We start from the raw sequence: 70,924 nt of genomic DNA, 5'->3' as shown, positions 1-70,924 counted from the left end.
TTTGTTTTTTTGTTTTTTTTTTAATAATTCCTCAGCACTTAAATCCCTTTTCATGTATATTGGATGTTTAGGAAGAGGGAAATAGTCTTCCTGGGAAAGAAAAAAAATCATGCAAATAAATCATGCAACAGGAAAGCTCATAAATCTGCATTTATATTGGAAGTAAAACTGAACTCACCAGAGGTGATTTACTGCCTCTAATAATGAATGTGACTATTGGGTCCTTAGATTTTCATTAGTGTGGTGAAAGAATTTATTTTATGAGCAAATATTTAAATACTCGTAGAAAGCAAATGTAAAAATATTGCAAATATTAAACCTCCAATTACTTCGAGTTATGTGAAAATTCATTGAAAAATAATTTCCTGCCTGCAGAAAAACAGATTGTCAAAATCTGGGGTTACTGCTTTGCCCGGGAGGCCGAGGAGTTTGATGGCTTTGTTTGGAGACTGGCTGAGGAAATCTGAGCATTTCCCACAGACACGGGCGGGGAGCAGGTGGCACTTGGGAACTTTGGGGATTCCTTATGAATCACGGAGTTGTTAAGGCTGGAGAAGATCTCAGAGTCCAACCAACCATTCCCAGCCCTGCCCCATGTGCCCAAGGGCTGTGAAACCCCCCAGGGATGGGCACTGCAGCCAGGGCTCGACCACAGTGCCAGGGACAAAATTCTCCCCAATGCCCAACCTGAGCCTCCCGTGGAGTGTCACACACACATTTTCTGAAAAATCCTTTCCTTGGGATTTTTCCTCCCGAGAAGCTGAGAGGCCTCAGGAACAAAATGTACCCAATGGTTATCTGCTGCTGTGGGATGCAACAGGTGCAGCTGGGATTGGGCTCATGTGCTTGTTTCTAATTCATGGCCAATCACAGCCCAGCTGGCTCAGACTCTCTGTCCCAGACACAAACCTTTGTTATTCATTCTTTCCTATTCTATTCTTAGCCAGCCTTCTGATGAAATCCTTTCTTCTATTCTATTAGTATAGTTTTAATGTAATATATATCATAAGATAATAAATCAGCCTTGTGAAACATGGAGTCAGATCCTGGTCTCTTCCCCCATCCTGGGACCCCTGTGAGCACCATCACAATGAAGGAGGGAGGAGGAAGGAGCAGAACCTGTGAAGGAGCAGAACCTGTGACCAGCTGATGGTTTGGGGCACAGCAAAGGTGAGGAGTCCTTGCTGCCACCAAGGGATCATGGATTTGTCATTCCCTGGTGGATGCCAGGATGAGGAGGACATGGAGCAAGGCCAGAGGAGGCCATGAGGTTGGTAAGAGGACTGGAAAACCTCCCCTGTGGAGCTGGGAGAGCTGGGGGTGCTCACCTGGAGAGGAGAAGGGTGTGGGGAGCCCTGCCAGAACCTTCCAGGGCCTGGGGGATCACAGGGACCTCCAGCAGGAGCTGATGGAACAAGGAGCAGTGGGCACAAAGGGAGAGAGGGGAAATGTAGCTGGAGATTGGGAATTGGGAATTGTTCCCTGGCAGGGCTGGATGGGAGATTGGGAATTGGGAATTGTTCCCTGGCAGGGTGGGCAGGCCCTGGCACAGGTGCCCAGAGCAGCTGGGGCTGCCCCTGGATCCCTGGCAGTGCCCAAGGCCAGGCTGGACCCTGGGGCTGGGAGCCCCTGGGACAGTGGGAGGTGTCCCTGCCATGGCAGGGGTGGGAATGGGGGGGATTTGTGGTCCCTCCCAGCCCAAACAACTCCATGATCCCATGGTGGAGGAGGATGAAGGAGAGCCACAAACACCCTGAGCTGCTTCACAAAATGAACAACAACAGTCCCCAAGGTCCTGCAGGCAGAAGATCCAAGTTCAGACAGTTCCCTGCAAGACAAAGCAGAAAACCCCACAAATGTTCTCATTTCACATCTCCCGTGGTCACACGACAACCACCAGGACACAAAAGGCTTTTCTTCCTCCAGATGCAGAATTCTGGTGATTTGGAACCATTTGAGTTCAGCTCAAACCAAAAGTAACCTCAATGGCAATGAAAGTTCAGCTCTTCCCTCACAGCACAGGAGGGTGGGAGAGAATTCCTGTTGGGTTTATGTGATTTGGGTTGATCACTCTGTGCCTACTTACCTTAAACAACCAGCTGTGAGCTGTGATGCTGCTTTATTTTTCAGAGCTTCAATAAAGAAAATGCTGCAATTTTGTAAATTATAGCCCTGCCATGGATGGCTCCATTTCCAACGTGCTTATCTTATCTCGTGCTTAAATCAAATCAAACACTTCCCCTAACAGCAAACCCTGCAAAAACCTGACAGGACAAAATGCAGAGGGAAATCTGAGATGTGATTTAGCTTGATTGCCAAAGGCACTTGCCAAAAGAGGATGGAGTACAAAGGCACAAGGGGTTTGGTGCAGCCCTCCCCGAGGAGTCAGCACAGAATTCCAGCCATTAGGGGGGCAGATCTCCATCCCCAGAATTGCCATCATCTCCTCAGTTTTGGATATATGACAAAATGGTTTGGGTGGGAAGGGACTGAAACCCACCCAGTGCCAGCCCTGCCATGGCAGGGACACCTCCCACTGTCCCAGGCTGCTCCAGCCTGGCCTTGGGCACTTCCAATAACCTCAAGCTCTGAAAGATGAGTTCAGGAGACCCAAATTAACTCATTTCCCAGAGTGGGGGTGCAGCAGGCACCTCACCAGCCTGCTCCCCTCCCCAGAACGCGCCTGGTCACAGACTTGTATCCAAAACAAATGTTGGATTTTGTGCTCACCCTCCATTAACTGCCACGAGCACCTTCACTGGGATGAAAGCCTGTTTATCCATTTTAATTGGATATTAAAGTGTGTTTTGTGGCTACAGCCCAAACATCAGCGGCATATTAACTTACAACAGCTTTAACAACAAGAAACCCAACCCACCGTTGGCACACGGGCAATTATTCTGCAATTATCCAGAAATCACATTACCCACTAATTGCTCTGGAAGGCGCCTAATTGCTTCTCTAAATAGGGGGTGAGGCTCTACCCCTGGGCTTTCTCCACTACTTTGCTGGACCACCTTTCCTTCAAGCACTGAAAACATGGAGCAGCAGGGACCAGATTTTGTTCTGCTGGGGGCTTTTCCCAGCCCAAATCCGTGTGCGTGCCCTCCCTGCCCTGTCCTGGGCACTCCCAGCTCAGTGCCACCCACCAGGGCACCCTGAGGATCCAAAAGCTGCTCCTGAAGCACCCGTGGTGAAACTCCAGCAGGTTTTTAAGGAAATTTGGGCTGGGGACTTGGATGTGCCTTGGTGTTCCTGGAGGTCTTTTCCAACCTCGATGATTCCATGCCTGGCACGTTCCCAACCCTCCCCGTGTGAGCAGAGTAAAACCTCCCACGCCTACCCCAGGTGTAAATGATCCCATTCCAAGCAGAGATAGATAAATAAATATCTTGGTTTGCGTGTAATTTATCTCCTCTAATTTGAAGATCCTCCTTCTCCAAGAGGAACAAGCTGAGTTAGGAAGACACACAGGTGAGGAGAAGGGAGAGTCTGGTGGCTCTGAGGGGCCCTGAGTGATGAGTGCTGGCGATAATTGGCTGCAGCAATTAAGGCACTGGTGGGAAATGCTGCCCAGAGATCCAGCTCCTACCTCTGCATCCCGGGGAGAGAAATGGGAATCCCAGGCTGGAACAGCAGGCGTGACCCTCCCAGCTGCTTTAGCCCAGAACCACAGCCTGCTTTGGGTGCAGAGGGACCTGGAATTCACCTTGATCCAACCCTGACCTGTGACCGTGCTCACAGGGGTCTGAGGATGGGGGAAGAGACCAGGATCTGACTCCATGTTTCAGAAGGCTGATTTATTATTTTATGATATATATTACATTAAAACTATTCTAAAATAATAGAAGAAAGGATTTCATCAGAAGGCTGGCTAAGAATAGAAGAAGAAGGAATGAATAACAAAGGTTTGTGTCTCTGACAGAGAGTCCGAGGCAGCTGGGCTGTGATTGGCCATGAATTAGAAACAACCCCATGAGCCCAATCCCGGCTGCACCTGTTGCATTCCACAGCAGCAGATAACCATTGGGTACATTTTGTTCCTGAGGCCTCTCAGCTTCTCAGGAGGAACAATCCCAAGGAAAGGCTTTTTCAGAAAACATCATGGCCACACCGACCCTTCCAAGGCTGCTCCCAGCCCCAGCCTGGCCTTGGGCACTGCCAGGGATCCCGGGGCAGCCACAGCTGCTCTGGGAATTCCAGCCCAGCCCCTCCCCAATATCCCATTTAAACCTCCCCTTTCCCAGAGGGAAGCCATTCCCTGTGTCCTGTCCCTCTGCCCCTTGTCCCAAATCCTTCTCCACGTTTCTTGTTGGCTCCTTCAGCTGCTGAGAGGCCACAGCCAGCCCAGAGCTTCTCCTCTGCAGCTGCACCATCCCAGCTCTCCCACGTTTCCCTCATAGCAGAGGTGCTCCAGCCCTCAGATCAACTTGTCACGTTGAAGGCAAAATTAAAAAAAAAGAAGCCTTAATGAGGAAATGAGAGGATTTGCAGGAATTAGCTGAAGGGCGCTCGGGTTTCTTGTTAAGAGCAGCAGCTTTGTGGGAATGTCACAGAGCAAATGGCACAGCAAAGCATCATTACAGCGGAATTAATTCAATGCTACATTACAGCACATCTCATTTGACTACTGTAAATCTCCTTCTGTGCTTCCTAGTAGTTATTTAATGAAAAACAAGCAAAAAAATGGTGTATTGCTCTCATATCTGTCCCTACAGCTCACAGAAATCCCAGTGCCACTGCAGCAAGCCTCATTCAAACATGACAAAAACACAATTCCTGCATCAAAGCGGGAATGATCTTCATCAATCCTCCTGCAGCCACTGAAAACACAGAATCTGTGCTTCTTATGACAAATAAATCTTAAATATTCATGTCCTGGCAGAAATTCTCTTCTTAAACACAAAATTAACTCCCTGATTCCACGCTCCTTCAGACAATTGACACCTTCAGTGATTGAGGCCAAACAAATCACAGAGGTAAGGAGAGGCTTCATTTAATGGAAAAGCTGTCTGGAAAGAGCTTTTGATAAAGCTGAAGTTTCTCAGGATTGTGTCCAGTGGCCTTCAGCTGATTCTTCATAATCGTAAGAGCAGGAAACACAACCAAGATTGTTTTGCCTCCTTGTTGTTGCATTTTGATGCTTCTCACTTGTTCTGAGCCCATCTGCAGCCCTGCACTGTGCAATGGACACCATACCCTGATTTAAGGATGAAGTGCCTGAGAAGAATGTTCTCTGTTTGTCCAGCTTTGGGGTAAATTACCCCATTTAATTTACCCCAAATTTACCCCAATTTGGGGTAAATTACAGCCACAGCTGCTTTGGGAATTCCAGCCCAGCCCCTGCCCAATATCCCATTTAAATTCTCCCCTTTCCCAGAGGGAATTTAACCCAGTCTGGGGTAAATTACCCCGTTTTATGCCCAGAATACCTGCTGTGCTCCCTGGTAAATCAAGCACCACCCAGGCACATTCTGCCTCAGCACACAGCAGCAGTGTTTAGCCTGAGCTAGCAGCCCATCCATCCTGCATTTTTCCATCTCCTGTACAGTTTGTGGAGTCCCCCAAATGAAGCTTTACACGAGATGTTCAATTCTTGCACAGCAGACCAAAGATTGTGTCTGGAACAAGGCTTGAATTGCAGCACTCCAGGATTTCCCCCCTGGGAATAAGGAGTTATTTTAGTGGAAAACAAGAACAGGAGGGACTGGACACATGATCCAAGACACTGGGGGGAAAGAGCTGGAAAAGGAAATAAGGAAAGAGCTGGAAAGGGAAAACAGGGAAAAGCCAGCAGGAAATAAGGAAAAGAGCAGAGCCAAGCCAAAGACATCCAGAGGGAATTCTTCTTCCTTATGGGATCAGCCTCCATTTCCCAGGTGAGTAAAAACCCTGCTGTACTGGGAGATCATGGACACCTTCAGACTCTGGGCAATGTGGAAAACTCCTGGATCATGACAGGAAAATCCCATGGCAGGGGTGGCACTGGCTGGGTTTTGGGGTCCCTTCCCACCCTTTGGAGTCGCTCACCTCAGACTGGAATTTACCTTTCCAAAAATGTATCCATCTCAAATGTAAATGATCCACAAATTCAAAGTGTGCAAGTGATTTCAGCTGAAACAAAAATATTTCTTATAAACATTAAAAGTATTTGTGTCAAAACTCTTGGGTACTCAAAGTGAAATTAGCCCTGACGTGGGCCTGAGCTGCAGGAAAATCGCTGTCCTCAGTAAAAAGGTGGAAAAGATTTAAATTTTGGTGAAAAGTCTTTCAGCAAATGAGTGAGAGAAAGCCAGAATGGCCAATTCTTCACCTCCCACAGGTGAAGGGTCTGGACAGTTCTGAGGCTTTAAACCCCAGCCCTTTAAAAGATTTCCCTGAGCAGCTCTCCCTGATCCCTCACTGCAGAGTGCGGAGGGAAAAGCTGCCAAAGCAGATGGAGGGATGAGAAAGCAGCAGCAGCACGGATCTGCAGGGCTCAGAGCACTTGGTTTATCAAAGAGGGTGGCAGGGGCACTTTGATCACAGTTTAAGGAGCCAGAAAGGATAACAGAACCTGCCCGAGCAAGCACTTCATCCACACAGGAACACACATCCATTTCCAGGGGTTACGAGGGGAAAAGTGCCAGAGCCACAGAGGAAAAAGCAGCTCTTGAAGCAAAGCTGTGAATAATTAATGACTGAAGAAAATTACCAAAGGTTCTCGGGGCTGCTCCACTGCCAGAGGTCTTTAACACAAGGCCGAGTGTTTTGGGGTTTGTTTTTTTTTACAAGAAATGTTCCAGTTCAGCCAGAGCTGCTGGACTGGAATTAGCTCAGGGAAACCCCAGTGCTGGGCACTGATCAGATCCTGACTGGGATGGGCCACAACCCCAAACAAACCCCAAATTTCTACTAATTTGTTTTCAATGCTATTGGAAAGCACAAAGAAACATCCCAGGTGGAGCATATTTCCATTTAAAAAATGCTGTGGCTGGCGGTGCCAACAGCCAGGGAATTCAGTGCTGCTGCCACAGGAGCCATATACTCTTCTTTTTAAACAATTCCCACTCCTCCAGCTCCACCTCTGCTCTTTCCAGAGGGTTGGGGACCAGAGCTGGTCCAACCTCAGTAAAAAAATAATTACCCAAAGTAACAAAGATAATTACCGTGGTCAGAACACTCAGCTTGGTGAATTATCTCCTCTCCCAGAGCTCCTCTGCTGCCCCAGCAGCCCAGCCAGGCTCTTACTGGTTTGGGAGCCCCTTTCTTACTGGTTTGGGATGCCCTTTCCCAGTAGGGGCTGCACAATTGGCAGCCCCAGCCCACCCCGATTTCCTGGCCCTTAATTGCCTCATTAAGGCAATCACTGCTGTCATCTCCAGCGCTGCTCACAAACAGCAGCAAATTATTCTGAGCCTTTTCCCTCCCTGTGAGCCTTTCAAGGCCTCCCTTCAGGGCTTGCTGGGCTCTTTGGGGTGCTGGGTACCCACCTGGAATTCCTGGGATGAAAAGCAGAGGAACGAGTGCTTTGCCATCAGTCAGTGACTTCATTTTCCCCGCTGGGTTCTAAAATTTGTCACTTAAACAAGCACTGGTGCTCCTGATTTATAGGAGGGAGGGTTTGGCCACAAAGATATTTCATCCGTGGGCAAATCTGTTTTATAGCCAACAATTTGTCAGGTTTCTAAAGCTCTGCCAAGAGCTGTTATTGATGGCAGAAGGCAAAACCAGCAAGGAGAAAACCAGCAAAATTTTGGCATCACGCACCAGAAAAGCCACAGCAGCCCTAAGAAAATTGTTGTCTGAGAGGAGCAAATGCTTGGGTGTGGATTTGGTCAAAATTCCAAAGCAGCTTTTGCCCAAAGAGGGGTTTCATACAGCACATCTTCCCAGGCAGGTGCAAAATTACCACATAAATCCATCAAATCAGAGAATCATGGGGGAGTTTGTAACTCTTACAGCTACAGAAATATAAATATATAAATATATATATATATATATATATATAAATATTTTAGATTGTACTGTGAATTTGGTATCCTGGAGTGGTGCCACAGCACTGAGAGCAGAGCAGCTCTGAACCATCCCCTGGACCTGGGGAGCAGCTGAAGCATCTCCAGGTGCCCAATTTAGTGTCAGAGCCCTCCTCTGAACCTCCATGAGAGGAATGGCAGATTTGTCTTTCCAAACCAGCTGTGGCTCTGCTGGTAGGTAAAACCAGCACTGGGAAAAAAAAGAAACAATGGGAAGGATTCCACTGACTGATGAATGGAAAAAGAGTTTTGCTTTTACAAATCAACTTTAGGTTTGCTAAAAAATGAAATTAGACATTGAGAGATGAAAGAAACAGTGAGGAAGAAAAACCCCTAAATTCCCTAAGAATTAAAAATGAAAATGAGGGTTATACATTAGAGGGAAATCTTTGGGATCAGGTGTGTTGGGGAGTCTGAACCTCTCAAGTACCTCAGAAATGGGGAAAAACCCCTAAATTCCATAAGAATTAAAAATGAAAAGGGAGGGTTATACATTAGAGGGAAATCTTTGGGATCAGGTGTGTTGGGGAGTCTGAACCCCTCAAGTACCTCAGAAATGGGGAAACAGAGAAGGGAAATGCAGCTGGAAATTGGGATAAACAGGAGGCTGCATCCTCCAAAAATGGGAGAGACCCCAGGGGATGCCCCATGGCCTCTCCCTGTATTGGAATAAAGTTCCAGGACTCTTCTGTCTCCTGTTTGACACAAACCTCTGGTGTTTGTGGATTGATTTTCCTGACCTCCACAAGGGGTTCAGCTCCTCCCAGAGAGGGCAGCAGGGACAGCCTGGCAATGAGCACACCCAGGGAGGGAGGGCTCCCCTGGAGAGGAAACGTTCATTTTTAACAGCATTGAATCATGGCAGCCAGGCCTGCATTCCTCTTAGTGTTCTCCTTCCATTTTCCCAAGTTTTGAGGCCTGCAGAGGTTGGGGAGGGAGAGAAGAGCCCAGAGGGGGAGAGGAGAGGAGAGGAGAGGAGAGGAGAGGAGAGGAGAGGAGAGGAGAGGAGAGGAGAGGAGAGGAGAGGAGAGGAGAGGAGAGGAGAGGAGAGGAGAGGAGAGGAGAGGAGAGGAGAGGAGAGGAGAGGAGAGAGGATTGACAGATTCTGTCCTGTCCCTGGTTCTCCTACAGCTCTGTGGGAACTCAGCACATCACTCCGGATGACCCTTGGGGGTCTCGGAAATCCTGGAATGTTGCCAGGAGTGTTTGGTGCCTTGATTTTGATCCATCTACGGAAGTGACAGCAGTTTGAGGACGTGAGAATCACTTGGGAGTGAAGGGTGTAAAAAAGACACATTTACAGGGTGAAATATAGATTTTAGGGTTTTGGTACAGGGTGGTTATGGAGACAAGATGGAGGGATCAGGGCGTGTCTCATCCTTCTTCTTTCTTCTTCTTGTCATCCATCTCCTGTGGTGATGTTGGCACTTGGGGATTGGTTCATGGTGAAGGTGCATTTGCTAATATGGGTGAAAGGTATTGGGAAATAAAGGTAAATATTATGTACGTAGATTTTAGTATAAAAAGACATGACCGCCCCGTGGGTGGTCAGAGTGCCCTTGGCTGCCTTGCAGATCAGACCTCTGTTGGGCAGACAGAAAATTTTGTAGATAAGAAACAATAAGCAATCTGAAGATGGAAAAGCTGAAGAGTCCAGACTCGTCCTTTGAAGCACGGGCCACCCAAGAACCACCCTACCCGTGTCGGGGCAGAGACAGACAGCCAGACCAGACCCAGCTCCTCAGGGCACAATGTCCCGCTGGTCTCTGGGGAGCCCTCTGGGGGCACAGGAGGTGGCCAGGGCCAGCTGGGTGGGAAGCACCAGCCCAGCCCTGCTGGCACCACCGTGGCACAGCCAGGCTGGCAAATTGGTGTTTGCTCCTGCCAGGCTGTCATCGTCACATCCATTAAACTGCTGATTGCAGGGACATTAATGACAGGAGCAGCAGGGCAATGCTGCCAGGTAATCCCAGGGCTGCTGGAGGGGCAGCCTGGCTTGGCACCCAGCTACTGCAGCATCCCTTTGCCTTGGAAGTCAAATTCTTGGGTTTTTGGAGCTACCTGTGAAGCACAAAGAGCTAAACTCTATTAACTGCACACCTGACACGTTGTTTATAAAAGATCCTGAAAGCTTCATCCTTTATTGAAAGCTTCCTGCAGAGAGAAGAGCCCAAGGAGCTGTAAATCATGTCCTTATCAATGGAAATATCAGGAAATAAAGGATGTTCTAACCCTGCTCACACCGCTCAAAGGGAGAACAAAGCAGTGAAGATTTGTTTAGAATTGATTTCCCTGGGTATTCCAGAGAATCCCCACACCACCAGCAGGGCCAGGGTCTCCTCATGGAACAGCAACACCAAAAACCAAGGGCGGGTTCACCCCCACAGCCTCCTGGACACTCGGGGGAGTGAGAACAGGGGGAATTAGCACAGGGATTCCCTAGGGAGCTCCTCAGCATCCTGATTTTACAGCACAGGGATAAGAAGTGGTTCTTTAATTGTCTTAAATAACTCTGTTTCCTTTGCCCTTTAAAAACTGTAATCCTGAGTGAAAACTGTAAAAGTGAGTGAGCAATGGGCTCAGTTTCCCCTCCTGACCCAGGACCAGGAGTTAAGCAGAAGGTTCATAGTCATTGTGGCACTTTCTTGGAATAATTAAAACAAAAAAAGTCTAATGCCACTGTAGGAATTAGAGATTAACAGATTCTTACTTTAGGAAAACAGCTGAAACCTTAATTTAAACAGTGAAAACGAGGCAGGGTCTGGAAGGAGGAGATTTGCTCCAAGAATGAGACAATCTAGATCAAACACTGGGGGAAAGCACCACGAAATCAGAGTTTCAGGGGGCAAAGTGAGGCTGTGCTGGGCAGGGCTGCTCCAGAACAAGGCTCCTCTTACCCACAGCTGCTTTGGAAGAGCCCTTAGGGAGTACCTGCTGTGGGAGCAGAGGCAACCCAGCCAAATTCCCCCTGAGAGAGCCAAATTCCTCCTGAAACCCACCCAGGACCCTCCTCTGCCTTGCCATGAGCACAGGCCTTCACCCTTTGGACCACTGGGAGAAGAATTTCTCCATTTTGGACCAAGTTTTCCATTTTTGTATCCTTTCCTAAGCCCCACAAAGAGCATTCAGCTGTGACTGCAGGCAGCAAACCTGGCCCAGGTTTGCCTGGTAATTCCAAGCCTAAGCAGAGAATTCCAAGCCTAAGCAGAGAATTCCAAGCCTAAGCAGAAAGGCCACACTGGAACAGCCCCAAAATTCTGCCCCACTCCCATCCACCCCACCCAAGCATTCCCAGCCTGTTCCATGGAAAAAAAAAAACAGCCAAGCAAGGGTGTAGTGATCCAGTTTTGCACTGTTCTCAACAATGCAAGGTCAGTCTGTAGCATCTCAAATGGTAAAAATAACTATAAAAACCCAGGAAGAAACACAACTGACATTTAAAGGGGTTTGATTGATGCTGAAGCCCGTGGGGAAAAAACAAGGAGATTCAGAGGGGGTAGGAATGCTGCTCACTGAAATAAAGACTTTGAGACTGAAGGGTCTTAATCCTGGGAAATAAAAGGGGAGGGGGAAAAAAGACAGGAAATAAATAAATAAAAACATTCCTTGGACTTCTGTTCCTACAGAACAAAAGAATAATCTGACCCAATAACAAAAAAAAAAAAAAAAAAAAAAAAAAAAAAAGAAAAAGAAATGTAATGCTATTGAGGATGCAGTTTCCAAGTTCTAAAAGCCATAATGCATCCTGGCTAGAAAACAAATTTTCTCCACAGTATTATAGGATTTGAGAGCAGAAGATTTTGTCAGTGGATTTCGCATGATGAATCAGGGAAATTGGAGACTGAGCCATCATTACCTCTCCAGGCATCTGCAGGGAAAGGGGAAGGAAAGGGGGAATGGAGAGTTAGAGAAGCACCTCAGGAACGCTCAGGAAACCACAGGAACACGGAGTGAAAAGCACTCTGGGTTTTTAGGGAGGGGGTATTTGGGAGCTAAACAGGCACAGGGGGGTTCTGAGCCTCCCCCAGCTCCGGGGGAAATCCAGCAGGAGTCAGAGAAAAAATGGCACAAAGGAAAACACCTCTGGGTGTTGAGATGGATGAACAAACTGAAATCTCCAGAAATTATTAAGAACGAATCTGAAATAAATCCACCAACAACTGGAGCACTAAAGCACATCCCCAGGTGCCACATCCACAGAGGTTTGAAATCCCTGCAGGGATGGGGATTCTACCCCTGCCCTGGGCAGCTGTGCCAGAGCTGGGGAACCATTTCCAGGAGGAAATCGTTTCTAATTTCAACCTAAACCTGCCCTGGCCCAGCCTGAGGCCGTTCCCTCTGCTCCTGTCCCTGTGCCCTGGAGCAGAGCCCGACCCCCCCGGCTGTGCCCTCCTGGCAGGAGCTGTGCAGAGCCACAAGGGCCCCTGAGCCTCCTTTGCTCCAGGCTCAGCCCCTGCCCAGCTCCCTCAGGGATTCTGCAGGCCCTGCCCGGCTCCTCAGGGATTCTGCAGCCCCTGCCCAGCTCCCTCAGGGATTCTGCAGGCCCTGCCCAGCTCCCTCAGGGATTCTGCAGCCCCTTCCCGGCTCCCTCAGGGATTCTGCAGCCCCTGCCCGGCTCCCTCAGGGATTCTGCAGCCCCTGCCCAGCTCCTCAGGGATTCTGCAGCCCCTGCCCAGCTCCTCAGGGATTCTGCAGCTCCTTCCCAGCTCCCTCAGGGATTCTGCAGCCCCTGCCCAGCTCCTCAGGGATTCTGCAGCCCCTGCCCAGCTCCCTCAGCCCCTCCTGGGGCTCCATTCCCTTCCCAGCTCCATTCCCTGCCCTGCTCCACTCAAAGTGTCCCTCTCCATCTCTCCTGTGGCTCCTTCAGGTGCTGTGGGGCCGCACTGAGCTCACCCCAACCTTCCCCTGTCCAGGTGAGCACCCCCAGGTGTCCCAGCACAGCTGCTCCATCCTCTGAGCATTTGGTGCCTCCTCTGGATGCCCCAGCAGCTCCAGGTCCCTCCTGGGCTGGGCTCTGCAGGTGGGGCTCACCTGGGCACAGAATTCTCCTTTCCTGCTGGACTTTCCAGCCCTTAATAATGATGTTTTTGTACCGTGGCACTGAGAACAGAAAGCTGCAGCACTCCCCCTGTGCCTGGCAGAAGCAGCTCCCTACATCTCCCATTTTCCCATCTTTGCCACTTCCCTTCCCATTTTGCAGTAAATATCCCTCAGCCTGGACAGGACATCCCAAAGCTTTTAAAGGCAGACAGAACAAACTACCTGAGCATGCCTGGAGCACAGCAACCTTCCCTCCCTCCCTCCCTCCCATCTCCCTAGGGGCAGCTGGGCCCCTGTTTCCATGTGAAAAACGTGGATTTTGCTCCTGGGAGTGCGGAGCTGCTGAGGCTCTGCTCTCACCTCAGCAGGGCCTGAGCCCCGGGGTCCTGCATTGCCTCCTCATGAGGATGCCCTGAATGACACAGAATTATTCTTTATTCTCATTGTACCTGCAGAGACAGATTGGTGAGCTCAGTGCCAGCTGAGGGAGCTCTGTAGGGCAGCCACAAACATTCCCTGTATCACCCAAAATGCTGGAGGTGTTTGTTTGTCACCCTGCTCTCCTAAGTTCTTCTAAGCCTTCTGATGTTCACATTTTTGTAGTGGAGTTTCTCACACACTTTTCATGTAAATAATGATTGTTTTGCATTCCTTTCTGGAGGAAGGCAGAATTGCTGGGCTGTTGGTTTGACCACTGTGGCTGGAGAGGTGGCAGCTTCATCCTCCAGTCCATAGTCACTTTTGAAAGTCTACAAATACTGGAGTTTGGAAATAAACTGGCCTCTTTTTACCTTGCACACCTCAGCTTGTGCCTGTTGTTCATTTTGTGTCCTATTGTGACATTGTTTTCATGTTGGAGTGATAAATACAGGGAGAGAGAGAAGTCCAGCTGCATCTGTGAGACACAAAAAAAGCATTTCAAACAAAACTTTAGGGCCCCTTCCAACCCCAACCACTCTGATCCTATAATTTCATGGCAGGAGGGTCTCAGGGAGCCACAGACCAGAGGAGTAAGAGGGGATTTTCTAACCTTACACCATTAAATAATACATCTAATGCAATTATTCATGAATAAGAACGTGATTTATGGCTGTGGGAGGCTGCATTTTATACCAACCCCACCACAACACCCAAGCACTCTCCAGGCTTCCAAACCACCCAGGACTGTTACAGTTCCCTTTTAATTTTGGCTGCAAGCAGCCTGGGAAGGTCTCTGGCTCCATTAATGGCTCTCATCTATCACTTAAGCCCAGAGCCACTTTGCAGCAGCCCTGTGATCAGGGAGGAAATGATCCTGACAAAACAACTTTGTTTTTTATGGCTTTCTAATCATTTTGTTATTATGGAGTTGTGGCTGCAGCGAGAACTCTGTGATTTACAAGTGATTGTTTTGGGTCGGGGATGTCACATCCAGTGGCACCTACACAATTTCATATTTATGGGGGTGTGGTGTTCATCTGTCACACTGCATTTTAGGTGCCTGCACGTGCCTGATGGACGAATGCTGCCTGCTGGAAATGAGCTTTTCCTCAAGAATCACAGAATTATTGGGGTTGGAAAAGCCCTCCAGGAGCAGAGTCCAGCCTTGGATCCCCAGCCTGTCCCCAGCCCAGAGCTCCCAGTGCCACCTGCAGGGGTGGGCACTCCCGAATTAACGAATTAATAAGGAATTAACTCCTCTGGGGAGCTGTCCTTGCCCACTGGAGCCCCAGGATTGCCACCATGATATTTTCTGAAAAATCCCTTCGCCAGGATTGTTGTCCTGAGAAGCTGAGGAGCCTCAGAAAAGAAATGTGAACAAGAATTATCTTGGGATTAATAATATCTTGATTGCTTGGGAATGTGGTCTGGAGGTTGCTTACCAGCAGGTGCAGCTTTGATTGGTTCCATGTGAATTGTTTTTAATTAATGACCAATCCCAGCCAGCTGTGTCGGACTCTCTGAGCCAGTCACAGGTTTTTATTATTCATTCCTATCCAGCCTTCTGGTGTCTCCTTTCTCTTTCTTTAATATAGTTTTAGTATATAATTTTCATATAATATAATATGATATGATAATAATATAATCATATCATATGATATGGTAATAATATAATATGATATGATAATAATATAATATCATATGACAATAATATGATATGATGAATATAATATAATATAATATAATATAATATAATATAATATAATATAATATAATATAATATAATATAATATAATATAATATAATATAATATAATATAATATAATATAATATCAGCCTTCTGAGAGCCTGGAGTCAGATTCTCACCTCTCACCTCATCCTGGGACCCACAACCCCCAACACAGGGTCAGGGACACACAGTCACGTTTTACACACAAACGTGTCCCCTCCCCATTTCAGGCCCTCTGTGAACCAAAACAAAATGATTGCTAACCATGGAAAAGCCCAAATTCCAGAGGGGGAGCTTCAGTGGTGGGATCAGAGCAGTCAGAGGCAGCTGAGGGCACTGAGGTGCTGCCGGTGGCAGGACTTGGTGCTCACAAAGGGCTTTTCCACCCTGAAGGATTCCCTGGTGCCAGAATTTATCTCCAGCTGTGCATCCGGCCAGGCCGAGTCCTGGGGCAGGGCTGCACTCACCTGGAGCATTATTACATTATATTACATTACATTATATTATATTACATTATATTATATTATTGTCGTGTTGGGATGGATTCTGTGCCGAAGCTGCAGGAGGGCTGGGCGCGAGGCCAACCTCACAGCAGATCCTGCAGGATCAAACATCCCAGAGGCTCCAGTGGTGGCCACAGCAGCTCTGAGAGCTGCCAGGATCCATCAGCTCCTCCGAGGGTGCCAGGCTCCAGAGCAGACATTCCAGAGGAGGGCAGGCTGTGTCTGGGCTCGTGGCAGGGCTGTTTCAGGGGTCACTGATCCAATTCCCTGGCACAGAACTGAACCTTCCATGGAATAAATTCCCAAACTCACCAAAGCCTGCACTCCTGAAAATATCTTCATTTGATTATCCTGCATTTCATTCATTATCCATGCACTGTAGGCAGCATAGAGCCCTTTTCTCCCTGTTTTAATGGCACTGAAGCGTTAGGACTGTCCCTAACCCCGGGCACTGGAGGCACCCATGGCTCTCCCACCCCTCTCCTGGGGCTTCCTCTGCTCCCTGGTGCCGGGGAATTGGGGAGGAGCAGCAGCCCAGGCCCTGCAGCCTCTCCATGGCCTCACTGGATCTTGGCTCCTGCTCTGCTCCCTGCTCCAAAGAGGATGGAATGCTGCTCATGTGCTCAAATGGTGCAGATTTCAGGAGATTTGGGGCCATGAGGCACCTCTGGGGCTCTGAAAAGAGCTTCTCCCATTTAACCCTCAGCCTGCAGTGGGCTCTTGCCCTCTTCCCTCTTCCAAGGGCTTTTTTGTGCTTCTCTATTCCCATCCCTGCCCCAACAGCTTATCCCGAACCAGGGAATCTTTTCCCTGAGCTGCCACTCCTCCTTTTCCAGACAGCAATTGGATTTTTCACTTGCACCCCCTGGTTTTCCTCTGCATCCCGTTGAAGTCCAGCTGTGCTTCATTCCATGGGCTCTGATTTTAAAGAATTCCTTCTCCAGCTCAGTCTGGAGAGGAAACTCCTGGGAGAGGTTTCCAGAGCAGAGTGGATGAGCAGAGAGACAAAGCTGCAGCTGCAGATCCCTTGGTGCCACTGCCCCAGCTCCCCCTTCTTCGTTTTCCAGTTGTAAACAAGGAGAAGCTCTGTGGTGATCCCAGCAGCGATTCCTTACGTGGTTCCTTGCTGAGGGAGGTGAATGTGGCTGCTCAGGGAGCCAGGATTATCAATTACTGCTCCCAGGAAAGCAGGGAGAGCTCCCTCAGCAAGGCTGCAGCACCTGGGTGGGACACACTGATGGATTTCCATGGGTGGCCTCTGTTCAGTGGCTCAAGGAGCAGCAAACACTCAGAATTATGCAGATTTACTGTGGGTTTTGCTGCAGGTCCAGGCTGGGTAAAGCAGCTCTGGAATCTGGGAGCATCCTGGTGCTGCCTGCCCAGCAGGAACAGCCACTGCTGTGGGACGGGTGAATAAAAACAGAGCTCACACTGAAAGCTGGGCTAAAAATGGATCAACACGTACAGGAGAGGGAGGAAAATAAAATCAAACCAACCAGTTCTCTGGTTTGGATGATACTGGAGCACTCACAGACCTCAAACTGCTCTTCAGCACATCCAAGGATGGGTGAGGCTCCTCCAGGGAGGGAATTCCAGCTCTGGGCACCTTCAGCTCTCCTGGAGCTCCCAGGGACACACCTGCCTGTGTCACACACATCTTTTATGGAAAATCCCTTTCCTTAGGATATTTCCTCCTGAGAAGCTGAGAGGCCTCAGGAACAAAATGTACCCAATGGTTATCTGCTGCTGTGGGATGCAACAGGTGCAGCTGGGATTGGGCTCATGTGCTTGTTTCTAATTCATGGCCAATCACACTCAGCTGGCTCGGACTCTCTGTCAGAGATATAAACCTTTGTTATTCATTCTTTCCTTTTCTATTCTTAGCCAGCCTTCTGATGAAATCCTTTCTTCTATTCTTTTAGTATAGTTTTAATGTAATATATATCATAAAATAATAAATCAGCCTTGTGAAACATGGAGTCAGACCCTGGTCTCTCCCCTCATCCTCAGACCCCTGTGAACGCCATCACCTGCCTGAATCTCTGCTCCCACAAACCCTCCCTGGTGCTCCTGAGCACCACAGCTCATCCCAGGTGTGGGGGGTACACGGGGACACCGCCCTGGGAATGAACAACCCGAGGGGCTTCAGGTGCTGCTGTTGGAAATTTACTTCTCTCAGTTTTCCTGAAACGAGAAAATTTAGGAAATTAAGGGGAGAAAAAAAAGACTCTGCCCTAGGAAACAAATCTGTGATAGAAAAAAGATGGAAAAGTGGAAGTTATCTCTTAATGAATAGAGAAGTCTTATTACTGCAGCCTGCTACAACTTCAAGGTTTGCAGCAGGAACTTCTCCAAGGGAGATAAATATCCCATTAAAGCAGCCCTACATCCCAGAACTCCTGCATTTTAAAAGCACCCTGGAGGCCAGAACTTGCACAGTTCTCTCTGCAAGTTGTGCTCTCTTCTGAAGCTGTCTCAAACAGAAAGAGTCTTTCTAGTCAGGCTTGTTGTGGCTTCAAGACAGGCTCCAAATTTTGGCAGAAAAGGCAAATTCTGAGGGATGGGGGTGGGGGTTTGCTGCGGAGAGGGAGCATTGGATCTGTTCATGTGAATCCTGCTGTAGTTTCGTGTTTATCCCAGAGTGCTTTGGATGGGAAGGGACCCTAAAGCCCACCCAGTGCCACCCCTGCTGTGGCTGGGGCAGCTCCCACTGCGCCAGGTGCTCCAGCCCTGTCCAGCCAGGATCCATCAGCTCCTCCGAGGGTGCCAGGCTCCAGAGCAGACATTCCAGAGGAGGGCAGGCTGTGTCTGGGCTCGTGGCAGGGCTGTTTCAGGGGTCACTGATCCAATTCCCTGGCACAGAACTGAACCTTCCATGGAATAAATTCCCAAACTCACCAAAGCCTGCACTCCTGAAAATATCTTCATTTGATTATCCTGCATTTCATTCATTATCCATGCACTGTAGGCAGCATAGAGCCCTTTTCTCCCTGTTTTAATGGCACTGAAGCGTTAGGACTGTCCCTAACCCCGGGCACTGGAGGCACCCGTGGCTCTCCCACCCCTCTCCTGGTGCTTCCTCTGCTCCCTGGTGCCGGGGAATTGGGGAGGAGCAGCAGCCCAGGCCCTGCAGCCTCTCCATGGCCTCACTGGATCTTGGCTTCTGCTCTGCTCCCTGCTCCAAAGAGGATGGAATGCTGCTCATGCTGCAGATTTCAGGAGATCTGGGGCCATGTGGCACCTCTGGGGCCCTAAAAAGAGTTTCTCCCATTTAACCCTCAGCCTGCAGTCAGGTTACCACTCAGAACTCCTCAGATTCTCCAGGAACCCAGACTTTCATCCACTTTTGCCAACCAGGATCCCAGAAATGCATCTTGTTTACAGACTCTGCTTTTCCTCAAAGAGCTCCAGAGCTTAATCTTGCTTTTCATCCCAAGCTGCAGCAGAGTCCCCAGGGATTCATTAGTGGCACCAAGGAGGCTTTTCCAGCACCTGGTGCTGCTGAAGGAGGCTGGGGAATTTATTTTCCAGTCCTTCCCAGGGTCCAAGCTCGCTGGCACCGCCTCAGAGATGCAGAGCTGCAGTTCTGAGGATTAAATTCTGGGGATTGGACTCTGTTTTGTTTACTCTTGCCTTATCAATTCCAAAAGTTGCTTGAAATCTCAACACGGTTCACTGTTAATCACCACTGAAGCTTTTCTGCCACCAGCTGGGAAATTCCTTATCACCAGATGACACCTTTCCCTCCTTTTCTAATTTTTTTTTTTTGTGTGTGTTTCCAGGATTGGTTTCTCATGGAGTTTGCAGTGGCAGGGTCACATCACACATTTTTGGGAGCACCAGGGGTGTCCCTGGCACCACACACAGAGCAAACCCTTCCCACCTCATCCTTGTTCAGCCCCAAGTCACAGATCCCCAAACTGGTGTGGCTTGGAAAGGACCCTAAATCCTTTACCATTATCATTTGCCTTCCATCCTTTTGGGATGTTCTGCATTGGGAACCACTGATTGTCCTCTGTCAGAACTCAGCGCATCCCTCTGGGTGTCCAGAGCTGCTGGGACCCCACCAGGGGCTCAGAGACCCTGGCACACAGCCCAGAGCACCTGGGGATTTGATTGTGAGCCCTGGAGCGAGTTACCAGCTTTGTATGAGGACCTGAAAGTCACACAGGTTTGAATGGTGTAATAATAAAATGATCACAGGGCAAAAATGTAGATTTTGGGATTTTTGGTATGGGGGTTATGGGGACAAGATGGAGGAACTTGGGCATGTCCAGCCTTTCTCCTTCTTCTTCTTGTTCTCCATTTTCTGCAGTGGTTTTGGCACTTTGGGATTGGTTTAGAGTAGAAGTGCACTGTCTAACACAGGTGATAGGTATTGGGAATTAAGTGTAAATATGTTATATGTAGAGTAGAGGTGCACTGTCTAACACAGGTGATAGGTATTGGGAATTCAGTGTCAATATGTTATATTTAGAGTAGAAGTGCACTGTCTAACACAGGTGATAGGTATTGGGAATTCAGTGTCAATATGTTATATTAATTGTAAATTAATTAAGTGTCAATATGTTATATTTAGAGTAGAAGTGCACTGTCTAACACAGGTGATAGGTATTGGGAATTAAGTGTCAATATGTTATATTAATTGTAAATTAATTAAGTGTCAATATGTTATATGTAGAGTAGAAGTGCACTGTCTAACACAGGTGATAGGTATTGGGAATTCAGTGTCAATATGTTATATTAATTGTAAATTAATTAAGTGTCAATATGTTATATTTAGAGTAGAAGTGCACTGTCTAACACAGGTGATAGGTATTGGAATTCAGTGTCAATATGTTCTATGTAGTTTGCAGTATAAAAGGACAGCACCACCCTGGGGGTGGTCACAGTGCCTGTGGCTGCCCTGCTGAGCAGATCCCAGCTGGGCAGGAGAAAATTGTATAGATGAGAATTAATAAACAACCTCAAGAGTGAAAAGTGAAGAGTCCAGACTCGTTGTTCAGTTGTGGGGCTGAAGCAGAGACACCCTGCACATCTCGGGGCAGCAATCAACAACCAAAACCCGAGAGCCCTCCTCATAAAATCTGATGTCCTGTCATAAAATCAGAGAATCCCAGTGTTAGCATTCAGAAAGACATGATCACATAAGAGATTATCTGCAGGTGCTTTTATTGAGAGCTCTGGGTGTCAGGAGTACTCAACTCAAATCTGACTCCCACCATACATTCGAGATGATTGTGGTTTTATATTCTCTTGTTATATAACTTTCATGTTAATTATTAAACTTATATTTAATAATTCTATTATATTATATATATTATATACTTTGTTCTATTGTATACATAGATTTATAATATATATTTATTATTTATTATTATATAATATATATTTATTATTTATATATTTATAATATATATATTATATACTTATATTATATACTTTGTTCTATTGTATACATAGATTTCAGTCAAGCCTGGCTTCTCATGGTCCCCCCCTTAAATTTCTAACATGGTTTCTCACGATTCTTCTTATGATTATGCAATAATTATATTTGTTACTAAACAACCATCACATCTAACAATTCTATCATTTATTATACACAAAGCCCAACATTTTCAAAGGCTATCTTTAACATTTTCCAGGGCTCCACTATCACCAGGATGGTTTGGGGTGGAAGGGACCCCAAATCCCCCCCAGTGCCACCCCTGCCATGGCAGGGACACCTCCCACTGTCCCAGGTGCTCCAGCCCCAGTGTCCAGCCTGGCCTTGGGCACTGCCACAGCTTCCCTGGATAATCTCCCAGGGCCTCCCCATTTTCCCCTGGATTTGGGGTGAGGAGCATTTGCACCCCACAGCAGCAGCAGCAAACCTGAGCACCAGAACATCTCGACCATAATTAACCTTTTAATTTACATATCCACAACAAATTTACTGCAGAACTTGAAGGCATCTGAAGCACAGCTGTGCTGGCTGGAAGCTGGACGTGATTATTTTGGAGAACAGAAAGCTCAGCTCCCACTCAACAGATTTGCAGCAATTAAATCTCCACCACTGGCACTAATTTTACATTTCTTATCTCAGGAAATGACTTTTTTTGACCAGTTGAGCTCCTGCTGCTTCTCAGCCGGCCCTGGAATGAAAGTGCAGCAATGTTGTTTGAATCATAAAGCTAAAAGGCACAATCTGGGCTGAATATTCAGGGAGAGGTTGAGTTCCCCAGGTCCCCCCAGCTCAGGGCTGTTCCAGGGGGCTGGAGCATCCCCAGGGATGGAGATTCCACACGATCTCCATGTGCATCCCTGGATTTCTGAGCCAAAGATCCTTAAAGAACCCCAGGTGCTTCCAAGCACTGCATGGGTTCACCCTCAACAGCAAATTCCGGGACGTGGCAGCTCCTTGCCCCACATCAGCTCCATTCCCAGCAGAGGCAAATCTCCAATTTACATAAAATACACAAAAGTAATAAAATCCTGACACTTCTGTGCCTCCATCCTGACTTTTTCCCATCCCTGGAAGCAGGCTCTGCCTTTCCAACCCAAATTAAACCAGGATCTGACAAATTTTCACGTTTAAGTAGATGTTTGCTCCAAATTCCCTGTCCTCCTTTCACCTCTTCCCCATGACCATCCCCTGAGTGCACAGACCCTGATGTTCCTCTTTTCCTCCCCTTTTAACTCTAAATCATTCCCTCTGGACTTCCACAACTCAGAAATAACAGGAACCAGACGCTGCTTTCTGGTTTTCCTTTCAATTTCCAAATTACTTCTAAATTGTGACCTTGCCTACCAAGATTTTGCCTAAAGCAAGGTTTTATTGCTGTGTTATCAACGGCAGAAAATAAACCCCTCACATTAGAAAAAAGAAACAGACCTTTAATTAACTGTAATGATGGTTCTGGGGGCCATTATCACACATTCCAGCTGCAATAAAAAGCTTTTAAGAGGGTTGACAGCAAGTTCAGCCCTTATTCCTCCCTCCTTCCCAGCACCCAGGCTGAAGGGAGGAGGAAAGCTCTCAGCTCCCTCTAAAAGGGAAATTTGGAATATCTCAGACCCCTGAGCAGTTGGTTGTGCCACAGAAATGTCCTCAAAGTTCCCCCTGCAGCTTTTGTCCACTTTAAGATGAAAGAATATCCAATTTTTGTTAATTTTGGTTACATCCAAGAGTTTGGTACCATCCCACCCATTCCTAGCTCCCGTTGCTTTTCCAGGCACAGAGCAGCAGGAGTCAAGCACAGGAAAAATCCAAATTTCCTCCTGATGGCAAAGGAATTTCCTGAATTTTCTGAATTTTCTATTCCAACAGCAAGTCTGCAAACCAGAACTGGCGCCAACGTTTCTCCAGGCTGCAGTTCCACCACAGGAAATGGATTTAAATGCCACACCTGGGAATTTGGGTTTCGCATTTAAAGAAGCTGTGGTTTGGAATATTGATGCATTTCTCCAATTTCCCTTGGTTTTCCCAAGCAGTAATTGTTCCTCATGTACTTTTCTAATCAAATGATGTCTGCAGTCATTCCAGGTGGGAATGGAGGGATTTATCCTGAGCTGCCCTGGTGAGCCCCAGACACACCTTCAGCACAGGGCAGGGCATGTGGCATTATTGCTGCCATCCCAGCTACAAATCCCAGCCTCAACTTTTCTTAATTTGCATCCCAACCTTCCAAAACACAGGGAAAGAAATGAGATTTTTAGTGTTCCGGGATGGCTCTGTCATCAGTAAGGAGCAAACCCCTGCTACTCTGGAAATTAATGTTCTCATTCTCTTTTTGTCTCAGGGTTTTTGTCCCAGGGTTTTTGTCCCAGGGATCCCAGGATTTTTCTCTCAGGGATCCCAGGGTTTTTATCTCGGGGATCCCAGGGTTCTTGTCTCAGGGTTTTTGTCCCAGGGATCCCAGGGGTTTTGTGTCAGGAATTTCAGGGGCTTTGTCTCTGAGATCCCAGGGTTTTTCTCTCAGGGGTCGCAGGGCTTTTGTCTCAGGGTTTTTGTCCCAGGTGTCCCAGGGTTTTTGTCCCAGGTGTCCTAGGGTTTTTGTCCCAGGGGTCCCAGGGTTTTTGTCTCAGGTTTTTTGTCTCAGGGGTCCCAGGGTTTTTTTGTCTCAGGGTTTTTGTCTCAGGGGTTCCGGGGTTTTTGTCCCAGGGTTTTTATCCCAGGGATCTCAGGGTTTTTGTCCCAGGTGTCCCAGGGTTTTTGTCCCAGGGATTCCAGGGTTTTTTTCTCGGGGATCCCAGGGTTTTTGTACCAGGGTTTTTGTCCCAGGGGTCCCAGGGGTTTTGTCTCAGGGTTTTTGTCCCAGGTGTCCCAGGGTTTTTGTCCCAGGTGTCCCAGGGTTTTTGTCCCAGGGTTTTTATCCCAGGGATCCCAGGGGTTTTGTCTCAGGGTTTTTGTCCTAGGGATTCCAGGGTTTTTATCTTGGGGATCCCAGGGTTTTTGTCCCAGGTGTCCCAGGGTTTTTGTCCCAGGAATTCCAGGGTTTTTGTCCCAGGGATCTCAGGGTTTTTGTCCCAGGGATAACAGGGTTTTTGTCTCTGAGATCCCAGGGGTTTTGTCTCAGGGTTTTTGTCCCAGGGATCCCAGGGTTTTTGTCCCAGGTGTCCCAGGGTTTTTGTCCCAGGGATTCCAGGGTTTTTATCTCGGGGATCCCAGGGTTTTTGTCCCAGGGTTTTTATCCCAGGGATCTCAGGGTTTTTGTCCCAGGGTTTTTGTCCCAGGTATCCCAGGGTTTTTGTACCAGGTGTCCCAGGGTTTTTGTCCCAGGGACATGCATGGATCTCAGGAGCTGCAGTCAGCACAGAGGCAGCCTCACTCTCCCCTAGAAATTAAAAGCAATGAAGGCACAGCAGAGCATGAGGGGGTTTGTGTGCCCTGGGAAGGAGAGGGCTTAGTCCTTCTGAGCAGGAATGAGAAGTAAATAGAGCTGGAATTGAATCTCTGAGACTCTTAGACAAATGAGGGTTCTCTCCCCGCTCCCTGCCCAGCCAGCAGCATTTCCTGAGTGAATCCCTCCTGCTCCAAGCAAAGCCTGCAGAGGAAAGCCATGGGAAGCCCTAGCTGCAATATTCCTGGGGTTTCCACACTCCTCCACCAGGCCTGATCAATGATCCCCCCAAAATGAGAAACTCCCCCTTTCTCAGCCCTCTGATCAGAGCCCTCCTGGATAATCTGGTTTGTGCCCACCATCCATCTTCCCTCCAGATGAGAAACTGCTCATCAGCCCAGCTTCAAAATCAGATCTGCTGCTCTCAGCGCCAAGGGAGGGAGACAGATCACTGCTGATGGGGCCTTGGATCCAGTTACAGGAGCCCTGGAGAGGGAAAATGATGGCGAGATACGAAACCAAAGAACACGTGGAGGGGTTCACTGAGGAGGAGAGAATTGCAGAGACCTCAGGATTGATGAGTGAGGGCAGGAGGAGGAAGTTTACGCCATGAAACAAAGACACATTGGGTTTAGAGAAATTTAATTTAATTTTCCTGTCTTCTAATGATTGGCAGTACCGAGAGAGCCCTTGGTAAGGGTTCTTCCATCTCAGGACAAAGGATGGGAGGAAATGGAAAAGAGAAAGAGCTGAAATCCCAGCAGGGTGAGGTCAAGCACTGGGGACAGGAGATCCCTTTGGAGCACCAGTCCAGCCAGTGGTGCCAGTTCACAGCACAGGGCAGGGCTGGCACTGACTTCTCCAGATTTATTGCCCCACTCACACCACTGTGAATCCAAGCAGAGAAGGTGAACTCAGGCCTCCAAAAGCCAGGGGTGAAACTGCTCAGTTCAGTGACAATTCCAGCACTCCTGTTGGGATCAGAACTGATGAGATGGGGATTATTTCCTGATATTTCCCTTCTCAGACACAGCCTGTCCTTTGTTCCAGCGTTTTCCCTGCAGCTGGAACCAAATTCTTGCCTTTGGCTGCTCCTGCAAGGTGAGAAACACCTTTGGATCTCACCTTGGGCTGCCAGGGGTGCCTGGGTCCCTGCCCTGGGGAGCCTGGTGGCCAAAGGAAAGCTGCACTTCAAGGCAGCCAGAACTGAGAGCAGAAACAAAAGGAAACAGAATCAAAGCTGCCCCTCAAGAATCAGGCCCGGGAAAATAAAATAAAATAAAATAAAATAGGTGCTTTCAAGCCTGACTAAAAATAGCTTGCTCAAATTTCTCTGTAATGCCTTCAAAGATAGGAAATGACAGGAGAAATGAGAAATCAGCCTGGCTGTGCTCAAACCACAGCCTGGGAGGTCGAGGGGACCACGGGGATCACCCCAAACAAATCAGCAGCACAGAAATATCTCCTGCCACACCCCAGCTGCACAGGCGCTCCCTCCTTCCTTAAAAGAACACCCCCAGTCCTGGATAACAACCACACACTGGTTATTCCCCTCCTCAATCCCCATCCAGGCACAAGCTGACTCTTTTCATGCTCCCCACGGGTGCTGGGAGCTCTGTTTGCTGTGGCAATTTAACTTTTGCAGGTCTATTTGGGGTTTTAAACCCCGTGCACTTCTTTCAAGTCTCTCCTTCCTTTTATTCCCTCTGCTTTGTTGTTCATTTATTATTGCAGGTTCAGCCTCGTCACATACACCTTTCATTCCTCTGTCTCATAAAGTTTTGATTGTGCCATCGTAGCTGAGAACTTTTCTTCCCTCCTGCTTTAGGAAACCGCATTTCAGGAGTTTATTCAATGTGGCATGTGATAGAGCCATTCCTGCCATGGCCACCACCAACCTGTGTCCCAAGTGCCACACTTGCATGGCTTGGAAATCCCCCCAGGGACAGGGACATCCAACCCTTCCCATGGAGGAATTTGCCCTAAAATCCAACCTAAGCCTGCCCTGCTGGAGGGATTTCCTCATGGGAAGGATCATTAACACTGGAAGGAGCTGCCCAGGGAGGTGGTGGAGGTGCCCTGGGGGTGGCACTCAGGGCTCTGGGTTGGGGACAAGGGAGGGATGTGTTGTGCTGAGTTTTTAAGTTTTTCCAAGCCTTCTGATGCTGACATTCTTGTAAGGAACTTCCTCACACACTTTCTGTAAATAACTCATTGTTTTCCATTCCTTTATGGAGGAGGAGAAATTTGATGGGCTGTTGGTTTGCCCAGTGTCATTGGAGAGGTGGCACTGTCACCCTGCAATCCACTGCCACTTTTGGAAATCTAGAAATGTTAAAGTCAGAAAATAAACTTCCCTTTTTTCTACACCTTGAGAGCAACAATTGGTGTCCTATAGGGACAGGGTGGGCACAGCTGGGACTGGATGATCCTGGAGGGCTTTTCCCACCTCACTGTGGGACTTTTCCAGCCCCTCCTGGAAGGTGTCCCAGGGTGTGGGATGAGATGCTCTTGGAGGTTCCTTCCATCCCAAACCCTCCTGGGGCTCTGTGCTGATTGTGGCCTGCAGGACCAAACTAAAGGAGTTTAAAAGGTGATCAATCCAGCTCTGCCTATGCTCCTTCCTTGTTTACAGCAGGATTTGTGTCTCTATTTACCCATCATTTGAGCTCCTTCCCAGGGCTCCTTCCCCCTGCAGCAGCCCAGGTCTGCAGGAATTCAGTGGTTCTGTGGTTCTGACACCTCCTGGCTCCCTCCCTTGGGAACATTCCCCCAGAGCAGCCACCACAAACACCCTGAGGGTCCCTGGGTCCCTTCCCACCTGCCCTCCCTTGGGAAGGATGGAAGTTTGACAAGAAAGTCACACAGATGTGTAAGCTTAGCAGAAAGATTTTTAAATGTAGAGTCTGATGAAGGAATAGAGATGGAAGCAAGTTTTGATCTAGAAGAAAAGAATTGCTGAGCCAGTGTCACTGGATAACCAAGGAGGCAAAGGGTGTGTGAGTTAGAAGGGGTTTTTATGGCTTAGAGCAAAGGATAAACCCACCCCAAACAAGAAGATGTTTTCACCAAGCAGGAAGAGAGCACAGGCAAACAAGGCAGCAAAGCTGAAAGTAGAAAAAAGGTCTCAGAATTTTCCACTGCAAGAAAACTGAAAAACAACTTCCAGCTTAAACTGTGATGTACTGACTGTGAGTGACAGGAGAACAGTGACATGAATATGGGAATTACAGGAGTTATGATTGGCTAGAGATAAAAGTTAAGGGATAGATTGGTTCTACTGTATTGAGATGCTCAGTAAAGTAAATAATGCACTGTAACCAAAAGAAAAATATATAATGCATTGTAACCAAGAGAAAAGTATATAACGCATTGTAACCAAAAGGAAAGTATAGAATGCATTGTAACCAAAAGAAAAGTCTATAATGCACTGTAACCTAAAGCAAAGGGTGTCCAGGCCTGCCTGCAGCTGGAGCTGGCAGCTGTGGGCACAGCTCTGTCACCCACAGCCTGGACTGCTGGAACCTCTTGGATGGAATGAACTGCATTTTGTACACAATAAACTGCATTCTGTATACATTAAACTGCATTTTGTATACAATAAACTGCATTTTGTATACATTAAACTGCAGGTTGTATACAATAAACTTCATTTTGTACACAATAAACTGCATTCTGAATGCAATAAACTGCATTTTGTATACAATAAACTGCATTTTGTATACAATAAACTGCAGGTTGTATACAATAAACTGCATTTTGTATACAAGAAATTGCAGGTTGTATACAATAAACTGCATTTTGTACACAATAAACTGCATTCTGTATTCAAGAAACTGCATTCTGTATACAAGAAACTGTATTTTGTATACAATAAACTGCATTTTGTATACAATAAACTGCATTCTGTATACAATAAGCTGCATTTTGAAGAGCTGCCTGGAGTCCCACATCTCTCATCCAGGCTCTCACCCCTGTTTTGGCTCCCTGACCACCCAGATCTCTGCAGCCCTGTCTCAGCCTGCTCTGCTCATTTGCATCCCTGCTCAACAGCCCAGCCTGCTCTCCTCGGGCTGCCAGGAGATGCATGACATTAATCAGCTGATTGTTATTAACCCAGTTACATTGTAGCTGTGCATTAATGCTGCTCCAGCCCTAAATCCAGCCTCTAATCAGGCATTACAACACCCAGCTCATTGTGCCGCCTGTGTGCTTGGCAATAATCCTGGTATTGAGGGGCTGGGGTGTTGGCATCAGAGCTTTGTGGGGTTTCTGCAGATTTCAGGGGTGGGCAGGGGGGTTTGGGGTCAGTACTGGGTGTCTCATGGAAAAGGCTGCTCAGGATTTAACACCTCCCAAAAAATAACCCCAAAATACCAACAAATTTCATACAGCACATGCACAGAGGACAGAAAATCACAATTCCCTCAGCATTTTCCATAGCCAGGACAGAAGATCACCATTCCCTCAGCATTTGAACATCCAGGACAGGACAGAAAATCACCATTCCCTCAGCATTTTCCATAGACAGGACAGAAAATCACCAATCCCTCAGCATTTTCCATAGCCAGGACAGGACAGAAAATCACCAATCCCTCAGCACTTGAACATCCAGAACAGGACAGAAAATCACCATTCCCTCAGCATTTTCCATAGCCAGGACAGAAAATCACCAATCCCTCAGAACTTCTATACCCAGGACAGAAAATCACCTTCCCTCGGCATTTGAACATCCAGGACAGAAAATAACCATTCTCTCAGCATTTTCCATACCCAGAACAGAAAATCACCATTCCCTCAGCATTTTCCATACCCAGAACAGAAAATCACCAATCCCTCAGCATTTTCCATACCCAGAACAGAAAATCACCAATCCCTCAGCATTCTCCATAGCCATTTTCCAGAAGCAGCAGATCCCAGGCTGGGTCAGGCTGGGTCAGTGTGCCCAGACTGGCACAGGGTGTGTCCAGACTGGCACAGGATGTGCCCAGATGCTCTGGAATATTGCCCAGCTCCTCCTGGAAGGTGTCCCAGGGTGTGGAATGAGATGCTCTTGGAGGTTCCTTCCATCCCAAACCCTCCTGGGGCTCTGTGCTGATTGCGGCCTGCAGGACCAAACTAAAGGAGTTTAAAAGGTGATCAATCCAGCTCTCCCTGTGCTCCTTCCTTACTTCCAGCAGGATTTGTGTCTCTATTTATCCATCATTTGAGCTTGCCTTTGCCCTGCAGCAGCCCAGCTCTGCAGGAATGCCACAGGGAAGGGTTTCCCTTTCCCTGCCCAGGTGCTGGCAGGGAATCCCCTCCCTTCCCAGGCACTGGAATGCTGCAAACAGGCGGCTCACCCGTAATTTACAGCCAGAATCAACCACTGGACTATCAGTTAAAATTAAATCCACTCCATCCTGGCAGGAAATCAATGGCCCACAAAAATAAACAGCAGCCTGGGAAGCAGAGCCCTGGCCAGGGAGTTTTCCAGGATTGCCTGGGAGCACAGCCCTGCCCCCTTGGAAAACACATAATTGCAGTGATTAGCCCATTATTTGCAAAATTGTTGTAAACACGTTAATAATTAATCAGTATCTGCAGCGTGCCCTCATCAATGTGTGGTTATTAAATCCATTCATGATTCCAAGACATTCATGGGGATATTTTGCAAATCCTTTTTCCAAGTGTAGCAGATTTTTTTTTTTTTGTATTTTTGCGGTTTTGCAGCAGCTATATTTTTTAAGCAAAAATAATAATAAAAAAAAGAAGACAAAGCATATAAAGATAATTTCTCTGTAAAATGCATTTTAACGCATCATTGCTCATTTTCTCAAAGTCATTTTTTTGGGGACTAAAGATGTCTGGTAGCAAAAAAAATTATTTGTGATCAGACTTGGCACCGTGCAAAGCCTGATTGGAGCTGCAGGTGATAAAATGGAAACTGAAATATTTAAAGCAGAATCTCCCAAATCAGGCTGATCCCATAAATGAGCTTTGTTGGATGTCTACAGGAGGGGGAAAAGAAAAAAAAAAGGAATTAAAAACTGGGATGACAGTTCCAGTGTACCTTCCCTTCAGCCTGAGGAATGGAATCCAGAAATGGAGGTGCCAGGAGCTGCCAGCAGCTGTGGGGGCTCAGAGCCAGGCTCTGCTGAGCCTTGAACACAAACCCACAAATAAATTCACAAACTGAACCTGGGCTGGGCACCCTGGAGAGGGGCAGGGAACTGCCAGGAGCCAGGGGTGCCCAGGAAAATCCACCTGAGGGTGAGGAAAATCTTCTTTATTTGTGGGCACCTGTTGTGGCACTGTTAGCGTTCAAAAACACATGATCACATCAGCCATTATATGTGGTGCTTTTTGTTTAAGATCTCTGGGAATCGGGGTGGTTTCCACCCAAATCTGTTTCCGACCATACATTCGAGGTGAACGTGTTTTATACTCTATCGTTATATAACTTTCATGTTAATTGTCAAACTTATATTGTTCTATTGTATACACAGATTTCAGCTAAACATAGCCCCCTTTACATTTCTAACATAGTTTCTCATGATTCTTCCTATGGTTATATAATAATTATATTTAATTACTAAACAATCATCACATCTAACAATTATATCTTTTATCACACTGCTTACACAGGTGCAGTGACCTGAGAAAACACAAAGCCCCACATTTTCAAAGGTTATTTTTAACATTTTCCAGGGCTCCACTATCAGCACTAGGCCAGGAAATAACTCGATGTGGACAGGCTGCTTTTTCAAGGCAAAAAGAGACTTTTTAACTTCTGACCCCAACATTTCTAGATTTCCAAAAGTGACCCTGGATTGGAGGGTGACAGTGCCACCTCTCCAATGGCACTGGGCAAGCCAACAGCCCATCAAATTTCTCCCATAAAAGAATGCAAAACAATGAGTTATCTACAGGAATTGTGTGAGAAAGTTCCTTACAAGAATGTCAGCATCAGAAGGCTTGGAAAAACTTAAAAACTCAGGGTGACAGGGCCCCCCAGGCTCCTGGGGAACAATTCCTGCCCAGATCCCTCTGCAGTGGAGCCCTGCACCTCTGCATCCCCTGGGAAATCCTGGGTCCTCATCTGGGAGAGCACAGAGAAACCCTCCCTGCAAAACTGAGATTTCCCTCTCAGCACCCGGCCCGGCCTGGCCAGAGCCCATTCCAGCTGGAAATCTCACTCCAGAGATAAAAATCGGGGTTTTGCGGAGCTCCCAGGAACGGAAAGGATGGGAGATGCTGGAACTTACTTAAAACGCTGCCCATAAAAGGGGGAAATGAGTCAGAGACACCCTAAAGGCAGCTTGGCTTTCTGAGGGAAGCAGGGAACGCTGTGCCCGGGCGGGAAGAGCCTTTCGCGCAGGAAATGCCCCCGGAGAGCAGCTGGGAGCTCTGCGCTGGGTCCTGGCAGGGGCCTGGGAACCCGAGCAGCCCCGAGCCCCTGCGGGCGGCACCAGGCTGATTGAGAGCCCTGGAATTTCCCAGGATGTTGTGTTTTCCTCTGGCTACAGCCAGGCCTGCTCCATGAACCAATTTGTCCCTCGGAGCATTAATTGTTTAACATCAGATCTTAACGAGCTTTCAGCACCAAACCCAGCATTCCTCTGCCCCCAGCAGAAAAATCCCATTTACAGGAGAAGCTCAGGGCCGGGAGCCAGCTCTGAGGACTGAAATTGTGTTTCCTTCAGCCGCTCATTTCCTGAGCCTCCTGAACACGGGCCACGAGGGCGTTTTTGTCATTTTCTGCCCCTTTTTGCTGTGCTTGGCCAAAGCCCTGACATCTCCCACCCCGGCAGGCCTGGCCCTGCTCCTGTACCACGCTGGAGTCGCTGCCCAGCTGCTCTGCTGCATCTGCACCAAACTCCTTTATGCATTTTAAATTATCTAAAATCTGAATTAAAGCCTCTGCCCCTGAGCTGGGAGCTCTCCTGAGGTCACCTCACCTCACAGGATTCCAGCCAGGTGCTGGGTTGGTGACACCCAGCTCCCCATTCCTCAGAGGGGAATGACAAACAATGCAGGGCAGTGTTTGCTGGCGGGATTTGATTGTTTTAATTTGATATTTCCAGCCTTAAAGATTCCATGATTCCAACTCCCTTTGTCCTGAGATACCGAGCAGCTTTCATAGAGCTCCAGCCTGCTTTGGGTGGGAAGGGACCTAAAAATTCATCCCACCCCACCCCAGGGACACCTCCCACTGTCCCAGGTGCTCCCAGCCCCACTGTCCAGCCTGGCCTTGGGCACTGCCAGGGATCCAGGGGCAGCCCCAGCTGCTCTGGGCACAATTCCTAATTCCCAAAATCCCACCTAAACCTGCTCAGTTTGAAGCCCTTTCCCTTTCCACCCAAAAACCCTGGAAAGCCCAAGGTAACCAAGGTCCCACCACGGCGCTGAGCTCTGGCATAAATTCTGATTTAACCCAGACCTGAGTAGAGCAGGATCCTGTGTTCCAGCCTCGTGTTCCTGCTCCACACTTTGCTGTTCCCAAAGGGCTGCTGTGGTTTATTTGTGCTCTGAAGATGAAGGTGGAGGTTTCAGCGATAGGAAGCCACATCCTTCCCTCCCTTTGTTCTGTTCCTCTCCCCCTGCTCTCCCTCAGCATCCCAGCTGCTTCCACAAGCACACCCAGCTCTTCCCCGGAGCTGGGAGAAACTTTTCAGGTGCAGCTCTTTCATTTGGCAAAAAACCATTTGGGGCAGGCAAAGCTGTTTAAAAATTCAAATGAGGTTTTCAAATGGTGTTTGAGCTCAGGAATTCGGAAACATTTCCTGAAACACAGGAGCTGGTTGCAGAGAGACTGGAAATGAATTCTGGATGAAAGTGAAGCGGGAGGAGAAAAAAGACCCCTTTTAACACAAAACATGTTTTGAAAATTACCATTTCAGGGCATGAATTTGTGTTGCATTTGATCTGAAGTTAATGAGGTCTGCTCAGGTACCCAGCTGCCACAGAGCCATGGAATCCCAGGATCATTCAGGCTGGAAGACAACTCCAGGATCAGCTGTGCCTGAGCTCACCTTGGCCCAGCCCTGAGCTCCGAGTGCCACCTCCAGGAATTCCTTGGGCACCCCCACGGATGGGCACTCCAACCCTCCCTGGGCAAACAGGGCTGCAAACACAGCCTGAGCAGCAGGAAAAGATCCCAAAAATGCCAAAGGGGGTGGCCTGAGGAGCTCCTTCCCTGCTGGAGGCTGGGGCTGTCCAGCTCCAGGTCCATTCCCTGGGCACAGACATTCCCAGGGCTGGGCACACACCCTGGACCCCCAGCAGAACCAGGGACAGAGCTTTTAGAACAAGGATCAGTTCCTGGAGGGATTTATCAAGGAATTCAACAAGGAATTTATCAAGGAATTTAACAAGGAATTTATCAAGGAATTTAACAAGGAATTTATCGAGGAATTTAACAAGGATGAATTCCTGGGCTGGCTGTGCCAGCCCTGGGCTGGGCTGGGGTGGCACTGGGAGTGATTCAGGGCACAGAGGATCCCTGTGCCAGCCCTGGGGATCCCTGTGCCAGCCTGGACATCCTCTCAAAGGGTGAGAAAGTTCTGGAATGGCTGCCCGGTGAGGTGCTGGCGTCCCCATCCCTGGGTGTGTTTAACAAAGCCTGGATGTGGCACTGGGGGCCAGGGTGTGGGTGAGGTGTTGGGGCTGGGCTGGACTCGAGGATCCTGGAGGTCTCTTCAAGGACTGAATTCACTTTCTGTTCTCCCACTGAACGGACCAGAGTGAAGTGATTCTGTCAAATCCACCCCTCTCCCAGTTTCCATTATCCCAGGTTGTTCCAAGCTCCTCCAACCTGGCCTAGGACACTTCAGGGATGGGGCAGATCCATTCCTGCAGTTTGGAAGCCTTGGGGCAGAGGATCTCCCCTCCATCAGCCCCTGCATCCTCTCCCAGAGCTCCCTACAGGAAGTCCCATCTCGCCTCTCATCCTCAGTAAAAACAGAGATGCCATGCCCCAAATTTGTTTGATAATTGCCTTTTCTCATTACCCTCCCATCATTCTGGGTGCCAGCAGGGTCCAGGCTGTTTACACCCACCATGAAATTGTTAGCGTTCAAAAACACATGATCACATCAGCCTTTATATGTGGTGCTTTTTATTTAAGGGCTCTGGGAATCGGGGTGGTTTCCACCCAAATCTGACTCCCACCATACATTCGAGGTGAACGTGTTTTATACTCTATCATTATATAACTTTCATGTTAATTATTAAACTTATATTGTTCTATTGTATACACAGATTTCAGCTAAACATAGCCCTCTTTACATTTCTAACATAGTTTCTCATGATTCTTCCTATGGTTATATAATAATTATATTTAATTACTAAACAATCATCACATCTAACAATTCTATCATTTATCATACTGCTTACACAGGTGCAGTGACCTGAGAAAACACAAGGCCTAACATTTTCAAAGACGATTTTTAACATTTTCCAGGGCTCCACTATCAAAGTTGGCAGAGGATAATGGAGATGGCACAGGCCCACCCAGAGCCATGCTGCAGCTCCACCTTACCCTGACCCTGCCATCCCATAATCTGCTTTTTAGGGTGCTCTCAGGGGCTGAGGCTGTGCTCAGAATGGTGACACCGCTCTGCTGCTGCTGCAAGGAGAGCCCTGGGAAGGGCTCCCCACCAACCACAGCACAGCCACCAAAGCCACAGCCTCAAATCTTTCTCCCACTCTGAACGATTTTCCCAAGAAAGACAGCGACAAACAGCCAGGTGTCCGCAGGACAGCAGGTTCTGTACATCCCTGGGTGCTGCCAAAGCCACGAGCACCGCTCTGCCTCTCCACACCCTGCAGGGCCACGGAATGCCAGCCTGGCTGGGGCAGGAAGGGACCTCCCAGCCCAGCTCATTCCAGCCCTAAGATCCACTTTAAAAATGCGGCGTGCAGCGCTGCCTCTCGGTTCAGATGTGGCAGGGAGCTCGAGTCACCCAATGCAGGTGAGCTTTGCCCCCTGCAGGTGTAAGGAACCCTTTCCCACCGTGTTTTCCCTCTGAACAGCAGCCCTGGCTCGGCGGCGATGGCACTGACAGATTTACAGAGAGCGCTGCTGAACTCCCCACATCCTCCTGCGCACAGAAGGCTCCATCTAGTGTCACACGGGCATATTCCCGGGGAAAAAAAGGGGGAAAAGGGGGCGAAAGGCAGTGGATAATAATTGCTATGGGTTTTTAAGATGCCCTGGCAACAAAACAACAACAACAACAACAAAAAAAAAAAAAAAAAAAAAAAAAAAAAGTAAAAATATTTTCCTACTGTGCTTTTCTGTCCACAGCAGCTTCAAAACAGGTGAAGACCAGATCTCCCATTGTGGCTTTCTTTGGAAAAGGGACGGACAGGGCCCAGGGAATGGCTCCCCGTGCCAGAGGGCAGGGCTGGATGGGAGATTGGGAATTGGGAATTGTTCCCTGGCAGGGTGGGCAGCCCTGGCACAGGTGCCCAGAGCAGCTGGGGCTGCCCCTGGATCCCTGGCAGTGCCCAAGGCCAGGCTGGACCCTGGGGCTGGGAGCACCTGGGACAGTGGGAGGTGTCCCTGCCATGGCAGGGGTGGCACTGGGGGGGATTTGGGGTCCCTCCCACCCAAACCTTCTGGGATTCTCCGATGGCTCACACGGGGTCCATGAATTCTGCTGGCATCATTGCTCACCCCAGGATCTGCATTGTGACCAGCACTGGACCCCCATCCAGGAGGAATCTGAGCAGCCCTCGGGGGGCAGAGCTGGCACTGCCAGACTGTGCCAGGCCCAGGCACTCAGGGAGGGCTCAGCCCCGACACTGAGGGCAGAAATGCCAGGCTGGTTCTGCCAGGAGCCCGAAATCCCTGAGAGTTCAAATCTTCCTGACAGCTCCAGCCTGCCCGGGGCAGCATTCCCAGTTTAACCCAAACCTTCCCAGTGTCAGGAAAGCCTCAGCTCCTGCACGTCCTTCAGAGGCACCCGTGGCACCCCGGGTTCAGAGCTGCTCCCTGGGGCACTCAGACTGAGCAGCAACCACAGCTGCTCTTGGCATCATCATCATCATTATTATACTATTATTATTATTATTATTACTATTAGGATTACTGTTATTATGATTATTACTATTATTCCCAAGCATTTGATCTGAGAAATGGCTGAAAAGTCCAGATTTGTCTTGGGAACAGCAACCAATGAATTTAAATTGAAAGTTTAAATGAATCCCCAACAAAGCCACGTTGGACAGCTCCCTGTGAGACCAGGGGATGCTGGGCTTAGGAGCTCCAGCCCTGTGGCCCCTCCTCTTGTCCCCATTTCCCACCCACCCCACAGCATTCCCTGCCCCATTAGTCCCCGTTATCCCACCCCACAGCATTCCCTGCCCCTTTATTCCCCGTTATCCCACCCCACAGCATTCCCTGCCCCATTATTCCCTGTTATCCCACCTTGCAGCATCCCCAGTCCCATTATCCCTCTATCCTGCTATCCCATTACCCTGGAGCAACATCCCCAGCCCCGTTATCCCATTATCCCACTCTATCATTATCCCGGGGCAGCATCCCCAGTCCCATTATCCCTCTATCCCATTATCCCAGCACAACATTCCAAGTCCCATTATCCCACTATCCCGTTATCCCGAGGCAGCATCCCCAGTCCTGTTATCCCTCTATCCTGCTGGGGATAATATGGCTGGGGATGCTGCTCCATTACCCTGGTGAAGCATCCCCAGCCCTGTTATCCCATTATCCTGCTATCCCGGCCCCATTACCCTGGAGCAGCATCCCCAGCCCTGTTATCCCATTATCCCTCTATCCTGGCCCCATTACCCTGGAGCAGCATCCCCAGCCCTGTTATCCCATTATCCTGCTATCCCGGCCCCATTACCCTGGAGCAGCATCCCCAGCCCTGTTATCCCATTATCCTGCTATCCCGGCCCCATTACCCTGGAGCAGCATCCCCAGCCCTGTTATCCCATTATCCCGCTATCCCGGCCCCATTACCCTGGAGCAGCATCCCCAGCCCTGTTATCCCATTATCCTGCTATCCTGGCCCCATTACCCTGGAGCAGCATCCCCAGCCCTGTTATCCTGCTATCTCTCTATCCCGTTATCCCTCTATCCCATTATCCCCCTATCCTGTTATCCCGCTATCTCTTTATCCTGCTCTCCCATTATCCCTCTATCCTGCTATTCCATTTTCCTGCTATTCCTCTATCCCATTATCCCTCCCTCCTGCTATCCCTCTATCCCGCTCTCCCGTTATCCCGCTATCTTTCTACCCCATTATCCCCCTCTCCCGTTATCCCTCTCTCCCACCCTCTATCTCCCACTATCCCTCTATCCCATTATGCCGTTATCCCTCTGTCCCGTTATCCCATTATCCCTCTATCCCTCTGTCCTGCTATCCTGTTATCCCTCCATCCCGTTATCCCTCTGTCCCGTTATCCCTCTGTCCCGTTATCCCATTATCCCTCTGTCCCTCTGTCCCGCTCCCCGCGCTCCGCGGTGCCCAGCACCGCCCCGTGGCCATGCACGGCTCTGCCGCCGCCAGGAAAATCCCCGGGATTGGTTTTCCTTCCCCATGAAATACCCCTAATTAAAATCATTAACCCAAATTTACCCATAAAATACCCCCTAATTAAAATCATGAACTAACCCAAATTTACCCATAAAATACTCCCCTAAATAAAATCATGAACTAACCCAAATTTACCCATAAAATACTCCCCTAATTAAAATCATGAACTAACCCAAATTTACCCATAAAATACTCCCCTAATTAAAATCATGAACTAACCCAAATTTACCCATAAAATACCCCCTAATTAAAATCATTAACTAACCCAAATTTCTCCTGGGCCAGGCAGAAGCCCTCAATGTTCACATGCAGCCAGGTTAACTTTTAATTTAAATCCCAGGTATTGATTGCATCCCGGGTCCCAGCCAGGTGACACTTCCCTTTCAAGCCTGGAATATTTCATGGAGGTTGGAAGGAATTTCTTATCCCAGCACCGAGGAGGTGACAGAGGTGACAATTATCTGCTAGGTGAAGTTATTTCAGGTATTTATAGCACAGAGGGTTTAATCACTGGCTGTTCCTCTCTTCATCTTCCTTAGGAATATTTGGGGTTTTTTTTCCTAATATCCCAACATTAAATTGCAGGGAAAAAATAATCCAGCTGAAATGTTGGGACAAACAAGGGAAATAATGCAAAATAAGGAGGGAAATACAGACAAGGCACCCACAGCTTCCCTGTGCCAGGGAACAACTCCTTCCCAATATCCCATACTGGAATAAATAAAAATACAAATTGTCAGGAATCAACTGCTATTCCCTGCTGCTCTGTTGCACGTCTATAAATCCATTAACAGGACTCCATAAACCCCAAATAAATTCCACTACACTGAATTCTGAAGGAAAACTAAATAGCATTTGGTATTTAGTATTTAATTAAAACCTCTAACTCCTTACTTCACCACAGGGGTGCTACGTTTTGCTGTAATAAATTATTTTCTTCCTACTGAAAACTACCTGAATGCATTTGCAATTCACTTAAGAGGATTAATTAAGGCTTGTTTTCATGACAAGGATTTTTTTTAAAGCAATTAAAATCGGGTTTAAAGTTATAACACATATTTGATAGCAATTACTAAAACTAATCCTAGAAAATTAAATATCCATCCCTAGGAATCCTCTAGCACATGGAAGGACCTGCTTCCCTGCAGCCAACCTTCTCCACGTTGGGATAAGCTTAACACCAGATTAGGTTTAGTTCTGAGACTGGGATCATATTTAGGATTTAGGGAAAAAGCCCCAAAGCTGCTCCCCAAGCTGCTGCCTGAAGGTTGCACCTCACCTGGAGCTTTTTCCAGGCACACCTGGGAACGTCAGTGCTGGCCCTCCCAGCAAGGAGAGACTTCTGCCAGCATCTGGGGACTTGGAATTCACCCAGGCTCAGGTGCTGCAGGGAGGGCTGATCCCAAATGAAATCCCAGCAGTGCAGGAGCAGCCCAGGAAAGCTCTCCACAGCCCTGGAGGATCCCTGAGTGCTGGAGCCAGGACATTGCTCTGTGCCTTGGATTGTAGCCCATGGAAACAATTCCCAACTTTGTGTGAGGAGTTCCAAGCCACAAGGGTTTGAGTAGAATGACAGTGAATTTGTCACAGGGTGAAAAAGTGGAATTTTGGGGATTTTAGAATGGGGGTTCAGGAGGCAAGATGGAGGAGTCTGGGTGTGTCCTGTCCTCCTTGTCCTCCATCCTCTGCTGGGATGGTGGCACTTCAGGATTGGTTTAGAGTACAGACAGACTGTCTGACACAGGTGATGGGTATTGGGAAATTATTGTAAATAAATACAGGCAGTTTTTAGTGTCAAAATCCAACACCACGCCAAGGGCAGGGACTGAGCCACACCCCAACCTCTGGACAGATCTCAGCAGGTCAGAGAGAGGATGGAACAGAGAAAAAATGAACAACCTTGAGAACCAGAGCTGAGGAATGTCAGCTCCTTCTTTGGTCACAGGGCTGGGAAAAAAAAAGAGATTTTCTAATACCTCAGGAGTCATCCCAAGCACAGAAAGCTGAGAGCTGAGGATTCACCAGCACTTCCAAAACCACTGAAACCCTCCCAAAACCCCACGTTTGTGACTGAGCACCCCAAATTAGCAATTAGTGCACCCACTTAACGAGTTTGCAGAGGACAAAGCTGCAGCTCATTAATAACTCCCTAAAGCTGTGCTGGCTCAAGGCTCCCAAAGTGTTTTTCTTGCTCATTAGACATGGAAACAATTAATGGGGACAGGAAAAGATGGTGCTCCATTAATATTCCCCTAATGAGAGCTGAGCCCAAAAAAAGCAAGTTCCAATTTCACCTTAAATAATTCTAGGATGGACAGGGGTGCAAATAATGAAACCCCAACACCACAAATCCTGGAGCACTGAATTTTAATTGACCTTTTTGTGTCCCCAGTGAAACCATTTTCACAGAGAGAATATTTGTGTTTATTTCCTGTCTGCTTCCCCTCCTGATGCTCTCAGGGTGCAGTTGTCTGTTTCTCCAGGAGAATCTCTCAAGTGTTCCAGGCTGTTCCAGGGATTTCTCTCCCCATCAATTCTCCCCCTTGAGCACAGGCAGCAGCTCCCCGCTTTCCTTCAGCTCCTGAAAGACACAAGAAGGGTTTGCTGGGATGATCCAAGGGGATTCCAGCAGGAAACACTCCCTGGCAGCATGGAATGCCTCACAGGGCTCCCTCCTGGGCAACACTCCGAGCTTTAGACAGGATTTAAACTCTGCTTTGGGTGCATTTCGTGCAAAAGACAAATGGGTGGACAATCACACCTTGAGAGCTCTGCTTGGTGTCCCTGATCTCCTGCCAGGTGGAATCCCAGACACTCCAGGCACAGAACTTTCCAACACCCCAAAGGAGGAATTCACCACCCATGGATGGGTTTTGTTTTCCCACCCCTAAACCCCAACAAGGAAATGAAAATCCTCAGGACTCTGAGCAGGAGGCACCTGCCCTGCTCATCCCTCAGTCCTGGGCACTGAAATTCACATTTTGGGGCTGGCAACTGCCTCGGGAGCACCAGGAGACACCTGGGAAACAGCGTGGAATGCTGCTCTTCTCCCACATCTTGCAATCAACAGCTCTATTTCAGTAATTCCATACTATGCTGCATTAAAAAATGCAATGTAAAATGCAAACCACTGACAGCGCTCATCCACTGTACGAGTCATGAATTCAAACAGCCAAGGATGCAAAGGGAGAATTTACATTGAAATACCAAAAACAAAAGGGATTTTACAGCACCTCACAACGCCCAAGACTCCTCCTCCTGAGCACTGAAAAAGCCCCCACACTTCTTAAATTATCTAGATTCATTTTATTGGTTTAATCCCTACACTTGCTAAATAAACAAATAAAATTAAACTCTAAATTAAGTTAATCTATATAATATAAGCAAAATTAATCTATGTAATTGAAGCAATCCCTACACTTGTTAAATAAACAGAATTAATGATATACCTTAGGTAAAATTAATCTATATAAATAGAATTAATCCATATAATTTAAGTAAAGTTAATCTACATCAATAAAATTAATCTACAGAATTTAGGTAAAAATAGTATCTATAAATCAAATTATTATTTATATAATAATTTTATATAATAATTTCAATAATAAATTTATATAAGAATTGAAGCAATCCCTACACTTGTTAACTGAATAAAAATTTATATACTTTAAGTAAAATTAATCTATATAAAGTATATAAAGTATTTATATACTTTAATCTAATTAATCTGTATCTTTATAATTATATATAATCTATAATTATATAATCTATATAATTGAAGTAAAGTTAATTTATATGAATTAAATAAAGCTGTACAATTGAAGTAAAATTAATCTTTGTAAATAATATTAATCTATATCCTTTAAATAACATTAATCTATATAAATAAAATTAATCTATATCCTTTAAATAACATTAATCTATATAAATAAAATTAATCTATGTAATTGTAGTAAAATTAATCTTTGTAAATAATATTAATCTATGTAATTGAGGCAATCCCTCACACTTCTTAAGTAAATCAAACAAATCTCTATAATTTCAGTAGTCCCAGGATTTTTAGAATTAAATGAGATTTATTGATTGAGCATTCCCAGGAGTCCCAGTCTGAGGAATTGGCTCTGAACCATCCAGGCAGGAATGGGCTCAGGAGGATTTGGGAACTCTGGGGCTGCTCCAACAACTCCAAGAAAATTTCCTTTTCCCCAGGAATGTTTCCTGAGACAAAACCAACATCAGGAGCAAAATTAAGGATGAGAAAAATTAAAAATAAAAGAGGTGAAAATGAGCTTTATTCCAGTCATTCAGTGGAGAATTAAAGCTCCTTTCCCTGGAAAAGCATCCTAGGGTGGCTGCAGGGATTCGGTGGGGGTCAGGCAGGAAAATTCCTATGAATGCAATTTTGAAATGCAACAAATAAATGCAATAAAATGGAGTTTTTACCTTGACAATGTCCAGCCCTCCCACCAGCTCCCCCTTGACGTAGAGCTGGGGGTACGTGGGCCAGTTGGAGAAAGATTTCAGCCCCTGGCGCACCTGGGAATCCAACAGGAATTCATTCTGTTTAATCCCAAATCAAACTGGGAAATCACACAGGAATTCATTCTGTTTAATCCCAAACCAAACTGGGAAATCACACAGGAATTCATTCTGTTTAATCCCAAACCAAACTGGGAAATCACACAGGAATTCATTCTGTTTAATCCCAAACCAAACTGGGAAATCACACAGGAATTCATTCTGTTTAATCCCAAACCAAACTGGGAAATCACACAGGAATTCATTCTGTTTAATCCCAAATCAAACTGGGAAATCACACAGGAATTCATTCTGTTTAATCCCAAATCAAACTGGGAAATCACACAGGAATTCATTCTGTTTAATCCCAAATCAAACTGGGAAATCACACAGGAATAAGGGGAATGCTGGCCAAATCAAATCTGGGAAATCCAACAGGAATTATTGGGAATGCTGGCCAAATCAAATCTGGGAATCACACAGGAATTATTGGGAATGCTGGCCAAATCAAATCTGGGAAACCAAACAGGAATTATTGGGAATGCTGGCCAAATCAAATCTGGGAAATCCAACAGGAATTATTGGGAATGCTGGCCAAATCAAATCTGGGAATCACACAGGAATTATTGGGAATGCTGGCCAAATCAAATCTGGGAAATCAAACAGGAATTATTGGGAATGCTGGCCAAATCAAATCTGGGAATCACACAGGAATTATTGGGAATGCTGGCCAAATCAAATCTGGGAAACCAAACAGGAATTATTGGGAATGCTGGCCAAATCAAATCTGGGAAATCCAACAGGAATTATTGGGAATGCTGGCCAAATCAAATCTGGGAATCACACAGGAATTATTGGGAATGCTGGCCAAATCAAATCTGGGAAATCAAACAGGAATTATTGGGAATGCTGGCCAAATCAAATCTGGGAAACCAAACAGGAATTATTGGGAATGCTGGCCAAATCAAATCTGGGAAATCCAACAGGAATTATTGGGAATGCTGGCCAAATCAAATCTGGGAAATCAAACAGGAATTATTGGGAATGCTGGCCAAATCAAAGCTGGGGAATCAAACAGGAATTATTGGGAATTCTGGACAAATCAAATCTGGGAAAACACACAGGAATATTGGGAATTCTGGCCAAATCAAAGCTGGGGAATCAAACAGGAATATTGGGAATGCTGGCCAAATCAAATCTGGGAAATCAAACAGGAATTATTTGGAATGCTGGCCAAATCAAATCTGGGAAATCACACAGGAATATTGGGAATGCTGGCCAAATCAAATCTGGGAAAACACACAGGAATATTGGGAATTCTGGCCAAATCAAAGCTGGGGAATCAAACAGGAATATTGGGAATGCTGGCCCTGGGAAAGGCAGCAGGGAATGGATCCCCAGGGAGGGGCAGCTGCTGTTACCTCCTCATCCTCCAGGATGTCAAAGGTCTCGTAATCCACGCTGGGGAGAGAGAGGGATAAAATGAGATATTCATGGAAACAATGGGATATTCATGTTATTCACACTGCAGCTGGGGAGAAATGCTCAGAAAGCAACAAAACCCCGCAACATTTGTAAAGAAACGCCTCAAAATTCTCACAGAAACGGCAAAAATTACCCCCAAAAATTTGTAGAACCTCAAGATTTTTTAAAAACCCATCAAAAGCTGGAAAAACCCCTCAAAGTTCTCAAAAAATCCTCAAAATTATCAAAAACTCCTCAATGTTCTCAAAACCCCCTCAGAAGTCTCAAAAAACCCCCAAAGTTCTAAAACCTCAAGATTTTTTTTTAAACTATTGAAATTCTCAAAAAAAAAACCTCAAAAGTCTCAAAACTTCAAGGTTTTTTAAAAACCCTAAAAATGTTCAAAACCCCTCAAAATTCTCACAAGAAGTCCTCAAAATTCCACAAAAACCCTTCAAAATTCTCTCAGAGAAACCCCAAAATCTTGAAAAAATACTCAAAATCTTCAAAAACCCCTCAAAATTCTCAAAAAACCTCCCCAATTATCTCAAAAAAGCCCCAATAAAATTCTCAGATAACCCTTCCACTGCTTGAAATCCTCTTGAAAAATAAAAACTTACATTTGGGGAATAATTCCATTGCTATTTTCTAATACATTTTCCATTAAATGCAGTTTTTACCCCAAAACTGCCTCCCCAAACTCAAGCTCCATTACCTACCCAGTGTTATTCATGATTTCTATGATTTGCTTGCTGAAGCCACATTTTGCCATCTGAAATATAAAACACAGATATTAAATGTCTCTGCTTATTAAATCCATGAATTCCAGCTGCACTACAGCAACTCCCATTTTTCTGCTGGATGAGCCACTCCCTAACCCCTTTCCCATCCTTTATCTCCTGATTTTTATGGATTTATGGAATAAATCTGCTGCATTTTGAGGCATCACTGGCCTGGATTCACCATAATAAACTATAATAAATAAGAAGAGCAACTTGTCATACTTATTCTCATTAGAATTAATTTAATTATAATTAAACTATAATTAAATTAATTATAATTGGAATTATACTTAAACTATAATTAAATTAATTATAATTGGAATTATAATTAATTAATAATTCGTATCCACTGCAAACTCTTGACATGAAGACAATGAACACCCAGCAATTTTTAGATATTAACAGATATTATAGATATCTATAAGATATCCAAGATATTAGATATATCTATTATAATATCTAAGCATCAGATATTTCTATTAATATTTCTATTAATTGATATTAATAGAAATATCTAATAGATAATATTTAGCAATAACAAAAAGCAGGGGCTTTTTTATGGTTTATAGAAGCACAAAATAAAAAGATAAATAACTTTTGCAGCTACACTGATTTGAATTAAGGAAGAACAAAATAAAATTCACAATTTTCTGGAACATTCCATGTTACCTGTTTGTTTCCCTTCATGAAGAGCATCACAGGAGCTTTGTTTATCAAGGATTTAAGCCTACAAAAAGACATAAAATACCTTGGTTATCAGCCCAAACAAAATGCAGAATTGGGAATGAAAACTCCAACTGATCAACCTCCAAGGATTCCACCCTGGGCTGGGAACGCACTCCCAGCAGGAACCCATCTCCCATGGAGAGAAACGGCACTAAAACCTCCCCAGAGGTGCTGCTGCTCCTTACAAACACATCTCATGGACAACTTTAACCCAAAAAAAACTTTAGGGGAACTTTAAAACCCTCCGGGAGACACAGGACATTTCCCATTCCCTTCTTTCCCTCAAAAGTTTGTGCAAAAAAAATCTGTGTAAATGGGGTTGCTGCTTGTGCAATTTGCAAACTTCGTCAAGAACTGACCAAAAAATGTTGAATTTCTTAACAAACTCCTTAAAAAGCAGAGGTAGGGGCTAAAAGGCTTTAAAAAATAAGTTTTTAAAGGCCACCAACAGTAAGTTTTTAAAGATGAGCCCATCTCATCTTTATCTCCAATTTAATCTCTGCTAAAAGCATTAATTGGGGTTTGTGAGCTCAGTGAAACAATTTCAAAGTAAAGCAACCCAAGGCTTGGGATAAATTTGGAAGGAATGAATAAATCCCTAGAATTTAGAACGATGGGTTTATTTCTTATCTCCATTTTTACATGGGATTTATTAAATTATTTCTGCACTGCACTGAGCAGGGAGAAGAACCAGGCAGGGATTCCTTCCAGTGACACCAGAGTTGGAAATCTGTTGCAAATAAAGCTGGAAAAAGCTTAAAAAGATGATTTTCCCAGTTATTTTTAAATAATAAATTGCTAAAGAGAGACAAGAATGAATCTATATCTATATATCCACCTACAGATACAGATATATAAACATATAAGTAGATATATCTATTTTAATAAAGAAAAATATGGAAATATAGATATATATTTATAAATATACACATAGATATAGAAATATAGAAAGGCATATTTATAAATATATAGATAAATACAGATATATAAATAGATATAGATATATAAATGCATAAATAGATATATATATATCTACATATATATATATATATATATATATATATATGTAAATAGATTCTTGCAACAAGCAGAAATTAAACCACAAATACAAGATTCTTGGACTTAAATGTACAAACCCCAAAAGACATTGAAAAACTGCAAGAATTCTGCAAGTAAATGAATTCTTGAGGCACTTCTGATAAAGCAGAAATTCACAGAGGGTTTCCCCTGTATAAGCATAGAAAAAAACCTCAAAAATTGTTATAACTCCCCCACCTGTCCTCCAGCTTCTGGCCCTTTGGGCAGATTGTGTCCAGCTCTCCTGACGCCTCGAGCTCCTGGGGAAATTAGGGAAAAAAGCAAACATGAGGTGGAAGAAGCAAGACAAGGACATTTCAGGCAAGCCAGAGAGGAGGGAAATGGCGTGGCATCACCTTGACGATGTCCAGGCCCCCGATGAGCTCGCCCTTGACGTAGAGCTGGGGGTATGTTGGCCAGTTGGAGAAGGCTTTGAGCCCCTGGCGCACCTCCTCGTCAGAGAAGATGTCAAAGCTGCTGAAGGCCACGCCGTGCTTCTGCAGGATCTCCACCATCTGCCTGCTGAAGCCTGCAGTGGAACCCCCTGGGATCTCAGCACAGCTGGGCTCACAGCTGGCCCACAGCTGGGCTCACCCTGGCTCACAGCTGGGCTCAGCCTGGCCCACAGCTGGGCTCACAGCTGGCCCACAGCTGGGCTCATCCTGGCTCACAGCTGGGCTGTGCCCACCCTGGCTCAGGGCTGCGCTGGCCCCACTGTGGCTCAGGGCTGTGCCCACCCCGGCTCAGGGCAGTGCTGGCCCCACCCTGGCTCAGGGCCGTGCTGGCCCCACCCTGGCTCAGGGCCGTGCTGGCCCCACCCTGGCTCAGGGCTGCGCTGGCCCCAGCCTGGCACGGTGGGGCACACCACAGCGCTCTGTGCCAGGGAGGCCCAGCAGGCAGGCTGGCTCACCGCAGCGGGGCTCCTTGGGAGAGCCCTTCATGAAGAGCATGCAGGGGGCAGCGTTGATGAGGCCCCTGAGGCGGGCGTGCAGCTGCTCCTGGGCAGGGGCAGCGCCCCCGGGGCCGGCCGTGCCCGCCGTGCCCGCCGCGTGCCGCTGAACCTTCTGCGTCAGCTCCGGGGCGTGAGCGCCGTCCAGGCGGTCCACATTCTGGGAATTCTGCAGGAAATAACACACAGAGTGCAGAACAGGCATAGACACAGCACACACTGCCCCAGAACAGGCATAGACACAGCACAGAGTGCCTCAGAACAGGCAGAGACACAGCACAGAGTGCCTCAGAACAGGCACAGACACAGCATAGAGTGCCTCAGAACAGGCACAGACACAGCACAGAGTGCCTCAGAACAGGCACAGACACAGCATAGAGTGCCTCAGAACAGGCATAGACACAGCACACACTGCCCCAGAACAGGCATAGACACAGCACAGAGTGCCTCAGAACAGGCATAGACACAGCACAGAGTGCCTCAGAACAGGCACAGACACAGCATAGAGTGCCTCAGAACAGGCAGAGACACAGCACAGAGTGCCTCAGAACAGGCACAGACACAGCACAGAGTGCCTCAGAACAGACATAGACACAGCATAGACTGCCTCAGAACAGGCATAGATACAGCACAGAGTGCCTCAGAACAGGCATGGACACAGCATAGAGTGCCTCAGAACAGGCACAGACACAGCACAGAGTGCCTCAGAACAGGCATAGATACAGCACAGAGTGCCTCAGAACAGGCATAGACACAGCACAGAGTGCCTCAGAACAGGCACAGACACAGCATAGAGTGCCTCAGAACAGGCACAGACACAGCACAGAGTGCCTCAGAACAGGCACAGACACAGCACAGAGTGCCTCAGAACAGGCATAGACACAGCATAGAGTGCCTCAGAACAGACATAGACACAGCACAGAGTGCCTCAGAACAGGCACAGACACAGCATAGAGTGCCTCAGAACAGGCAGAGACACAGCACAGAGTGCCTCAGAACAGGGGGATAAACACAGCACACACTGCCCTCAGAACAGGCATAGACACAGCATACACAGACTGCAGGACACATGGGATAAAGCACAGCCTTCAGTCTAGGCTGGGCTCAAGCCCAGCACTCACAGCCTTCAGTCCAGCCCAGGCTCAAGCACAGCACTCACAGCCTTCAGTCCAGCCCAGGCTCAAGCACAGCACTCACAGCCTTCAGTCCAGCCCAGGCTCAAGCACAGCACTCACAGCCTTCAGTCTAGGCTGGGCTAAAGCCCAGCACTCACAGCCTTCAGTCTAGGCTGGGCTCAAGCACAGCACTCACAGCCTTCAGCCCAGCCTAGGCTCAAGCCCAGCACTCACAGCCTTCAGCCCAGCCTAGGCTCAAGCACAGCACTCACAGCCTTCAGTCCAGCCTGGGCTCAAGCACAGCACTCAAAGCCTTCAGTCTAGGCTGGGCTCAAGCACAGCACTCACAGCCTTCAGCCCAGCCTGGGCTCAAGCACAGCAAAGCCAGCCAGCCAGGCCTGGCTTTCCAAGGAGGAGCTGCACTGCCAGGCTCGTGCCTTTCTGGCAGTAATGATGCCTCAGGGATTTCAGCTTTTCTGTTTTTCAGATCCTGTGCTGCATTAGTGCCTAACTCTGAACTCCATACAAAGTGAATTAAGTGTCTTCACATTTTGGTCAGACTAAACAATCCCTCCAGGCCTGAAACTCAGGACACCCTACAGCCTCAGGTCCTGAAAAGAATAAACTAAAGTGAATTGGGAGGAGCAAACTGGGGGTGAATAACTTCATCACCTGAAGCTGAACTGGAGGATGAACCCCTGCTATGTAAATAGCCCAAACTCACATCTGCCTGACAAACCCATGACCATGGCCCATCCTGGGTGTAGCATCTGGGAGGCTCTGAGTGCCCAAGGTGCACCTATGGAAGGCCTTTAATAAATACCCACTTTATCCTCTCAACCTTGTCTAGCCTCTGTTCTGGGCAGCCACTGCAAGGCCTCAGTAACAGCACCAAGTTTGCCTCTTGAAATACTTATTTCATAAAATATTATCCATTTTACCATCACAGGCAAATAGCACCCAAACAGAATTGTTATTTCTGTTTTTACCATATTTACTTGGGTCTTTTCCCCCGCTACAACACAAAGAAATGTTGCTGTAAATTTTTTGACCCAAGTACAACAAGTGAAATAAAAACTATGCATGAGTCCCGAAGCACTTAAGGAAGCCCTGAACTATTCCACACAAAGTGCAAAAACCATGTCTATTTCCATTTCTAGGTTCCACTGCATAGAATTCAATCAGTTACAGAGGTGTCTCCTCACTGAGAAAGCTCCTCAGGTTCTGGTAGAGTATTACAAAAGTATAAGTATTAAGAGTCCACATGGATTCTATTTTCTCTTAAATCCACTTTTCTTAAATTCATCTCCTCTTAAATCCATTTCCTCTTACCTTAAAGAACAAGAACGTTGGAACAGAACTAATTCCATATTTTTCAGACACTTCAGGCACAGCCTCAGCTTCCAGCTAAAAACCAAACCAAAAAAAAAAAAAAGAACTGGATTATTTTCATAATCTTCTTTAAAGTTTCACTGCAAGTGTCAATCCTGGAATGTTCTCCCTGGCATTTTATACATTTAAGCAGGATCTGCTGCTGAAGTCTGGGAGACATTTGCATTTAAATGAGACTCTCCGGGCTGCATGGCACCCGCTGAACCTCCACGGTGTCAGAACAGGTTCAGAGGTTTTTATTTTGTTGCACATTTCAAAAGACACCCGGAGGCTGCGAATAAAATTTTTGGTGCACTCCTGACCCAGTAAATTCTCAATGCTGTGCAGCTCCTGCTATATTGGAAGCCATAAATCACTGGCCCCGGTGATGTCACCACCACAGAGGTGCTTTTGTGCCCCTTTGGGGGGCTCTGCATCCCCCCTGCCATCTGCAGCCCCCTGCAAATTAGGAGGGGAAAAGGAGCTGCTCCTTCAGCTGAGGGTGATTTTGAACTTGATTTTTAACTCCTGCCAGGCTGCTGAGTGCCCAGCCTGGGATCACTGCTCCCACTTCCATCACAGAGGCATTTGCTATGAAAATTTATCTTCACTGGCTCAGATTTTGAGCTGCTCCAGCTACACGGGCTCCTAATGAACCCACTAATTAGAGAGGCAAAGCAGGAGCATCAGAAGTGAGCCCCAGCCTCCTCCTGGAAATCACCACTCCAGGAGAACCAACTGGAAAACTACAGCTAGAAAAGGAAAGCTTACATCCAACTGAAATTGAACTGAAAGCTTGTACCTAATTGAAAGAGAATAGGTAATTCCAATTATTGATTCTTTTTCCAGGGGCAAATGATGACTTCCATGTCTAATACTCATTTTCTTTCCCAGCAAAATTTCCTGCTGGATATTTCTCTTCCATATAACACAGAACAGATTTCATTTCATATTTCAGGAACTTGCTCTCATTGACACAGCTTCCCAAAATGTTGTTTGTGAGCACTCTGGGATATGAACACATTCATTTCAACCAAACATCTCGGGAGGTAACAGGTGCTTGCCAATTCAAAGGCAGGCTGGATATTCTGGAACACAAAAATCCCACCAAGGACTGCCAAAATCAAATATATTCCTCTGGAGGAGCTCCTCCCTCCAAAATGTATCAGTAAAATTCACCCAAGAATTTTCATCAGCTTATTTTCTCTGAGCAAGAACACCAGTAATATTAAAATTGCTGGGAGGAGGGAAGCTGGGGAAAGGATGTGCCACCACCTTGGTTTCACAGCCCTGGATGACTTTGGAACCTTGTTATTAAAATATAAATTACAGCTGAATAATAAAGGTCATAAATAAATGATATAGGAATAATAAAAAGGCAATTGAGAGATTGCAGACTTTGTTGGGCTGAGTAAAAGCTACTAAACTTTAGATAAATGTAAGCATCTTGAATTTGCAGTATGTCGAAAATTAGTCTTTTGGAGCTCTAAGTCATAAAATACCATTAAAATAATTCTGACCTGTTTTACAAATACCAACTGAGAGGAATCATTAAAAAAACCCATACACACATCCTAAAGGCTGTAAAAATCACATTAAAATACTCACACACAGCTGGCTGCTCCACTGCTCCCTGCCCTCATCATCCCACAAGTGTCTCATTAACCAGAGAAATTTGGTTTAAAATCAACAGCACGTGAAGGGAATTCCTTCCTCCTTCCCCTGGATCCCAGGGGATGTGCAGAGGGTCTCACAGAGCAGAGTGACAGCCCTGCAGAGAGTGAGCTCACTTTCCTGAAGTGTCATTTCAGTGCCACAGGAATCCTCTGGGAACCCTGAGATCCCTTAACCAGGAACATCCCCAGGGCTGGACACCCTGGGACAGTGGGAGGTGTCCCTGCCTTGGCAGGGGTGGCACTGGGTGGGCTTTGGGGTCCCTTCCCACCCAAGGCATTCCAGGATTCCCAGTCTGAGCATCCCTGACAGCAGCAGCACCTCTAGGATAACACTGGATGGGCTTTGGGGTCCCTTCCCACCCAAGGCATTCCAGGATTCCCAGTCTGAGCATCCCTGACAGCAGCAGCACTTTGGGATAACACTGGATGGGCTTTGGGGTCCCTTCCCACCCAAGGCATTCCAGGATTCCCAGTCTGAGCCATCCCTAACAGCAGCAGCACCTCTAGGATAACACTGGATGGGCTTTGGGGTCCCTTCCCACCCAAGGCATTCCAGGATTCCCAATCTGAGCCATCCCTGACAGCAGCAGCACCTCTGGGACACCAGATGTGAGAGGGGCATTGGAAATGTGAGGCCCCAGAGGCAGCCCAAGAGGAAGCTGCCCCTGCTGTGGAACATTTCCCTGCCCCAGGGCTGTCCCTGTGCTCACCTGCACGAAGGTGACCTGGCTGTGCTCCCGTGCCAGCGCCGCCATCACCTCGTTCATCTGCGCGCACTGCGGAGCCCATGGCGCCCAGAAGTGCACCACCACCAGGGACCTGGGGAGAAACAGCACTGCTGGGGACAGCTGCCAACAACACACCTGGACCACGGAACCCCTGAGCCTGGGAGAGGCCTCCAGAATCACCATCCAGGGCCCCGACAGCCACCTTGTCCCCAGAGCCCAGAGTGCCCCCTCCAGGGATGGGCACTCCATGAAAACCCATCAATCCCCACCACCTGCTGCCCTAGAGAGAGGCTGGACAGAGCTCCAGAATAAAGCAGGGATTCATTCACAGCATCCCCTCCATGGATCCACCTTGGGCAGCACCAGAGCCCAGCCAGGGCTGCACCCAAGATGAACCAAAATGGCCCCAAAATGCACGGCCGGGCACGGGCTCTGTCCCTGGGATCAGTTCTGCTCCATTTGCACCTTGCAGTTCATTGTCCCATTCCAGCTTTAGCCCCTGCAGTCCCACCCTGCTTGTTTTTCTCTCTCCAGCCCACGGGGTTTGTGCTCTGGGGCTGAGATTTGGATCATTTGTCCTTGGTGCCCAGCTGGAGCAGGAATTGTTTTGTGTCCCTGCTCTGTGCACAGAGCTCAGCATCCCCTGATGTGTGCCCAGACCCACACACTAAAGCAGCACAGAATGGGAAAATAGAAAAGCCAAACCTGAGGCATCACCTGAGATAACAAAACCCTTTAAAGCACAGTCAGGAGTTTCCTTTCCCAGGGACCATTCCGAGCCCAGGCAGCAGTGCTGAGGCCATGCAGTACAAAGCCTGTCACACTGCAATGTTATTTTTCTGCTTGCATTAGCTCCAACTTCTTATTGCAGGTTTGCTGGGATGTTTGGGATTGGTTCTACACAGCATTTAAAGGTGTGAGCAGAAATCCCATCCCACTGGGTACCAGCTCCCATGGGCTTAAACACCTGGGACGGCAGCAGTGACAAGACATTGGAATTTTCAACTCCATTCTCCATCTTTGCAGAGGTCAAACCCTCTGCATTCCCAGAGAATGGGAATAAGGAATTAAAGATACAATGTACTAGTACTAATTTACCTAGAAAAATAGAGAAATCAAGTCACCCATCCCACAGCAGCCACTTCATGCCTTTTATCCCTAAATAATGGAAATTCATTGTAAATTGTAGCAGCTGCGTGGGCAGCACAAGATCCCTGCTGGAGCAGTTCCTGTGACCTGGTCAGACACCCTGGATGCTTTCACAAACTCGATTTTTCAGTGAAACTCTAGAAAATTCCGGCAGAAAAACAACAGAACAACTTTTCTTTGCCCCCTAAGTCCTCAGTTTAAGTCTGTGCCCACAGCAGGACACACCTGGCCACAGGGATGGGCCTCAGGGCAAATCACCGCAGGATTATTTCATCCTTATCCCACCAGAGCCTGCTCCTTCCTTACCAACATCCAGCTGCAATATATTCATTTTTATCTTCAGGAAGAACATATTTTAAATTCAATTGCACTAAGGGTATCGTTTCGGTTGTTTGATTTTTTTAAAATTCATTCACAAAACAATTCAGATTTTGCAACCAAACTGCTCACTGAGCACTTCAATTTCACTTAAAAAAAAAAAGAGTACTTGAAAACATTAAGAGAGATAAAAAATAAAGAGTTGGCAAAACGAAGCACTTAAGTAACTCCAAACAAAAAGTGTTCCCTGTGTTCAGTCAAGGTTAAAAAAAAAGCTCCACTATTAAACAGGGCAGGGACAAAAAGGTTATGACAAATCCACAATTTTCTCCTTAAATATCAAGATTTACACTCATTCTACAACACAAACTTACTGATGACTTAATGCAAGAAATGTTAATTTTCTGAAACAGGAAATGCTATTAAATTAACATGTAATTATAAATGCTGTTTCCAAAGGAAGCAGAGCAAGAGTTATCAGAATTATCTTGGGTCCAAGAACATGGATAAAATCATCAATTCCTTTAGAGAGAAAACTGAATTATGTTCTGTGACAAAGGCAATGAGAAAATTACTGGTGGGTTTTTTTAAATAACCTTAAAATACCGTGTTTGTTCCTGAAGCCACTTTCCTTTGGGCACATGAATTCCTTCTGCAATGTCCCTACAAAGCAATCCAGCTGAAGGACAATTCCAGCAGGGAAAGTGGAAGTCCTACAGCAAGTCTGGAAGAAATTCTGTTCCTTTTTCCCAGGACCATCATTTAACAGCATTTCCTTCGGTTGTCTCTCAGAACTGATGCTGGTATCCCCCCACACTTTTAATCACTGTAAATCTGTAATTACAGAGGTGCTTAGTGCAGCTCTCCCCTCCCACAGTTAAACACGTGCATGGAACACTGGAATAAAACCACTGGGATTGCTCAGGACAGGGCTGGGAGCACCCTGGGACACTGCAAGGTGTCCCTGGATGGGCCTGCAGATCCCAGACCAGGCTGGGGTTGTAGGAAAAGCAGAGCCCTGTCATTAATCATAGAGCACAAAACCAGATTAATGAGACCCTGGGTGGGAGAAGAATAATTCAGAGCCACTTCTGTGTCAATAAACACCCAAATGATGGTGCTCCCACTGCAACGTCACTGCTGTGACATTGGTCACAGCATAGTTGGTCACTGCTGTTCCCACTGCAGTGTCAATGTTGTTTCCACTGCAAAGTCACTGCTGTTCCCATTGAAATTCCAATGCTGTTCCCATTGCTGTGCCACTGCAATTTCACTGCTGTTCCCATTGAAATTTCACTACCGTTCCAATTGAAATGTCACTGCTGTTCCCATTGAAATTTCACTGCTGTTCCCATTGCTGTGCCACTGCAATTTCACTGCTGTTCCCATTGAAATTTCACTGCTGTTCCCACTGCAAAGTCACTGCTGTGCCACTGCAATGTCACTGCTGTTCCCACTGCTGTTCCCATTGAAATTCCACTACCGTTCCAATTGAAATGTCACTGCTGTTCCCATTGACATTTCATTCCCATTCCCACTAAAATGTCATTGGTGTTCCCACTGCAGTGCCACTGCTGTTCCCACTGCAGTTTCACTGCTGTTCCCACGGAAGTGTCGCGGCGGTTTTGGTGACACTCCCACGGCTGGAGGACAATCCCAGCTCTCAGGGCAGCTCTGGTTAATGGGATTTTCCAGACGGTTCGCCCAATTTGGCCCCAATTCCCTGCGGCAGGACCTGCTATAGGGCGGCACCTCCGAGAGCTGAGCCAGGGGAACGCGGGGCTGGCAGAGGCCGAGCCTAAGCCTGGCCAAAGCCCGAGCGTAAACCAGGCCAAAGCCAAGCCTAAGCCAGGCCTAAGCCCAGGCTTTGAGCAGCTCGGGGCTCGGTTTGTCCCCAGTTTGGGGTTTTTTATCTTCCCCACGCAGTTTTTACCGGGCGCTGCGGCAGCACCGGCCCGTCCCGAGCTGTGCCCTGCGGGGACCGGGAGGGGACAGCGGGATGGCACCGAGGGACGGGACCCAAAGAGGGGACACCGGGATGGGGAACCCGGGCTGGCGCCCACAGAGGTGACACCGGCATGGCCCCAACGGATGGCACGGAGGGACGGCAGGCGGAGATGGCCCCCACGGAGGAGACTGAGGGACGGCACGGCGGGACGGGAGCCACGGTAAGGGACACAGGGACGGGCCCATTGCCCCCTCCCTCTCCCCGGTGCCCCCGCACCTGTCCGGGCGCTGCAGCAGCTTCTGGAACTGCTCCACGGAGCCCGCGGCCGCCACCGCGCCCGCCATGGCCGGGCCCAGCCAGGGACACGTGGGGCCACCGCCGGTCACGTGGCGGCAACCGCGGGTCACGTGCGTCCGCCCTGGGCACGCGCTTCCTCCTGCCTCACGTGTCCCGCCCGCGTCACGTGTCCCGCTCCCGTCACGTATCTTTCCCGTGTCACGTGTTCCTCCCGGTGTCACGTGCCCTCCCTGTGTCACGTGTCCCCAGTGTCACGTGTCCCGCGTGTGACGTGTTCCCCGTGGCGGCCGTGCCCTTCCAATTGATAAAAATGGATCAGGAACTGTTGTAAAATAGTTGGTAACGGTGGAAAATGCGTATTTTATGATTGGCTTTTCACAGATATTCAAATGAATATTATATGTGTTGTGCTAGAAAGTTTTGCTGTAGGCATTTTCTTACGCAGTGTGTTCAATGTAGTTTTAGGTTATAACAAAATGTTAAAATAGAAACGATGCTATGTAGGATACTTTTTTAAAGAAAGGACTCACAGTGAGATAGCAGCCACAGGACACCTGAATCTTTCCTGGGTTTAGGGCTCTTTTTTTGGGATTCCTGTCCCAGTCCCATTCCTGGTGAGTTCCCAACGAGCAGGGCTGGATTTGGGCTGTGGAGGAATTCAAGAGGAATCCCAAGGCTCTGGGTGCAGGCATTATGGGATGGAGGCCCAGGCTCTGTGCCACGGTTCCGCTCCGAGTGGGACAGATGGAACCCCTGGAAATAAATCTCTTCCCTCTGTGGCCCACGTCAGCTCCAGCTCTGCCCCGTAAATCAAAGCTCAGCCTTGAGAGAGCTCCCCGAGACCTTTGCAGGCTCCTTGGGAAGGGAGAGGCGAGGACTGCAGCTCCAAATGGATAGGCCTGGAGCCAGGGGAGAGCTAAATCTGCCTCCCATCCAGCTGTATTTCTGGGATCCCATATGGAGCCTTGGCAGGAGCATCCCAGGGAAGCTTCAAGGACTCGGGGTGGAGCAGGCTGTGGCCGTGTTCACAGGGGTCCCAGGAAGAGGGAAGAGATGAGGATCTGACTCCATGTTTCAGAGGGCTGGTTTATTATTTTATGATATATATAATATTTTTAAAATACTAACAATATAAATATATTATTATATATGTATATAATATATGTGTATTACATATAGCACTATAATAATATTAATATCTAAATAAATATAATAAACAAGATATAAAATATTTTAATATTATAATTTAATATTTAATATCTTAATAATTATAATTTAATATATTTTATATTTATATTTTAATATTATATATTTTATTATATATAATATTTTAAACTATATTAATATAAATATAATTATATTGTGTATATATATAAATGTATTGTTATATATTTATATAAAATATATATAAAACTATAATAATATATAGATAAATATAATAAATAATATATAAGCTAAACTAAATAAATATAATAAATAATATATAAAACTATAATAATAATTTCTTTTTAAACTATACTAAAAGAATGGAAGAATAAATTTCATCAGAAGGCTTGAAAGCAAAGGAAAGAATCGGAATGATAATAAAAGCTTGTGACTGACCAGCGAGTCCAAGACAGCTGGGCTGTGATTGCCATTAATTAAACACAACCACATGACACCAATCCCAGATGCACCTGTTGCATTCCACAGCAGCAAATAATTATTATTTACATTTTGTTCCTGAGGCCTCTCAGCTTCTCAGGAGAAAAAATCCTAAGGAAAGGATTTGTCATAAAATGTGTGTGTGACAACAGGCAGGGGGACAAGTTACCCTGCAAGTGCCAGGTGATGCCCTGCTCACCTGCAGCCCCAAAGAGAGATGGATGTGGAGCCCAAATTGGGGTGAAAACCCCCGAGGGAAGAGGTTGGGTGAGAGCTCCCAGCTGCTCCCAAATCCCACTGCAGTTTTCCAGCAGCTTTCCCAAAGAATCCTGTGTTCCCTTTCTAATGAATTCTTTGTTTCCTTTCTGCCAAGGCTGGGATTAAATTGTGAGAAGGTATTTCTTGTTGGGACTCAGATGTTTGTTAGCTCTTATCTCTGTCACAGTCTCACAAACCCTGAGTTCTGCAGCACTTCACTCCAACAAACTGAAAATGGAGCCCCATCTCTCTCTCTACAAGGCCTTTTAAGGATAAACTGTCCAATTAAGAAATGACACCTCAATTATTTTTACTTTTAACCCAATACCCAACCACCTGTGATCTGCAATGAGGACTTTTTTTATCCAATTACACAAAACCACCCAAACCCATGGAGAAGAAGGTTAAGAAGAAGGTGAAGAAGAAGGACTGGCCTAAAACCTCCATTTTACCTTATATATATTGCTGTATTCTAAACCATTAAACTCTAAGTTTCCCAGCCTGTGATATCACACACTTCTACTCAAACTCCACACCCACAATCCCCGTTCTGCCATTCCATTTTGGAAGCTTCTCCACAGCCTCAGGTCAATGCAGTGTTTCAGGGTTCCAGAGGGGATGGATGCCAAGGAATAATCCGTGTCCTCTCCTGCAAAACCGCTGGGTGCAGCTGGAAGTGCTTTATTAGAGAGGGATGGAGGGAGCTTCACCCGGTGAGAAGGGCTGGGACAATGGGGATCCTTCAGCCTGGAGAAGGATCCGGGGTGAGCCGAGTGTGAAGGAGCTGAGAGATGGAGGGACAGGACAAGGGCAATGGCTTTAAGCTGACAGTGGGTAAATTTACATGGGAGATTGGGAATTGTTCCCTGGCAGGGTGGGCAGCCCTGGCACAGGTGCCCAGAGCAGCTGGGGCTGCCCCTGCATCCCTGGCAGTGCCCAAGGCCAGGCTGGACACTGGGGCTGGGAGCCCCTGGGACAGTGGGAGGTGTCCCTGCCATGGCAGGGTGGCACTTGGGGGGGTTTGGGGTCCCTCCCAAGTGTGGCCATGCCGTGATCCGGACGGGGCCGGGCTCAGCGCTGCGCGATGGACGCGGAGCGGCCGCGGTCGGCCCGGCTCGGTGTTGGAACCGGGGAACCGGGGCCGCATCCCCAGCCGGGCCGGGGGAGGCTCCGGGGGCAGATCCCGGGGTCGGGGGTGGATCCCGGGGCGGTGCCGGTGCCGGGGGAGGCTCCGGGGCTGGATCCAGGGGCGGTTCCAGGAGCGCCTCGCGGGACCGCGTTACAGGGGCGGCCCTGGGGTGGATCCCGGGGTGGATCCCGGTTGATCCCGGTTCCAGGGGCGGTGTCGGTGCCGGGGGGAGGCTCCGGGGGTGGATCCCGGTTGCAGGGGCGGATCCCGGTTCCCTGGGTGGTGCCGGTTCCAGGGGCGGATCCCGGGGCGGTCCCGGGGCGGTGCCGGTTCCAGGGGCGGTCCCGGGGCGGTGCCGGTTCCAGGGGCGGTCCCGGGGCGGATCCGGTGCCGCCATGGCCGCGGTGCCGGTGCGGGGCCGGCGTGGGGCGCTCGGGCCGGGGGCAGCCGGGGAGCCGGAATGTGTGAGTCGGGAACGGGGATGGGAATCGGGAACGGCAAATCGGGAACGGCAAATCGGGAACGGGAATGGGAACGGGAATGGGGCAGAGGCTGGGGCAGGGCCCGGTCCCGGTCCCGGTCCCGGTCCCGGTCCCGGTCCCGGTCCCGGTCCCGTCGCCGCCCGGGCCGTGTCGCGACTGTGGCGGGCGGTGCCAGCTCGGGGGCGGGCACGGCCGGGCCGGGGACTGCGCTCAACAGGCTTCGGGGTTTCGCTTCTTTTTTCCTGTTTTTCCATAGTTTCTTTTTCCACATTTTCTCTTTCCCGTTTTATTTCCCCCCTTTTCCTTTTTTTTTTTTTAATGTCTTTTTCCCTTTCTTCCTTTTCCTTTTTTCCTTTTGAATTTCTCGGTTTTTCCTTTTGAATTTCTTGGCTTTTCCTTTTTTCCTTTTGAATTTCTCGGTTTTTCCTTTTTTCCTTTTGAATTTCTCGGTTTTTCCTTTTTTCCTTTTGAATTTCTCGCGTTTTCCTTTTTTCCTTTTGAATTTCTTGGCTTTTCCTTTTTTCCTTCTGAATTTCTTGGCTTTTCCTTTTTTCCTTTTGAATTTCTCGGCTTTTCCTTTTTTCCTTTTGAATTTCTCGGTTTTTCCTTTTTTCCTTTTGAATTTCTCACGTTTTCCTTTTTTCCTTTTGAATTTCTCGGCTTTTCCTTTTTTCCATTTGAATTTCTCGGTTTTTCCTTTTTTCCTTTTGAATTTCTCGGTTTTTCCTTTTTTTCCTTTTGAATTTCTTGGTTTTTCCTTTTTTTCCTCTTGAACTTCTTGGCTTTTCCTTTTTTCCTTTTGAATTTCTTGGCTTTTCCTTTTTTTCCTTTTGAATTTCTTGGGTTTTCCCTTTTTCCTTTTGAATTTCTCGTTTTTTCCTTTTTTCCTTTTGAATTTCTTGTTTTTCCCTTTCTTCCTTTTCCTTTATTCCTTTTTAATTACTGTTTCTCCTTTTTCTTTCCCTTTTTTCTTTTTCCTTTTTTCTTTTCACTTATTTCCCCTTTCTTCCCTTTTTTCTTTTTTTTTTTCCCTTTCCCCCTCTTTGGTATTTTTCCTTTTTTTTTGTTCCTCTTTTCTTTTTTAAATTTTTTTCTTTCTTTCTGGCTGAAACCCTCTTTGCCAGGCAGCCTCACTAATTCATTGCTGCTCTCCTGGCTCCGAGATGACAGAGAGAGGAATCAGAATCCCAGCCTGGTTTGGGTTGGAAGGTTGGATTTTAAGGCATCTGGACTTAGAGGAATATCAGATTTTCAAGGCCAGAGCTCCCAGTGTGTCCTGGTTTGGATTGATCTTCAGGGAGAGTTTCCCAGGTGGATCTCACACTCCCTCTGCTTCCCCAGCCATCTTTCCATAGGGCAGAAAGCAAGGAGCATCTCCCCAGGGCCATCATTCCTTAGGGATCCAGGGAGAGCTGGGCTCTGTGGCACAGGGTGAGTGCAATCCCAAACAGGAGACAGCCTGCCTTTAAAAACAGGGTCAAAACGCAGAAATTGCACAACAAGAGCATATTAAACTTGGAGGAAATCTTTAAAACTGGACCCAAAATACCCCAAGAAATGAGCAGAACTTCTCCTACAACTCCTTCAGGTTGGTTGTCGGTGGAGCTGGGTTTGGCAGCAGTTTGGTTTCCTCTCTCAGGTCTTTATCCCATCACTGAAAACGAGTGGGATTTCCCAGGGCTTCCAGCTGGACAAGGGAGCGAGAGCGACTGCCCTGCAGGGCGATGTGCTCCTGCCTCTGCTCGTGTCCTGCTCATTTCCCAGCTGCCAGGCCATTCCCTGGCACAAGCAAACAGACCCTGCTCGCCTTGGGAGCAGGTGGGTCCCTGTCAGTCACAGGATCCAGGGCTGCCTCTTCCCCAGGAGACAGTTCCAGAGGCAAGGAGCTCCCCAGGCTGGCATTGGTGGGATAAGTTTGTCTCCTCCATGTGCTGAATTCCTATTCCTGGCACTGACACCAAGCAAACCTCCCAAAACAATACCTGGAGTTTATTTTTAATCAGCCAAATTCCTTCTGGTGTTGGGCATTGAGTCATTTTTCCCTTTGCCCCCTCATCTCACACAGATTCCCAGTTTGCTGCTGCACTTGGCCTTTCCCTGCCATAAAGGAGGAGTTCTGCAGCAGCAGAGGCAGAGGATATTTTCCCCATGGGAGCCAATCTCAAGGATTTAGAGGACCTCCCCAGACTTTTATCCATTATTCTCTTTCTTACTACAGTACATATTTCACTTTTGGACTCCCTTCCCCTCCTGCTATCCTGCCTCCCTTCCTGCTGATCCCATCTCAGCTCTTTCCTGCTGAGGTTCCCGGTGCATTGATCCATTTTTGGTTTTCCATAACTTATTCCAGCTTTAAATTCCGTTTCTGTGCTTCAGCAGTCTGTCAGTTCTGTGCCAGCACATCCTCTTCCTGGAGAGAGAGATGGAATGTTGGGATTCCTTAAACAAAGTTTGTCTGGGGAGGAACATCCCAAGTGCGTGAGCGTCCCTCTGGAATTCAGGCCCTAAATCTGGGTCACTTTTGTAATTCCCATGCTTGTGTTAATTTCCTGGGCAGTTCCAAGGAGCCCTGGGGTCCCTTTCCATGGGCTCTCTCAGGCCAGGGATGTTGTTCTGGAGGGTTCCACTGTTGTGTGGGTTTTCTGTGGTGTTTTCTGTGGGTTTGCAGTTTAACCTGCCCAGTGCCACCGTGCTGCTCAGAGCAGCATTTTTGGGAGCCCCTGGTCCTGGGAGGGGTCACAGGGCCCTGGGAGGGCTCAGCCCAACCCTTGGGTTCCCAGGACAGCCCAACTGAGGTTCCCTCAGTGCTGGGCACAGCTCAGGGCACAGCTGCAGGAGGAGGGAGTGCATGGAGAGCACTGGAGAGCTGGGGAAAGGTGCCAGTGTTCAGGGAAGACACTGATCCCCTCTCCAAGGGTGTTCCTGTCACTGGGATCACTTTTCCTTCTGTTTCCTGGGTGTAATCGCTCCTTCCACACTATTCCTTGGATCCCTGGATCAGCCCTGTGCCACGTCCTGCTGGGGTGGAGGCTCAGGGATGCCTTTTGCCAGGGATTGCATGGGACTGGGGCACAGAGAGGAGTGAGACACAGAATTCCTGCTCCCAGGTACAGAATTCCTGCTCTCAGGGACACAGAGGGGTGTGACACACAGAATTCCTGCTCTCAGGGGCACAGAGAGGTGTGACACACAGAATTCCTGCTCTCAGGGGCACACTGAGGTGTGACACACACAGTTCCTGCTCCCAGGGGCACAGAGGGGTGTGACACACAGAATTCCTGCTCCCAGGTACAGAATTCCTGCTCTCAGGGGCACAGAGAGGTGTGACACACAGAATTCCTGCTCTCAGGGGCACGGAGGGGTATGACACACAGAATTCCTGCTCTCAGGGACACACTGAGGTGTGACACACAGAATTCCTGCTCCCAGGGGCACAGAGGGGTGTGACACACAGAATTCCTGCTCCCAGGGGCACAGAGGGGTGTGACACACAGAATTCCTGCTCCCAGGTACAGAATTCCTGCTCTCAGGGGCACAGAGAGGTGTGACACACAGAATTCCTGCTCTCAGGGGCACACTGAGGTGTGACACACAGAATTCCTGCTCCCAGGGGCACAGAGAGGTGTGACACACAGAATCCCTGCTCCCAGGGGCACGGAGGGGTGTGACACACAGAATTCCTGCTCCCAGGTACAGAATTCCTGCTCCCAGGGGCACAGAGAGGTGTGACACACAGAATTCCTGCTCTCAGGGGCACAGAGAGGTGTGACACACAGAATTCCTGCTCCCAGGGGCACACTGAGGTGTGACACACAGAATTCCTGCTCCCAGGGGCACAGAGAGGTGTGACACACAGAATTCCTGCTCTCAGGGGCACAGAGAGGTGTGACACACAGAATTCCTGCTCCCAGGGGCACACTGAGGTGTGACACACAGAATTCCTGCTCCCAGGGCACACTGAGGTGTGACACACAGAATTCCTGCTCCCAGGGGCACACTGAGGTGTGACACACAGAATTCCTGCTCTCAGGGGCACGGAGGGGTGTGACACACAGAATTCCTGCTCCCAGGTACAGAATCCCTGCTCCCAGGGGCACAGAGGGGTGTGACACACAGAATTCCTGCTCCCAGGGGCACACTGAGGTGTGACACACAGAATTCCTGCTCTCCCAGCACAAGGGGCACTGGGAGCCCCAAACCTTGGGGTTCTGCCCTAATGCCCCGTTGTTCTCCTGGTGTTCTTCCCACTGGATGTGTGATCCTTGGGAGGCACAGGCAGGAGCATCCCCGGGGCTGGGGCCTGTGCTGCACAGAGATGTGAATGTGGCCTCTGGCTGTTCCAGAAGCGGCTCTGCAGGCTGCTGGACACCATTCCAGGGGAGGCTGCTGCCCAGCTCGTGGACTGTGCCATGGACCTGGAGCCCAGGCAGAAACTGCTCCCTGACTCTGCTCCCTGGGCTGCAAAGGCAAAGCAGAACTCCATGGTAAGTTAGCACTGTCCGTGGGCTTGCTGCAAAATCACTTCTCAAATGCATTTTACCATAAAGCTGTGAATAATTGCCGCCTTCTTTTTCTTCTTTTTTTTTTTCTTTTTTCCCTTTTTCTTTAGTTTTTTCACTTTTCTTTCTTTTCTTTCTTTTTTACCCCCTTTCTTTCTTCCCTTCCCTTTCCCCTTCCCTTTCCCCTTCCCTTTCCCCTTCCCTTTCCCCTTCCCTTTCCCCTTCCCTTTCCCCTTCCCTTTCCCCTTCCCCTTTCCCTTTCCCTTTCCCTTTTCCCTTTCCCTTTTCCCTTTTCCCTTTCCCTTTTCCCTTTCCCTTTTCCTTTTCCCTTTTCCTTTTCCCTTTTCCCTTTTCCCTTTCCCTTTTCCCTTTCCCTTTTCCCTTTCCCTTTTCCCTTTTCCCTTTCCCTTTTCCCTTTTCCCTTTTCCCTTTTCCCTTTTCCCTTTTCCCTTTTCCCTTTTCCCTTTTCCCTTTTCCCTTTTCCCTTTTCCCTTTTCCCTTTCCCCTTTCCCCTTTTCCCTTCATTTTGATGAATTTGTGTCTGGTTTTGTTCCTCAGATTTTGGAAAACCATGGGAGCAAAGGCATTTCCCAGCCCTGCCCAAGATGTGTTGCTGGAGAATCTGTAAGTGTGGCAATCTGCTTTTTTGGGACAAAAAGGACTGAGGCTTGTTCCCCATTAAAACACGAAGTTAATTACCTCCACAATTGCATTGCTCGGGAATAAAGTGTGGAAATTAAAAATAAAGGAGATGGATTTAGCATTTCAGCAGAGCACAAATTAATATTTCCAGCAGCAGTTGGAAAATCTGGAGATTCTCAACACATTTTTCAAATTCTCTCTAAAAAGCAGAATTTGGGAAGTTACTGAAAGAAACAATAACATAACCCTTCCCCTACCCAGTTTTACTTGTCCTTGATTTACTGGATTGTAATAAAATACTCAGGAATCTCATTCTATCTCCTTTTTTTTCTGTAATTGGATATTTCCTTTCTAAGGAATAGATAAAGTATTGAAAATATTGCTCCTTCCAGAGCCAAAATGAGAGGTGTGAGGGAATGTTGGATGTTCATAGCAAAATCTCTGATTTATGGAATCAAAAGGCAAAGTTTCCATCAAAGTTTCCACCAGGAGCTGTGACAATGATTGAGTTAATTTATTTCCACTCATCCCTGGAGAAAAAGAAAAAAGGGAATGTTTGTGGTGGTACTCAGCAAATCCAAATAAAATTTGAAAACGACGAGTGAGGAAAAGCCTTTTTGCCAAGCTCCTTTGTAGTGACCTGAGATTCTCTCATTGCAGGGCCACTTCAGTCACATCCTGGGCTGCTAGAAAAGGAGAGGAGCAGAGGAGCAGCTCTGATTTCCTGCTGGGATCCCCAGGATGCAGCTGCTCCTGGGCCCTGCCTGCCTCAGCACCCCACCCTGGGCACCATTCCCTGCCACTGCACACCTGCCCAAAATGCTGCTGCTCCTCAGAGAGCTCAGAATTTGTCCAAAAAGGACAAGAAAAGGATGATTTCATGTTTAGGTAACTCAGAATTTGTCTAAAAAAGACAACAAATGGCTGATTTCATATTTAGCTCAGAATTTGTCTAAAAAAGACAAGGAAAGGCAGATTTTATATTTAGCTCAGAATTTGTTCTAAAAGAACCAAGAAAATGCAGATTTCTTGTTTAGCTCAGAATTAATTTTAAAAGGACAAAAAAAGGCTGGTTTCATGTTTAGGTAGTGCAGAATTTGTTTTAAAAGGACAAAAAATGGCTGATTTCATATTTAGCTCAGAATTTGTCTAAAAAGGACAAGGAAAGACAGATGTCCTGTATAGGTAGTTCAGAATTTGTCTAAAAAAGACAAGGAAAGGCAGATTTTATATTTAGCTCAGAATTTGTTCATAAAGGACAAGGAAAGGCAGATTTCATGTTTAGGTAGCTCAGAATTTGTCTAAAAAGGACAAGGAAAGGCTGGTTTCATGTTTAGGTAGTGCAGAATTTGTTTTAAAAGGACAAGCAAAGGCTAATTTAATGTTTTAGATGGATTAAGTTGAGCTGGCCTTGGGCCCAGGCTTCAGCTGGGACTGGGCCAGAGCTCGTGTTGATTCCAAAGGTTTTCCCAACAGCCCTGACCCCCTTGGAAAATGCTCCTTTGGAAAATCCTCCTTGTGCAGGGCCACAGGCAGCAATGGGAGGACACAGATTTTCATTTTTAAGTGGCTTTGCAGCTGTGAAGTCCAGGAAAAATCCAATTGAAGCTTACATCTAAATCCCAAAAAAATCTGTTTAAAAAGGCTTGACCTCGTCACCCAGCAGGCTTTTATTGGCACAGATCTAAGGACAGGTTAATTAACCTCTGAAAGGTTAATTTGGGGGTTATCAGGCTGCAAAATCCTCAGGCAAAGGTTTTTTGCAGTCCTTGAATCTTTCCCATGTTGTGTGTGGAGTTGGAGTCAGCACTGAGTTGAGATAATCTCATTAAATAAATGAATATCACATAAATACTGGGTTTAATTAAGTAATACATGAGGAAATAAATCTAAAAGCAGACCTGCACTCAGCCTTAATTGGCACTCAGATTTAGGTTTAAAAAATAAGTTTCCTCCAAGCCAATAAAAGTTTTAGTTAAATCAAGAATAAATACTTTCAAGTTGGTATTTCCATACTTGATACCAAGATCTGGGGTGTCAGAATTTGTGGGGAATTCATTTTTGCATCCCCCACCCTTGTCTTTTAAAAATCCTGGTAATCAAAGCAGTATTTAAAAAACAAGGTGGATGGACAGCAGTTTCTGTGCAGCAAAAGCTGAAATATCTGAGTAAATGTAAAGGGCTAAAAGGGTTTAGTTCCTGCAAAATCACTCAAAACCTCAGGTGTGACAAGTAATAATTAGGACTGGTCAAAAATTGGTCAAATATGGTCAAAATTTCAGGTGTTCAAAGAGGGGAATGCCAAAACTGGACTCAGAGTCTGTGATGGAAGAGTTTTCTGCCAGAATTCCTCAGGCAAAATACAGGATCAAGTTTGAAACACAGGGAAAACATGGATTATGAAAGCAAAAAGTGTTTTTTCCTTAAATAACTCCCATTTTATCGTGTTCAGGAGTTCACAGATACCTGTGTCAACATTTCCTCTGTTTGCTTTAAACTTGGATCTGGGGTAAAGCCAAGAACCAGCTGGTTCCTTTCTGGTTTTCCTTCTGCTCCTGGCGGGGTTTGTGGCAAGAATTTGAAATCCTTTTAAATTCTCCTGCTTTTCCAGCATTTGTTGGAAGCGCCATGGTGAATCCTAGGGCTGGCTGCATGGGATTTTTTAATGGGATTTTTGGGAACTTCTATTTTTTAACCAAAATACGGATGCTTATTTAGTGCAGGTCTGGTTTAAATGTATTTCCTCACGTGTTACTTGAGTAACTCAGTATTTGTGTGCTGCTCATCCATTTCATGAGGATTTCCCACTGTCCCTGGGCAGGGAGCAGGGGTTTCTGTGCATGTCATTCAGGGCACTGCTGAGGGAGCAGGAGCCCCTGATGCTGCTTTAGGCTCGGGGTGAGCAGGGATGTCCTTCCCCTGTCCCAAATGCCCAGTGCAGCCTGGGCTGGCAGGGACATGGGGGATTCCAGGTGTTCCCCTGAGGGCCCTGATCTCAAACAGGGCTCTCTGTGCTGGGCTTCCTGCAGGAGCACAGAGGGAAAAGCACAGCGAGTCAGGTCTGATGTTTAAATCAATAAATAAAATACATTCTCCTGCTAACGCCCTCAGTGCTGGGAGTGAGCCCCAAACAGGACAGCAGGCAGTGGAAAGGAGTCTGCCCTCATTTCCAGCTGTCCCAGTCCCCATTTCCCTGCAGGATTCCAGCCTGGAAAAGGCCTCAAAGCCCATCCAGCTCCACCTGGGACACCTCCCACTGTCCCAGGGGCTCCCAGCCCCAGTGTCCAGCCTGGCCTTGGGCACTGCCAGGGATCCAGGGGCAGCCCCAGCTGCTCTGGGCACCTGTGCCCACCCTGGGGCTGCAGAAGTTCACATTTCAGCTCTGTCCTGGGGGAACTTCCCCACCTGGAGCCCCTGGGGTTCACATCCAGGTGTTGCAGGGCAGGGCAGCTGCTGCCCTGACTCCTCCCGAACCCTCCTCTGAATAAAATCACCTCTAACTCCTCTCAGACTCCCCATTATCCCTGTTTTTCTCCCCACATTGGAAGGCAGAAGCTCCTGGATCAATTCCAAAGTGAACTTTTCCTCTCAGATGTGATTCCTTGCTCCCTGTTTTCCAACAGGGCGAGGAGTGCTTTTTTAAAATCAGCCAGCAAATTGGAATTTAATTGTCTGCTCCACTGAAGGCTTTTAATAGTGATTTTTTTTAAATAGATGTGTTTGTAATTTATTTTGGGATTTTCCAGGATCATTAAGCTGGCACAGGCTGGGGCAGTGAATATTCCTTTAAAGCAGATTTGTGTCAAATCTGCAGTGGAACCACAGAGTTATTTTTGTATGCTTTGTAGAACTCTGAAATTTTGTTTTCTTGATGAAAAAAAATATATATAAATTTTCTATTTCCTGCTGCTGTGGTTTGTACAAAGAATAACCAGTGATGCTTTATTTACCTGTATATAGAGAGAAAGGCCCCTGGCCTGTTTTTAATTCAAGTTTAAATGATCTAATTCTTATTTTTAACTTTGTATTTTGTAAATTGTTCCTTACAAAAGCAGAAGCATTAAACACCACTTTGGCTGCAGCATGGAATTGTCTGGTTGTGTTATTCCATGAGTGATTTCTGAGGAATAAAGGTAAATAAAACCTCTGATGAGGAGAATAAATATATTATTATGAGAATAATAAGAACTAGGAGAATAAATATATTATTTATGTCATGTAAAATCCTTTTAGTAGGTTTAGGTGTTCACTTTATTAATTTGATGGCAATTAGAGGTTCACTTGGCATCCTGACTGCCAAAAAATCATGGAAAATCAAAATATTGGGATAAGTGGGGTTTAAAACCAACTTAGATCTGACAAGCCAAGACTTATGTGTTGAAATAAATACAGTTATTATATTTAAATATATATATAGTTAAATATATATATATAGTTAACTGTATATGTGTGTATATATACACACAGTTAATATATTTATTTTTGTTTATTTTAGATATTATAATTTATTGACTAGATTTCAAATCCATGGTGTTTATGTTTAAATTTGCTGCTTAAAACCTCAGCCCTCTCCTGGGAGCTTGGTGTGACACCCTGATTCAGAGTCCCACATAAACAACAGAATTGCTCAGGTTGGAAAAGCTCTGAGCCCATCGAATCCAGCCTTTCCCAGCCCTGCCCAGGCCACCACCATCCATGTCCCCAAGTGCCACCTCCACAGGGCTGTTAAACCCTCCAGGGATGGGCACTCCAGCCCTTTCCAGGAAGGAATTTTCCCAAGATCCATCCTGAGCCTCTCCTGGCACAGCTCGAGGCTGTTTCTTGTCACAGAATTCCAGCCTGGTTTGGGCTGGAAGGGACCTCAAAGCTCATCTCATCCCACCCCTGCCATGGCAGGGACACCTCCCACTGTCCCCCAGTGTCCAGCCTGGCCTTGGGCACTGCCAGGGATCCAGGGCAGCCCCAGCTGCTCTGGGCACCTGTGCCAGGGCTGCCCACCCTGCCAGGGAACAATTCCCAATTCCCAGTCTCCCATCCACTGGCAGTGGGAGCCATTCCCTGAGTCCTGTCCCTCCATTCCCTGTGTCCTGTCCCTCCATCCTTGTCCCCAGCCCCTCTCCAGCCTGTCCCAGGCCTGGAGCAGCCGTGCCTGGCTCTGATGTCCCAAACTCTGCTCCTGACCCTCCCAGAGCAGCTCCTCCCCTGCTTCTCCACCCCACAGGGACCACCACAACCTCCACGGGCACATCCTCCATCCCTGGGGCTCTGCCTTCCCCTGAGGATGGGCAGGATGGGCTCCCAGGGCCTCCCTGGGTGCTGCAGGCCCGGTGCTGGGGGATATTTGGGTATTTTGGTGTGATTATGGTGTTGTTACTGCAGCGATCCCGAAATCGCCGCATGATATTTGCTTGCAACACAGGGTGTCATTCATGAGTTATACATAAATGGCAGCTTTACATATTTAAAAGGAACATGGACTGCTTCATATCTGAAGTATGGTTCCCAGGGGAGAACACCACCATTTGATCTATTTTTGATTAAAATGTAAAAATTAAAAATTAAATCAAATGGTAGTCAAATTCCTCGGGGAAAACATACTTCAGTTATGAAGTATTCCCCACAGTAACCTTGAGAATCTTACAGCTGTATTGTCTCATCTGTAGGTGGTCTTTTTATGTCTCACATAATTAAAATGAATTGCTGGTAGAGAACCCCTACCACTGCATACAGATTTATGAACCTGGAGGCACCTCCACTGCCAGACAAACAGGGACAGCCCCGCTCCCTCTGCAGCTGTGCCGTGCCCAGGCAGCCCCTGGAACCTGGGATTTGCTGGGAATGTGGGATTGAGGGGCAGCGATCCTTCCCTGCCTGCGGGGGGGAGTAAAGCCAGGGAAGAGCAGGGGCTGGGGAAGGAGTGCACAGGATCCCTGAGGTGGGACAGGTTCGGACAGCGGGGATGGATGGAGAGCAGAGATCTCTGCAGCCAGGTCAGGAACTTGGGGTTTATTGCAAAGGGCCTGGGGGCAGGGGCCTTTTGGGATTTGGGGTTCATTGCAAAGGGCCTGGTGCAGGG

The 70,924-nt window shown here is 47.3% G+C and overlaps 2 protein-coding genes across 2 annotated transcripts; one reads left to right on the top strand and one right to left on the bottom strand.

The window, feature by feature from the left end:
* Nucleotides 1–40,426: 40,426 nt before the first annotated feature.
* On the bottom strand, nt 40,427–56,303 carry GLRX3 (glutaredoxin 3). Its single transcript, XM_066554516.1, has 11 exons — nt 56,174–56,303; nt 52,465–52,573; nt 50,040–50,114; nt 47,554–47,761; nt 47,000–47,172; nt 46,842–46,903; nt 45,510–45,567; nt 44,778–44,830; nt 44,016–44,055; nt 42,520–42,612; nt 40,427–40,657 (listed from the first exon to the last, which is right to left on the bottom strand). The coding sequence occupies exons 1-11, from the start codon at nt 56,239–56,241 to the stop codon at nt 40,607–40,609; spliced, it is 990 nt and encodes a 329-aa protein (XP_066410613.1). The 5' UTR covers nt 56,242–56,303; the 3' UTR covers nt 40,427–40,606.
* Nucleotides 56,304–59,608: 3,305 nt separating this feature from the next.
* Nucleotides 59,609–68,929, top strand: C8H10orf143 (chromosome 8 C10orf143 homolog). Its single transcript, XM_066554513.1, has 4 exons — nt 59,609–59,689; nt 64,051–64,191; nt 64,765–64,830; nt 65,509–68,929. The coding sequence occupies exons 1-4, from the start codon at nt 59,621–59,623 to the stop codon at nt 65,536–65,538; spliced, it is 306 nt and encodes a 101-aa protein (XP_066410610.1). The 5' UTR covers nt 59,609–59,620; the 3' UTR covers nt 65,539–68,929.
* Nucleotides 68,930–70,924: the final 1,995 nt, after the last annotated feature.

Source organism: Molothrus aeneus, chromosome 8, assembly GCF_037042795.1.
Source record: "Molothrus aeneus isolate 106 chromosome 8, BPBGC_Maene_1.0, whole genome shotgun sequence".
Taxonomy (NCBI): domain Eukaryota; kingdom Metazoa; phylum Chordata; class Aves; order Passeriformes; family Icteridae; genus Molothrus; species Molothrus aeneus.
Note: the sequence above shows the minus strand (reverse complement) of the source record. Positions and strands in the feature narration are given on the sequence as shown.

What these genes read in the sequence shown, in the direction of transcription:
- C8H10orf143 (XM_066554513.1), top strand. Translation starts at nt 59,621, where the DNA reads ATGGCCGCGGTGCCGGTGCGGGGCCGGCGTGGGGCGCTCGGGCCGGGG. An exon ending in CAGCCGGGGAGCCGGAATGT is followed by an intron (nt 59,690 to 64,050) that starts GTGAGTCGGGAA and finishes TGGCTGTTCCAG; the next exon opens with AAGCGGCTCTGCAGGCTGCT. An exon ending in AGGCAAAGCAGAACTCCATG is followed by an intron (nt 64,192 to 64,764) that starts GTAAGTTAGCAC and finishes TTTGTTCCTCAG; the next exon opens with ATTTTGGAAAACCATGGGAG.
- GLRX3 (XM_066554516.1), bottom strand. Translation starts at nt 56,241, where the DNA reads ATGGCGGGCGCGGTGGCGGCCGCGGGCTCCGTGGAGCAGTTCCAGAAG. An exon ending in CAACGTTCTTGTTCTTTAAG is followed by an intron (nt 47,762 to 50,039) that starts GTAAGAGGAAAT and finishes TATTTCCTGCAG; the next exon opens with AATTCCCAGAATGTGGACCG. An exon ending in ACATCCTGGAGGATGAGGAG is followed by an intron (nt 42,613 to 44,015) that starts GTAACAGCAGCT and finishes TTGGATTCCCAG; the next exon opens with GTGCGCCAGGGGCTGAAATC.